This window comes from Pinus tabuliformis, chromosome 3_1, assembly GCF_031772625.1.
Source record: "Pinus tabuliformis cultivar Carrire ecotype Pingquan chromosome 3_1, CPIR1, whole genome shotgun sequence".
Taxonomy (NCBI): domain Eukaryota; kingdom Viridiplantae; phylum Streptophyta; class Pinopsida; order Pinales; family Pinaceae; genus Pinus; species Pinus tabuliformis.
Genome location: NC_142301.1, coordinates 775,352,029 through 775,424,117, shown reverse-complemented (window position 1 = coordinate 775,424,117; position 72,089 = coordinate 775,352,029). Strand labels below are relative to the sequence as shown.

The window sequence follows — 72,089 nt, the reverse complement described above, 5'->3', positions numbered from 1 at the left end:
TACACCTTGGTCTTCTTAATCTTGGAAGCTCTTCTAAGAAAGCCTTCGCCACCCAGCAACAACCAAATTCAAGGAATCCTAAGAAGCCGTATCCTAAAAAGAATGGTCCTAAACCAAACAAGGGTCCTAAGCAATTTAAGCCTCAAAATGAAAAATCATTTCAACAAAATGATAAGGCAAATAAAAACAAAAGGAAGAAGACTGATAGACATTGCAACTTTTGTAATCGAGATGGCCACTTAGAATCCAAATTCTTTAAGAAGATGGAAGCCTTGGAAGCAGCAATGAAGAGGCATAATATCCATTTGGAGCACTCTTCAACTTCAACTTCATCTTCAGGAATAACAATTTCTGCATGTGGTTGTCAAACATCTCGGTCTGGATATGCACTAAATGTATATTCTTCTTCTAATTCTCATGAGTGGCGCATTGATTTTGGAGCTTCTTATCACATGGCCAAAAACAAAGGCATGTTTTCTTCTTTAAATGATTGTAACACCAAAAATATATATGTTGGTGATGATAGATCTCTTAGTGTTGTAGGGACTGGGACTATTCATATAGACAATGGTCAATTTAATGATGTATTATGTGTTCCAACCTTATCTTGCAACCTTCTATATGTATATCAAATAACTCGTTTAGGGGAAGGTAAAATTGTTGAATTTTTACCTCACGGTGTTGTAATTAAGGACCTAAGAGATCCTAGACAGATTTTAGCTACTGGCATTACTGATGATTCTACAAGGTTGTATAAGTTTAACAACTTTGGGTCATCAAATCTTCCCTCGGTATTTGTTGCTCATAATGATGACGTGAGCAAACTTTGGCATGAGCGATTTGGTCACTTAAACTATCGCTCCCTTCTGAATCTATGTAAAGAAAATATGGTGACAGGTCTTCCAATGGTATCTTGCAAACATGGTGTTTGTTCTAGATGTGTACTCAGAAAATATCATCGGGATAGCTTTGAAAAACGTGCCTCATGGCATGCCTCAGCCCCTTTACAGCTTGTGCATAGTGATTTATGTGGTCCACTTCTAGTTGTTTCATTATCTGGCTACAAGCATTTCTTAACTTTCATTGATGATTTCTCTAGACGAACTTGGGTATACTTCTTAAAACTCAAGAGTGAAGTATTTAACATGTTCTTGTCCTTTAAGGCCTTTGTTGAAAAACAATCTGGACATCAAATTCTTAAGCTAAGGTCTGATAATGGCTGAGAATATGTTAACAACAAATTCATCAACTTTTGCATTGAGAATGGAATTCAAATGCAACATACTATTCCATATACTCCACAACAAAATGGTGTAGCTGAAAGGAAGAATCACACCTTAAAGGAAATGGCTAATTGTATGCTTCAATCTAAAGGACTTAGTCTTAATTTTTGGGCAGAAGCAGTTAAATGTGAAAATTACATAATAAATCTCACTCCTACTAAGGTTTTAAAGAATATCACTCCAGAAGAAGCATGGAGCTCAATTAAACCAGATGTAAGTCACTTTTGTGATTTTGGAAGTGAAGCATGGGCCCATATTCTAGATGAGAAACATAAAGCTTTAGAACCTAAGAGTGAAAAATGTATTTTTGTTGGATATTCTTAAGATGTCAAAGGATATAGACTTATTCCACTTAAGTCCAAAAATGTTATCATTAGAAGAGATGTAAAGTTTGCTGAAAATATATCAGCCTACGAGCCTAGTTCGGTAGATGTGCCACCTCTCTCTATCTCTTCTACTTTTGAAAATATTTCTTCTTCAAATGATGAGAACAAGGATGACAATCCTCCCCCATCTTCTGAGGATCCTCCTTCAGATCCTCATCTTCCAAAATGGTTTTTTTCTACTCGAGATGCAGCAGGTGCTCTTGCCGATGATCCTACATATCAACAATGTACACGTTCTCAATTCGATAGAGCCTCTTCTTTACTGGCTCAAGTTTCAGCTAATTATGATCCTGACACCTTTGCAGAAGCTTCAGGCCATCTAGATTGGGAAGCAGCTATGAATGAAGAATATCATTCATTATTGGCAAATGATACATGGGATCTTGTTCCTCTTCCACAGGTACGAAAACTTGTTAGATGCAAATGGGTTTACAGAACCAAGTATGGCCCAAATGGAAAAATTGATAAACATAAAGCTCGTCTTGTTGCTAAGGGTTTTTCACAAGTTGAAGACATTGACTATACTGAAACCTTCTCCCCTATTGCCACAATGAACTCTATCCGCCTTGTTCCTTCCCTTGATGCCTCTTTCAAATGGGAAGTCCATCAGATGGATGTTAAATCTCCCTTCTTGCATGGAGACTTGCATGAAGAAATCTATATGGAACAACCTACTGGCTTTATACAAACAGACACCAGCCTTGTATGTTAGCTTAAGAAATCCCTTTATGGTCTCAAGCAAGCCCCTCGAGCTTGGTATGCCAAAATGGATAGCTTTCTTTTAGAAATTGGCTTTTCTAGGTGTCATTCTGACAATAATTTCTACACCAAGAAAGTGGGCAAGTCACTTATCATTGTTTTTCTTTATGTTGATGATCGTATCCTTATTGGTAGTGATCCAAACCTTATAAACCATGTGAAGTCCAGCCTTAAAAAGAAGTTTGAAATGATAGACTTAGGACACTTGCATTATTTTCTTAGTCTTCAAATCTTGCAATCCAAGGAAGGTATTTCCATTTCCCAGTCTAAGTATGCCTGTGATCTTCTATGCCATTTTCACATGGAAGACTGTAAGCCAGCCCCTTCTCCCTTTTAGTTTGGAGCCAAACTTTTAGTCACTTGTACTTCCATTGAAGTTGATGCTACCTTATACTGTCAACTTGTAGGAAAACTTTTGTTTCTGACCCATACTCGTCCTGACCTTTCCTTTTCTGTTGGCCTTATTGCTCGGTTTACGAAAAACCCACATGAAAGTCATTGGAAAGTAGCTAAAAGAATACTTCATTATGTTCGAGGTATAATTCAGTTTTGGATTCATTATAGTGTAGAAGCATCGCCTCTATTGATTGGTTTCACTGATTCCGATTGGGCTGGTGACCCTGATGATCGGAAGTCTACTGCAGGTTATGTGTTCACTCTTGGTTCAGGACCTATTACATGGGCTTGCAAGAAACAAAGTGCCATTTCTCTTTCTTCAGTAGAAGCAGAATATCGTGGTGTCATAAAAGCTAGTAAGAAAGCCCTGTGGCTTCGCTAGATCCTGTCAGAGTTTGTCTTTTAGCAGCAGCATCCGACTACACTTTGGTGTGATAATCAAAGTGCTATTCAACTATGAAAAGATCCAGTCCAACATCAGCGCAACAAACACATTGAACTACACATGCACTTCATCAGAAAGCTCATTCATGACCATGTTCTTGAAGTGAAATATTGTTCAATAGATGATCAAGTTGCAAACATCTTTACAAAGGCTCTCACAGAAGCGAAGTTTACTAATCTTTGATTTATGGTTGGAGTTCAGGAAGTTGTCACTAAGGGGGGATAGGATCTAGTGCTACCTTCCTTCTCCTATTGTGTCATATTTGTACATCCTTCAATCCTATCCCGAGTTGTTCTTAAGGGGGAATGTTAGGATATTTCGACACATAGGAAATAGTTAAGTATAACTTGGTCTAGTGTAGAGTTAGGTAAAGTGTGTTTCTTTACTATGTACTTTTGTAACTTACAATCCGATAGTCATGATATGTAGTGATCCGACGGTTCATTCTCTCCTCGGTATTACTGACACTTGATCCGTGGCTTAACACCCGATTGGTCCATGATCTCTAATTAAAGAGCATGGAGGGTCATTTGTAGTGTAACCATTAATGAGAGAAGCTTATGTAAATTTTCATTCTTTTATTAATAAATTGCCTGAAGTGGCCGCGTTGGCTCAGGCCATGGACTGCTTCCCTCTTTGAGGGTTTTAACCACGTCAACAATACTGGTGTATTGATATGTGATCTGTTTGTGAGTGGTGTCATTTGGTTTTATGTCTGAGGAACTTACCCTGTAAATTCCTGCATGAAATGATTTACATGTCAACGCAAGGACCCGGAGAAGCACCGTGAGGAGACATACAAATCAAGCATGATACAATATAGATAAGTGACATATCTAATGTAAATATGCCTAAAAATACATCTCTGAATAGGAATCTAACAATACATGAATCCACAACATGGATGCAACCATCTGAATAGAAGAGATCATGTGTAAGGATCCACATCATGGATGCAGCCATCTGAATAGAAAATATCATATATATGGAACCACGGTATGGTTGTAACGATTTGTATAGACAGAATCATGTGTACAATTATGCATAGCTCATAACTCCACGCAACTTGGATTTATTAGAGGAAACCCTGGGTCTTCATCTCCATCTCGATCTAATCAGTGTACGAATTCTACCATGTGAATAAATATATTTGGATCGACCATAATAGAAAAAAAAATTATTACCAGTTAGTGATGTAAATCGTTAACAACCACGAGAGAAACCACCAATAATGACAATGGCTCTCAATGTACAACAACATAATCCACAAGTGTGAGCAATGAAGCTAAAGTCAAACACTTTCATAATCATTCAATCGAAGGCCAATGATATGAACCTATTTTTGAATACGAAGAACATGCCATTGAGGCATGCAAGCTCCAAGGTACTAAAAGGGAGCTTTAGATCATTTTCTTGGATAAATAGTTGAAGTCGACAGGAAATGGTTTGTCGAAGGAGGGTCATAATGTATCCCACATTATCGAAATGAAACAAAAGATATATCAGAGTAGGTAAGATTGATTCAATATTTTTGCAGAAAGTTCATACAAGGTATAGGTGGTAAAAATTGCAGATGGGACTTCTCTTATACATATCAGCGACACGACTTCAAAGTTTGGCAATATTTGACTCAAAATAGGATGAGAGGTCATGATGAAAAGATGGTATAATTAGATGAAAGGAAAATGGACTCCTAAAACTCAGGAAGGAAAGTGATGAAGTGAGGATAACCCAAACCTAACACAAGCGGTAGATAAGTGTCATGTTCAAGAGAGACATGTTGCCTTTACATAAAATACAAGACGTGTTCACTTTTATTTTCCCCACTATCTCTAGCGAGTACCTCATTAATTTTTATTGCAAGCTTGAAGAGGATAGCATATGCTTGTCATATAAGTTCACCCTTTGAATGAATCCATCCTAGTAAGTTTAACGAGTCCTAGGAAGGAGAAAATCAGTCTCGTCATGGTGACAAGTCTTACGCCATTTAAGTTTTATGTCTTCGAAGGAGGGATAAATCAACATATTTTTCATGTTTAAAGAGTTTCAAAAATAGGGAAAAAGGAAACTCTAAACATTCCTTTTCGTAAATAGTCTCTTGAATCCGAAAAGGTATAAAACAATATCCAAGAGAACCTCTTAGCCATGTGTGACTAAGGTATTCCCTTTTCGTAAAATAGTCTATCTCGATCCGGAAAAGGGTTAAACTTATACTGAGTAGACGTCATTTCATCTACTTTAATGATTTTGAAATGACAAGTACTCAGAAACCTTTTCATATTTCAAGAGTCAGACAAGAGCTAAAAGATGACTCCAGGGGGTTTCTTTTTCATTTATTTTTTACGAGTCTGAAAAGTGATAAAATAAAACTCATTGATTTAGTCAAAATTAATCACTGTCACCATTTATCCATGACCTGTTGGTGCAGGGCTACCACCCGCACATATACCCATAGTATGCATTTTACACAATAATGCATCTACACTGTCCCAGGTCATTTAACTCAACGAAGGAGTCAAATCTTCCGACCATACATGGTCAAGGCCCATTTATCAGTTCCTGTACATAGGAACTCAATCAACCCACCAATAATTCCTCTCGGGACTATATATGAAATCCCATATATCGTCGCTTTTATTCCATTCGTAATCCTTATACAAAGGATTAATGCACAATCCACATACTTTCTGCTTTATTACAGCTTTAGCACATATTTCGAGGTTGAAACCTCTATCGCAATTGCTAATCAGCCCGTGGGTCATACACATATATTCCATCACCCTTTTTCGACTCCGACCTCCTTCTATTGGAGCGATAACAAATGCTTTTGTGTTAAAAGGCCCACACCATATAACTATCGGAATATTAATCAATTGGGAATACAAAGGAATTCCTGCTCCAACTGCATACATCGGATTCAAATTCATTACAACCATGACTATAATATCGTCGGGTCCATTCACCACTATTTCCACACTATTTCTCTAATGTTCACCAGCTCTAATGCCCGATTGCTGACAATCCGAACGCCGATCGTCGATATATCATTATCGGCGATATCGCAACAGTCATACGCTGCTTACCCTTGGTACCTCTGATCGCTGATATGTGATTAAATTGTGACCGTTGATCTGGCCATGATCCAATGGTCCACGATTAATCGCTACTCGCTCTTATTCTAATAACTTTAAAGGGACTCCCGCCGATGTGATTGATTCTCAGCCGTTGATATAACTGATCCAACGGTTGCTGAGTGTCGAACTTCACTTCTCCGCTCTTCCTCTTTTACTTGGGTTTTCTGCATTTTCTTTAGTTTCTCTATGTGTTCTGAGTTTCTTTAAGGTTCTGCCTTACGCCCTTTCACCGCTTACTCTTCCTTCTGGGCTTAACTCCTTTAGCGAATTCTTGCTTCACAATTTCACCCCAAATCTCTACTCTGGTCTTCAATTGGATTCAATGATCCTTTGTGGTTCCTCTGTCAGTATTACACCCCATCGTACTTTACAACTCTGCCTGCACTCTGTCATAGAACCTACGAGTTCAACACAGTAATTCAAACATTCATGAAATACTTATCAATACTCTAACACAGTCAGGAACCAACATCTGCATATATTAATATAAAATCAAAGATTACATCCGAGTTACTTCAGTCTCATGCACACACAGAGGCCTGATCCTCTTATTAGTGGCCTCCTCCTATTGAACGCGCAGGTTCACTTATTTATAAGAATGCATTGGATTGGATCATTGGAGGATCCGATCACCTCTCTAACAAAAGCCCTAAAACTCTCTACATGCATACATATGTGGCAGATAAGTCTCCTTGAGACTTTGTCCATTCCATATTTTTCTCTATTTTAAAAGAGAAAAGTCTTCTTATCAGCTTCCCATTTAATGCCTAAAAGCTCTCTCTTGTTCCTAGAATCATGGAACTGTTTAAGAGTTGGATTTGACTTCTACCACTCATGTTCTCATTTATTTATTTTTTAGAGCATTTACATATTCTCCTATTATTTAATTAAATCACACTTAAAGGCCTAAATATTGCCTTAACTTGATACTTAGGAAAACTATTTCCTAAAATGCATGACCCCCTATGTCTACTATTTACAATGATTTTCCTTGGGCTAAATGCTCCTGCATCACCTATCACTGCACAAGTGAATGCACATTACCTATTTTCGAGAAAAATATTAAAATATAAGCAAAATGTGCCCTAAATGGTAAAAATATCTCAAAAAACTTATAAAAAGTCAAAAAGTAAAAACATTTTTACCATTTGACATTTGGTAATTTGGAGAGCACTTTTTACCTCAATTTTTCCTTATCTTGATGTGAGGAGTGCGAACAATCTAAGACATCGTTCGTCAATCTATTTGCTAAAGGTAAGAGATATGTCCTTCCTCTTCATTTTGGTTGTAATTTTAGGTGTTTTCATCCATATCATAGATGGTAAGGAGGACTGGTAAAAAAAATATGTCAAGGGTGATCAACGCGGGTTTTACCCATTGGACCCGCGCTGCTCACCCTAAGCTCAACTGTGCCATCGCATTGGAAGCATGAAAAAATAGGGAAACAAACGTGCTAGTGCAGAGACATTTTTTTTTTTAAAAACCCTCCATGTTTAATGATTGTTTCCCAAAATTATTTCCATAGAATCTCATAAAATCTTGGTTTATGGATGTTCCATAGGTTAATCAGTGAAAAATGGTGATCGAATGGAAGGAGAGAGTGCATGAAACAGAAGATCATCAGGTAGCCCAAGGCTCAAATTGCATAGCGACCCTTCAGGCATGTGGGTTACTAAAATTGTTTCGTACTCATGGGATTAGGACCCAGATTGAATTACTGCAACATTTGGTTAGTTGGTGAGATGTAGACCGCCAATTGATTATGATCTGGGACCAAGAACTTGAGATAAATATCTTAGAAATCTATTTCATTATGGGTTTGTCGAGAAGGGGACAACAGATTCAGTTGTCCAGTTCTCGTACTAGAGGGGAGAGTACAGATATGTTGCTTGAGAGACATTACCCAGGCTCTTGAAAAATTAAGAGTGGGAAGATAGACTTAAAAAATATCACCAATCTCATGCTAAGAACAATTCTCCATACCATGGCTCATGTTATCACTCTGATAATTCCTTTGAAGTAATAAGAAGGAAAAACCAAGGGTAACCACTATCCGCTTTTGGAGATCAGGACTTAGCCTTCATGATGCTGAGAGAGGGCTCTCTCTTTAAATTTAACTTTGTTTTAGTTAAAATGTTTTTAAGCTAGCTATGATTGTTAAAAAGGTGCTTGATTTGTGTTTGAGATTTAGTGGTGGGATCTGCTTAAACAGATGGATAAATTGATGTATTTTAGACCATTGGGCTATGGAGTCAACTAATAAGGAAGCAAAACTGGATTAACTCACTAAAGGGGATGTTCCAAGGGCAAGATAGCAGAGTGTATTTCAGATGTTTGAGACAAAGGGGTGAAAGGGTTTCACTCGGGGTGAGAGAGCAGTTAAGGGTTCTCAGACCCAGATAATGAATGAGGAAGGAAGGGGTAATCGAAATCAAAGGGCAGTTAAGAATCCTTTAACCTAGATTATTTCATGAAATCAATCTAAACCAAAGAGAAATTAAGAATTATTTAATTTAAATATCAGAAGAAAACATTCAAATGCTTGACTGTTAAGATAGAGTATGATTTAAACAAGTTCTGAACTATTATTCCAGTTATAGCATTTATATTGAAACACATATAAGATTATGATTAACTTTGAGAAAAATGACGGTAAAACATGAAAATACTTGTCTGAAATTCGCTCAACACATGAATTCTTGGAACAATCTGATCTTTATTAATCAATCTAGCTTGCTGCCTCATCAACTGATACAATAACCTATTGGGTCTTCTTGATGAAAAAGTCTATAGAAATGTCTAATAGAATCCACCCTACATACTTTGAATTGTGAAGTATTTATACAAAATTTTCTTACAAAATATCTCAAACTAATTTGAGATTTAATCTAGGAAATAAAAATATATTCTTGCAAGAAGATAGAGACAACTATTGAACTGTTTCATGTTGTCCCTTTTATTTTGGTACTGTTGGTTGTTATACTTTGATTTTTAGCCCTTTATGTTGCTTTGCTGTTTGATCTTTCACATTGGAAGCTTCATTTACTTTAGGCTTTCATTTCATACACTTTGACACTGATACACTTTGACTTTGCTGATCTGTATTCATCTTTTTACCATGTTGTTTTACTTTTACTGTACACTAACCTTTTTACTGCATATTTCTATAGTAAATCAGTCAATTTCTCCCATGTTTCAGCATCAGGTAATTGGATTTTTAGCATCCTCCTATATATTTCATCTGCCTCAGTGTATTTGGCAAAAGTAGGCTTATTGATAAACAAGTGTTTTACCTCATGTTGGAGGTAAAACAAGTTTTCAAATGTCTAGTATAGTACTTTTCCTGTTGGCAATGCCTTCATTGATGATGTATTCACCTAATCCTTGGCTACCTCTCTAATTTTCTTCTTTTAATCCTACTGAGTCATGAGCTTGTCATTTATTACTAACGGATTGGGTAATCCCTTCTCTCTCAAAATTTGGAACTTAGTCATAAATCTGTCAATTGCTACCTACATATTCTGAGACTTTTCCTCCAAGTTTTGCATTAAGTTTCTGTTGGAGAGGGCCTTTCTGACCTCCAAAATTGTCTCTGTTCTATCCTCTATTTCCAATTCTTGAAGCTCATACTTATTCTTGCTGTTAAGGAACCGGATAATTCTGGTAGCCTCTTCTGACATTTCTCCCAATTCTTCTTTTACTCTTTGGATGGCATCTGTAGCCATCTTTATTAAATCTATCTGCTCAAAAATCACCTGAATAGATGGCTAAATATCATTGACAGAGTCAATGATATTGGCCCATAGTAGTTCCTTAGCCTGCCTAAGGGATTCTTTTAGTGTAAAGTCCTTTTCCATGGCTTTCAATCTCTCACTCATCCTAACAGCTTTTTGCACTTCTTTTTTGTGCATGATTTTGGCAAGCTTGTAATCAGTTTCGGAGCTTGTCACTTTCTCTTTGAGCTTATTCATCTCTGTTATCTGTATGAACATTTCTTCCATAGCTTTAACCAACTTTGTTGCTTCTTCCCTTGATGTACCTGCTGCCGATGTAGATTCTGTAGACATTGGTTGTGCTGTGGCCATTGGAGTTGTGGGAGCCAATGAGGCTGCCAATGTGGAAGGAATAGTTGTGGTAATTGCTGGGATGACATTCACCGAGCTAGTGCCAATATCAGTTTTCTTTAATTGGATTAGGCTATCCAATTCCTTTTCTGTCTCCCTCAACTGATCATTTAGTTTAAGGACTAAGTCCATCAACTCTTCATGTCTTGTTTGGATTTCCAATACTTCCTGTGTCTAGGGATGTTACAGTTGAGGTATCTTCAATTGCTTCTTGAGTGCTGCAATGTCATCATTCTTTTTCTTGATCAGTTGTTTAGTCGCTTTGATGTCTTTGGGATCATGTCCCAATTCAGTCACTAAGTCTTCCAAAGACTTGATTGTGGTATCTTTGGCCTGTGAGGAGGCCTTTTCCAACTGATACTGGGCTGAAATGTTGTTCAATAAATTTTGCAACTGATGGGAAGCTATGGATTTTCCTGTAAGGGCAAAGTAAATCATTTCTCCAGCCTGTTTGTGAAATTCAATTTGGTCAATGGGATGAATATCCCTTGCCAATACCTCAAAATCGATCTTCTTGAAGTCTGCTGATGTTCTTGGTTGTTGCACAGTTGGCTTTATGAAGGACATTTGCATCTTTCCTTCCTTGATGTCAAAAGCTGACATCAACCTAGTTTGATTGGTGGGTGTAATTTTGAGATACTGTGCATAAGACTATGCCTTTAGTTTCTCATTTCTCATTTTGATTTGTTTGAACCTGTCCTTAATGTCATTATCTTTATCAACGGGCCTACTAAATGAGGAGACTTCTACACTGAGCTGCCTTTTCAACATTTGAGTTTGTGAAGTAGATGGCTCCTGTGTTTCCCCAGATGGAGTTGTGCCCTTGCTCATGTTTAACTCAGTATTAGTTATTTTTATTGAGCCTTCTGTGTCTTCCTGTTATGAAACAGGATTGAGCCTTAGCTTTTTACTCTGGCTGGCTTCATACTGTACATTGGATGTGTCCATGCCTGAACTGGAGGCTCCCTCTCTGTTCCTTTTGGGATTCGTTTCCTCATTCTGAGAAGTCTGCAAAATAGTAGGGGTACTCATGGTTCCTTCGTGCTCTGGTACCTACATGAATGAGCTTTCATCAATCTGTCTCTCTAGATCAAACAAGGTATTTTCAACATCTGTCTATGAGAGTGTTTTCCAACCATTCAGATTGATTGGCATATATCTGTATCTCTGGTATAGGGTGATGAATGTAAGGTCCCAATTTGACCTTTTGTCTTATCTTGGTAATAAACCCTAGGGGGTCATACCTCCACATGAAACTATTTAGGAACTTCATTTGTTGCAGAATTTGATCTGCTTCCTGCCCTACTTCTCTAGAATTGCAAATGAAAGGGCCTAATTGATTTCTTACCTTCAATTGAGTTCCTTTCTTGGCTGAGACAAAGTTGACTTCATCAAAGTTCATTATCTGCCTATAATACTCTAAAGCAAATAACCTCATGGGGAGGTATTTGGGTAGTTTGTATGGTGCAAGCTAGCAACCATAGATTTGTTGGGTTGTGTTATATTCTTTCCACGACTAGCCTATGTAGTTAATCGGGGGTTAGAGGGGGGGAGGTCACAGGGGGTTTGAGGGGCACTCGTAACGCCACTTTATGGGGTCCGGGGTAGCGCCCCAAATTTTTTTGTTTTTGGACCCTATGTTAGGTTGGGCGGACCCACCTATGGTTTTGTGCATGATTTTCGCACATGTCTTTGGACGCGATGGTTTTCGGTCCATGGTTTTGGACGTGATGGTTTTGCAGTCCATGGTATTGGATGCTTCGGCATGTATAAATACGTATTGTAACATTGAAAGGAACATAATGAAAAATCAAGCTGGTAGTCTCGGTTTTGGGATCCATGGGAAAATCTCTGTGTATATGTGTTTTATGCGTTATGCTCTCGCGTTGTTTATTTTCTGTGTTTTAGAATTCGCATGCAAGTAATTTCTGTATGGGGTTAAAACATACATCTGGTATCAGAGCTATTTTGGCTTCAAGGGGATGCCTTTGTTGCTGAGGGGTTTCGCTCAGGCCTATGGTAGACCCTGTTCAATGGGAGATCTGCGAGATCGATTCTGGTGGTGAAAGAAGATGGTGAGCAGTGGAAAGATATAGATCGAGAAATTTAATGGTCAGAGTTTTGAGGTGTGGAAACTCAAGATGGAGGATCTGTTGGTGGATAAAGATCATTGGATCGCGATAGATCTGGGTACTAAACCAACGGAAGTGTCCGATGAAGAATGGAAGAAGTTGGATCAGAAGGCAAAAAGCACAATACGATTGTGTGTCTCAGATTTAGTATTGTTGAATGTATCAGGGGAAGCTACGACGAAGGCTTTGTGGGAAAATTTAGGGACTTTGTACCAATTTAAGTCTCTAGTGAATAAACTGTTCTTGCAGAAAAAGCTGTATAACCTGAGGATGAAAGATGGAGACTCAGTGACAGAGCATCTGAACGCATTTAATACTGTGGTAAGTCAATTAGCATCTGTTGATATTAAAATTTCAGATGAAGATAAGTGCATCAGTTTGTTGTGTTCTCTACCAAATTCGTGGGATAGTCTGGTTATTGCAATAGGTAGCAATGCAACTGCCTTGCAGTTTGATGAAATAGTCTTAACCTTGCTGACGAAGGAGATGAGATAGAAAAATATGGAGAGCCAGAATGGTGATGCCTTGTTTGTACGAGGACGGTCCCAAAATAGAAACAAAAATAAGTCATTGAATGGGAGATCTAAATCTAGAGGGAGATCTAAATCTCCAGGAAAACCTATAAAGGTGGTGTGCTGGAAATGCAGAAAGGAAGGGCACTACAAAAGGGACTGTAAATCTAAATCTCTTGATAAAGGAAAGGGATTTGATGATGCTCCTTCTGTAGAGGCGAAAACCACCTCAGATGAAGGTGGGGATGTGTACTTGGCTTCTTCAATTACACATGTATATCATGATGCATGGTTGATTGACTCAGGTGCATCCTTTCACTTCACTCCCAATAGAGAGTGGTTTTGTGAGTATGAGAAATATGATGGTGGTGATGTCTTCCTGGGGGGTGATAGGAAGGCTAGAATCATTGGTCATGGAAAAGTAAAGTTGAAATTGCAAGGTGGAAGGGTTAGAACACGTTCGAGTGTTCTGCATATTCCTGCATTAGCCAGAAATATGATTTCTGTAGGCAAGCTGGATGATGCAAGTGTAAAAACAGTGTTCAAGAAGGAAACTTGCAAAATGGTTTGGGGAGCACTGGTATTGACGCGGGGAGTTCGTATGGGAACTCTGAACAAGCTGCAAGGTAGCACTGTTGTTGATGGGTGCAACAGTTCCATGGTTCCTTAAAGTGGAGCAGAAAATCTAGTGGTCTCTGGAGAGAAGACCATGTTGTGGCATCAAAGGATTGGACATATTAGAGAGAAGGGCTTTCGAATACTTCATGGTAAAGGTATGGTAGAAGGTATGAGTAATAACTCTTTGTATTTTGCTTTCTGTGAAAATTGTTTATATGGGAAGCAGAATCGGGTGAGTTTCCCCTCTGCTAGTAAGTGGGCAAAACAGATATTAGAGCTTGTGCATAGTGATGTGTTTGGACCTGTGAAGGTTACATCACTGGGTAAGTCTATGTACTATATATCATTTATAGATGACTTCTCAAGGAATACATGGATATATTTCCTTAAGAAGAAATTTGAAGTCTTTGACAGGTTTAAAGAATTTAAGGCTCTGGTGGAAAACCAGACAGAGAAGAAGATAAAGATGCCGAGGACAGATAATGGTGGAGAATTTTGCAGTAAGGAATTTAAAGAATTATGCAAGAAGTGTGGTATAACACGGCAGAAGACTACTCCATATACACCTCAGCAAAATGGAGTTGGAGAAAGAATGAACAAGACGTTGATGGAAAGGGCAAGAAGGATGCTTAGTGGTGCTCGGTTATGACAGGAATTCTAGGCAGAGGCAGTGGATACTGCATGTTACCTGGTCAACAGGTTACCTTCATCAGCGTTGGAGGATAAGACTCCACAAGAGGTATGGACTTGTAAGAAACCCTCTCTTTCACATCTAAAGGTATTTGGATGTGATGCATATGTACATGTTCCAAAGGAGAAACAAACCAAGTTGGATAGTAAATATGAAAAGTGCATCTTTATTGGGTATAAGGATGGTTTAAAGGGTTATAAGCTTTGAGACCCAGTAACAAGGAAGGTTGTGTACAACCGAGATGTGGTGTTCAGAGAGGTGAAAGATGTTATTAAACATGAAGTCCAACCAAAGGAACCTGAGAAGATAGAGTTTGAGCTAAAGGAGGAAGAATCAGACTCTACAACAGAGGAGGAATCGGAAGATGAAGAGCCACAAACTCCAGCTGTGAGAAGATCAGTTCGAGAAAGAAGGCAGCCAGAAAGGTATATTCCATTTGCTTTCTATTCAAATTTTTCTTTGTCTGTTACTGATGATGATCCCAGAACTGTGAAGGAAGCAATGGATTCAAAGGATGGAAAACTCTGGAAAGAGGCCATGGTTGATGAAATGGCATATTTGCACAAAAGAGGATTGGGATCTGGTGGAGTTGCCAGCTGGAAGGAAATCCATTGGCAGCAAATGAGTGTTCAAAAAGAAGACAAATGCAGAAGGAAAAGTGGAGAAATACAAAGCTCGATTGGTAGCAAAAGGTTATTCCTAGGTGTCGGGAATTGATTTTTGTGATATTTTTTCTCCTGTTGCCAAGGTAACTTCTATTAGATTACTTTTATCTGTTGCTGTTGCATTTTGATTTTGAGGTAGAACAGATGGATGTAAAGATAACATTTCTTCACGGGGATCTGGAAGAGGAGATCTACATGAAGCAACCTGAAGGCTTTGCGGTGAAGGGTAAGAAAGAACTAGTATGCAAGTTAAAGAAGTCTCTGTATGGATTAAAACAGTCACCAAGGATGTGGTATCAGAAATTTGATACATTTATAAGGGGACATGGCTTCACCAGAAGCAAAGCAGATCACTGTGTGTATTTTAAATTAATTGGTGACCATGTTATTTATTTGGTCTTGTATGTGGATGATATGTTGCTGGTTGGAAATGAGAAAGAAATTATCTAGGATTTGAAGACCCAATTGTCCTCCAAATTCGACATGAAAAATCTTGGTGCTGCAAACTATATTTTGGGCATGGAAATTAAAAGAGATCGGGCAAAGAGGAAGCTCTGGTTAAACCATAGGAAGTATGTCGAGACAATATTGTAGAGGTTTAATATGCAGGATAGTAAACCGGTGAAGGTTCCTATTCCTGTAGGTGTGAGGTTATTTGCTGAACAGTGTCCCAAGACACAAGAAGAGGAAGAGGACATGTCCCGTGTTCCATATGCAAGTGCAGTCGGTAGCCTGATGTATGCAATGGTCTGTACTAGACCAGACATTGCACATGCAGTGGAAGTATTGAGCAGGTTTATGTCAAAACTAGGGAAGGAGCATTGGACAATAGTGAAGTGGGTTTTCAGGTATTTGCGTGGCACTTGTGATTATGGTTTGTGCTACCAAGGAAGATTAGGATTCGACAGAATGTTGGATATTCGTGGCTTTGTTGATGCATAATGGGCTGGAGATCTGGATCAGAGAAGATCTACAAGTGGGTATGTGTTTAAAATATTTGGAGGTGCAGTCAGTTGGATGAGTAAGAAATAATCTGTAGTGGCACTATCAACTACAGAGGCAGAATACACGACAGCCACTCATGCAAGCAAGGAAGCACTTTGGTTGCAGAGATTGTGTTCAAGTATGGGGTTAGTACAGGGAGCTATAAGGATATACTATGACAGCTAAAGTGCAATTTTCTTGGCAAAGAACCCCGCATATCATTCAAAGACAAAGCACATTGATGTTTAGTATCACTTTGTGAGGGATATGATAGAAGACAAAAAGGTGTTGCTAGTAAAGGTGGACATTTTGAAGAATACTGAAGATGCATTAACAAAATCTGTGAGCTCTGAGAATTTCTCTTGGTGTAGAAAAACAATTGGTGTTTCAGGGCTGGAAAAATGGCTAAGCTCTCTTGTGGCCCCCTGTGGAAAGAAAACAACAAGTGGGAGAATGTTGGGTTGTGTTATATTCTTTCCACGACTAGCCCACGTAGTTAATTGGGGGTAGAGGGGGGCAGGTCACAGGGGGTTTGAGGGGCACTCGTAACCCCACTTTATGGGGTTTGGGGCAGCGCCCGGAAAATTTTGGTTTCAGACCCTATGTTAGGTTGGGCGGACCCACCTATGGTTTTGTGCATGATTTTTGCACATGTTTTTGGATGTGATGGTTTTCGGTCCATGGTTTTGGATGTGATGATTTTTCGGTCCATGGTATTGGATGTTTTGACATGTATAAATATGTATTGTAACATTGAAAGGAACATAATGAAAAATCAAGCTGGTAGTCCCGGTTTTGGGATCCAGGGGAAAATCTCTGTGTATATGTGTTTAAAGTGTTATGATCTCGCATTGTTTATTTTTTGTGTTTTAGAATTCGTATGCAGGCAATTTCTGTACGGGGTTAAAACCTACAATATTCTTATTTCAGTGTGATTTTGGTAAAGGTACCAATCTCCCACCTTACTTTGCTTGGACAATTGGAGAACTCTTTTGATTTCTTGACTTATTCTAGGTGGAGGGCTTCCTGTCAACATGGTCATGACTGGATGGACAAAAGAGTCAATGAAGTCTGTATAGGTGTATGGTGATGAATACCTATGGAAAAGTGGTGTCCAAAATATAACAGACCTGGGCTGGCCTTTGGTATCCAGCTTCTGGAGGGTGAAGGGAAATTTGTCTGACTGATAATACAAAAACATATGGTAAAGTACAAATGAGTATTTGAATACTCTCTCATTGTGCATTCTGGTAAACTATTCATGCATCCTTTCAGCTATGAATTGGGAATAATTGTACAAAGTAGCAGGAGGCTTTCTTGGGGTGAAAATTGACATGAAGGCTAGGATGAGCTCATCAACAAATTCATCACTGGTACAACCTAGAATACATGATATCATGGTTATAATTTGCTTGCCCCTTTCAGAGAAAATGGCAGAAACATATGGAGGGGCATCTTTAGGAATGTGCTACTCTTCTACAATTAATGTTTGGAATATTTGGGCCAGTTTTGATGGACTCAATTTGGTTTACAGGTCTAACAAATCCCTAGTGGAAAGTGGAGTGAGGTTTGAACCTAGTTGGACTTGCAACATCTCATTGATTGACTCAGCTGTAATGGTAAACAAGACTTTTTGGTCAGGGGACATTATATCTCTTTGGCTAGGAATGTAACGGGCATGACACATATGGACAATCTTAGGAAAAATATGTACTTGTGGAAACTAGTATTTGGGCAAATTGGAGTCCCAAAGGCCAATGTCATCAGAATGGTTAAGATATTTGTCCTTACTCAAACAATGAATTTTGAGCAGGAGTTTATAGGCACTTGTGTCTCTAATTTGAAAATCCTTGTCCACCAGGGGGAGGTGGTCAAGGTCCAAATGGGGATTTGTAATGGGTCTGCCATCCATGGTGATGGGGCCGGCCATCATTCAGTTCTTGTGGATTTGAATTTGGTAATACTGGTTTATTCAGAGGTTTTGAAGGAAACAGGAAGCTTTCAGAAGGGTTTGTGTATGCACTTTAGATTTAAAGTAATTTCAATTAATTTTACTTAATTAAAACACTTTAAAGACTGAATGTTTTCAAATTTGAAAGGGTGTCTGGTTATTTGTTTTCAAATACCTAGAATTTGGGTGAATTGACTTCAAATTCAGTGTTCTCAGCAACTGCAGAAATTTGAATGTACAGACTGAGAGGTTGATTGGGGTCTCTGGAACTTCTTCAGGAGTGAAATTTGAGGTCAATTGGTGATTACAGCGTTTGTAGGTGTCGCAATGGTTTGCAGAGGTTCACAAAGAAAATGAGTGAATAAGGCGAAATAGGGCTTCTCGGCCTTTTTATTGAGCAACGATCACTTTTTGGTGGGAAAATTACAAATGAACAGTGTGCAGTTTTTTGGGTTGAGCGGGGAGGCAGTTTCCCAAGCCATCGCACCGCTTTCATGGAGGAGGTGGTATTTTGGAGGGGTCACCTGATCTATGTTAGCGCTTGACACGTAGCAGATAGGGGGCTGGGAAAAACCACTTTATCGAGCTGGTAGAGGTCGGTCATCAGGTGAACCCGATATGGCTATGGATCGTTGGATGTGGGCACTGATGATTGGACAACAGTTGGGTGGCATATGTGCGTGGATGAAATGAACATAGGTTTCAGGGGGCCTAGGGCTTTAATCCTTGGCGGTTTGGGATTAATTACGAGTTAATCCTGGGATTAATTGATCGGGCAGGGCTTAATGATGGGATTACTTTTACCTTTACCTAGAAGTGGTGAATTAAGTGGGTTTTGTTGGGAATATGGGGTAAAGGTATAGTTTATAGCTAAACTAAGGGTTGGGGTATTATATAGGGGATTTAATTATATACGAGAAAAGGTATATTGGGAACTATAGTATTATGTTAAGAATTAATATGAAATGAAATGAGGGGAGTGAACATACCCCTAAGCATAAATGTAATATTTGTGCATTTTATTCACATACACTTCATACTTAGGATAAAATCTTTTTGTGGGTATTTTGAATGAAATGGAATTTAACATGGGGTTGTTTACTTTTCATAGGAAAATGGAGTTTAACTTTAGGAAAAGGGGTTTTATTAGGGTAATGAAGGGAAATGAATTTTATGATGGAAATTCTAACACTTGATGTCCATAAGTCATTAAGCCGAGGGTCCGGTCCCACCAAAAGTCAGAGAAATGCTCTAAGCCTTTATGACTTGAAGGATTTTTAGTACTAGAACTTACTTGTGGATGGGGAAATTAGTAAGTAAAGGGATGAAATGAATGAGGGGAGTTAATTAAATGAATTTGCAAACCATTGTTTTTGCTTTCTTAAATGCTCATGCACATTGAAACATGTAACTAAGCATGATAAATGTGCTTTTATCCAATCAACTTTATACTTCAGAAACCTTTCTTCTACTTACCCATTACTTATCCTAACATTTTTTATTCATTTATTTGGGTGCATTTAGGCTAGAAGACCCTTATCATTCATTTTTATTTTGAAAAGTAAACTATCTACTTCTAACCTTATATCATCTGAGGGTTCAGATTAAATTGATGAGCTCCTTTTCTTTTCTCTACCTATCTAATGATTTGCCAAGATTAAACTGTTTGGTCAGATTTTATTCTCTAACTATAGACATAAAATTCAAAGCATGAAATAGTCAAGATTAAGCAGTTTGACTACCATGGGTTGTGGCATGTATGACAAGCTACACACAACGATTATTTAAGACATTAAAGTAGTAAAATAGTAGTGGCATTTAGAATTGCACACTTTCATGATCTATTTTTATTTTTGGGGTTCATATATTTTCATTTTTTGATATTTTCTTATTCTTTTTGTACTTTGATATTTCTTTTAGGACATACCCTCTTTACATTTTTTAATTTTTAGTATTGAAAACATTTGCAGAAAGCAAAGGTATGTACAATATTACAAGGCTTAACCTTAGCCAATTCAAAATTATGAATCCTATCACTATAGGACTCTAACAGCTCGAATAGCTGGAGCTCAAGCCTTGCATGAAGCAACTAAATCTCATTTCTAGTATGCCATAGATTGTTTAAGTCCCACAATTTTTAATTGGTGTAAAGGATTGTTGGTCATCATGAAGGACCAACTCACGGAATGCAAGACAAAGAAGTTGAAACAATTCAGCTATGTATCTATCTTGGTGAGGTTCTTCTTAGAATGTGTACCATTGTTCAGATATCAATGGATAGAGGTAGAGAGTTGATTGAGTTGTAACTGTCATGATAAACAATACAATCTTCTGAATCAAAACTCTAAAAAGGAGCTCTGAAGCAAGATGGCTAGGGTTACCATGAGGGCCGCCGTCACAGTGCGCTGCGAGGAGACTGAGACACAACCAGATCCCACGAGACTGAACGCCGGACTGCTGGATCTGTACGCGCCACTCTCGATAGGGCATTGCAGTGGACTAGCTCACAAACCCCCGGCAACAAATCGTGCATTGTTTGAAGAAATCTCGGCTCACAGGTCTTTTTTGTTTTCCTTTTTACTGAATAAGGTATTTTTTCACGGTAAAACCCTTGCCCATGCAGTAATAGAGCACGGCCAGGATGAAATAGAATGCCTATGTTCAGATCCGCTTTTGAAAGCGCAACCGCGCCTTGATCTGCACCCCTTGACTGCGAATAAGGGCAAATATGATGCGTTAAGGCCGGAGCTCCGTCAATACGCAGATCCGCGTCTGATACTGCAACTCCTTTCGCACCCTCTGACCACGGCAAAGGGTAAGTATGGATCAGAGTGGCCGGAGTGGGCCGCGCAAGAAGAGGCCATCGTCCCCCCATCTCCAGCCGGAAGAAGAAGGAGCGGCTCGGTCCCGAGATCAGAGAGCCCTGACGCCATATATCAGACAGATCCAGTTTATAAACCTGTGAATCAGGGACTATCCCTCACCAACACAGATCTGATCCAGATCTTTATAAGATCTATTGAAGGCAAGCATTATTGCATGAGACTCAGTAAGGAGACGCGCGTACACGAATTAAAGCAGAGGATCCAGGGGCAACTTGGAACCCCATCTCAACATCAAAACCTTATCTATTCTGGATACAGTTTACAGGACAGCCAAGCACTCCAACACTACGGTATTGCCAACGAATCAACCATCATTCTTAACCTGCGATTGTGTGGTGGTAGCAGCGGATCCAGCTCAAAAAACACCAGCTCTTTTCGGGATGCAGTGAAAGGCAAAAAAATGGAACACAAAACAGCACCACCATCAGAGCTGCCAGGTCCATACATCGTTGAACAAAAGCCAGAAACACCAACCCTGCAAATTACTGAGCCAGAGGTAAATAATTTATATGCTGATCTATCCAATACTGCAGTTATTTGTAGATTCAATGGCTTCTGGCCTAAATCAGATGCCCTCCATCAATGGATCTACTCAACATGGTCACCTAACTGTGAAATTTATCTCTGCCCTAAGGGGTTTTTCATAGTTAAATTTAACACAGAACAGGAAAGGGACAGCATTATCAATCAGGGCCCTTGGTTCTGGGGCAGTGCCGGCCTCTTCACCACCCCCTGGTTCTCAGACTTTGATGCGACAACAATGAAAGTCACAAAAATGCCTGTATGGGTGAGGCTACATGGACTACCACTACACTTCTGGCACCACAAAGTGTTAATCGCCATTGGGAATTCTCTAGGGAAATTCCTAAAAATGGATGAAGAAAGAGCTATCAGGGGAATCTTCACATTTGCCAGAATATGCGTAGAAGTGGACTTGAGCGAGGGGCTACCTGACCACATCACGCTGAACTTTAATAATACTCAATGGATACAACAGTTTGACTATGAAAACACAGCATTCCGATGCAGGACCTGTTTGCAGACAGGGCACCTTCATAATAACTGCCCATTAGCCCGAAAGGACCCCAGGAAAACCAAGAAGCAACCAAAAAAGCCCAAAGGCTGGCAGAACACAGACCTACTAGAAGAAGAGGACATAAATGAGGAGCCCACAGAGAACCTGACGGAACCAGCCTCTCAAATGGGACAGAAACAAACACATGCAGCGAATCCACCATCCACTCATGCGGGGCCGATCATCACAGATCTGCATCAGGAGTTACAATTGGAAGTAAGTGGCATAAAGAGAACCCACAGCTCAGAGGGCTCAGAATCAGACAAAGAACCACAAGTAACCACAATGGAAAACCAGCTAGCTATCATTACACCCACCGCTGATTCGGGAGGATGGCGCCGGGTGGAGAAGAAAAAGGGAAGAAAAGAATAGGCTGGCTGGATTTTATTTTATTTTTCTGTTACTCTGTTTTTGTTAGGATGAACAGCTCAATACAATGAATGCTAACATACCCTGCGTGGTATTGCAGCAAACTGCAAATGAAGATACTCTGTAAAAAACTGCTTTTTAATGAAATACATACTGATTTTTCCAGTGGAAAAGAAAAAGGAAAAAATCAATGGATAGAGGTAGAGGCTCCAGGGCCCAGGGATCCATGGTTGCTGAGGTGGGGCGATCTAATTCCTTGACATGGAGGTGGTTAGCAAATGTATTTTCCTCTAATATTCTTTGGATGGTTGCGTCAATAGCTATTCATGGTAGATAATTGGGCGTATGAAGATACATATTTTTGGGGAGATCAAGACTTTCCACTTCCACTTGGTACACAGTGGGCTGATGCAGGTAAAAAAATATTTTTTAAGTTTTTCGAGTTTTTGATGTTTTTGTTTTATGTGAACTCAGATTTGAAACTTATGATTTTTTGCATATGTTAGACTAGAGAGACCTCCAGGGGTTTCTTTTATATCTAGGAGGGTGGCATGACAGATCGAGGATGCATCCTATGAGAAGGGATCTCACCTGATAGTAGAGGTGGAATGCAACGTGGAAGCCTTGACAAGAGGAATTCCAGAGTATGCGTCTATTGACGAGATTCCATATCGATACGGTAGGAGTGCCAACCAAAATACGTTGGTTGTTGAAGTGAGTCTTCAGAGCTATTTCGTGCTATCATGAGCACCATGTTGGCAGATAACCATCTCTAGTTTTTATTTTTCTACACTTATGTAGGCTCGAGAAGCCAATTGTCTCATAACACATATTTTGATATTTTGATGTAACAGACATTTTGCAAAATCTATATATATAAATATAGACATGTTTTACCTATTATATTTATTGTTCCTACTATGTGATGGTTTTTTTTTACGTATGTCATAGATGTCTATCTAATACATGATTTTCCAATGTATCTGGTAATGCATTTATATGTCTTGGAATATGTTGATAAGTAATGTAATCAAAATTTATTTCCAAGAGACGAACACGTAAATACATCTTTAAAATATTAGGGTTTTTGATGGAATAATGCTCGTTCAACTGTAATACAATGAGTTGTGCGTAATTTTAACAACTAATGCCCTGGTACCAAGGGAAATAGCTTTCGGCAATAGTTCGATAACCATAATATATTCGTCAATATTGTTAGTTGTATGACCTAGACATATGCCCTGTAAACTCACTAACTCATCATTGGGAGCATAGAGTTCCCACGTAGAGGAAGAGAGATTCTGTGTACTACGACAAGCACCATTAGTGAAACCAATATGAGGAAGAAGGTTCGTCAAAATATGCAAACCAAGTGGAACACACGATAAGCAGGAAAAACATGTTTGCAAAAATGCAAACATTCACACCAAAAGAAAACACACTAATGAAACACACACTAATGTACAAGGTTTCTATGCAAAATCTAGGCATAATTGTTTTTAGATGGAGCCCATTTCGGAACTTGGTTAATTGATCAAAAGAGAACAAAAATGTAATTTTATCGTTGGCATGATATGTAAGAATCGACTCAACCAACTAGTGGAATGATACACAACAATGACAATGCCCACATGCCCCCTTAGCGAGTGAGGGTTACGAGTCAGAAAATAAATGCCCCATTTTTAAAATGGTCGAATGGTAAGAACTCGGTGAAAAAGTCTCATGAAGAAGGATGGGAAAAACTTAATGTCATCATGAGAAAAATATGCTCCCAAGTGAAATTTTTTGACAATCCCAGGTTGGACTGAGATGTCGCTGGACATGGTTGTCAAAATACTCCCCAAATAGCCATTAGACAACACTATAATAGGTGTCTGAAACAAAGTAGTTATTTCAGGAGAAAGAAAAGTGCCTAGACAAGTAGGAATCGACCCAAGGCTAGAAAGAAAAGAGGAACGATGATGAATATCATTCCACGACAATTCTTTTAGAGAAATGACTTCAAAAATGCTTTTTCCAGTCAGGAATGTCTCATTCAAAGGATCTTCGGGATCAGAAGAACAAAGCCAAGGAGTTTGTAGATACAAGTCTAGGGAAAATCTCAATTGATCATGAGTTGTGGAAGCTGATGCAGAAGCCAAAAGGATGGTTTGATAAGCTTGCTCAGCTAGGCTAAGTTGCATGGCATCACCAAAATCATAGATCTAGTGAGGACAAGGAATAATCCACGGGTCATAAGTAGAAGAGATCATGTTAATTAAGGCAACATTAGAGGGAGGAGGAAGGGGAAAAGTTCCCATTAAGACATGATCCTTGAAAAGGCCTCCTCGAACACTTTTGTAAGGAATATTGGTTTACCCAAGATAAGGCACATTACATGTTGAAGAATCAGAGGAAAAGAAATCCTACTGATCAATACTGATAGTTTTACCTTGGTGAGGAAAAAAAAGTACACATAAAAGATATGATACCACACAAAGCATTGCATGAGTCCATCTATAACCAAGTAAAAGGTTGTAATTGAGATTGGCATCAACAACCTTGACTTCTAAGTTGACTGTCTTTCCATCCAACTGAATGGGTAAGTAGTTGAGAATACCATATGGATGGAAATCTTGACTATCGAAAGCTTAAAGTGTTCAAATATTGGTTGAGAGGAGTGGAACCCATGGCTTTAAAACACGATATGGACATCATGCATGTGGATGCTCCTTCATCAATGTCAGCATGGTGAATAGTATTTCCCATAACAGGAACTTTTATAAGGAAAGAAAGTTGAGGTGGAAAGCGAGGAACATGGTATTCGAGATCAAAAGTAATCAGGCTGGAATCTGTGGGATCAATCCCTCTGATAACGTATAGTAGAGCCTTCCAAAGCCGACATCGCCAAAGGTGCTTCAACCAAGTCTTTTACAATGTTGTAGTGTTGGGCAGCTCACGCATTCAGATTATAGGACGATTCTAAAGAACACCTTTTGGGGGTGGTTGGATGATGGAATCCGTGCTAGGTGTCTCAATGTGGAGAGGACCGAAATTGGATGGAGTGGAGGAAGAGGTCACATCAGTGGTATCTTTCTCCACCACATGTTTCTTGGGAGGCGAATAATCTTTTGACCTCGTGGCTACAAAACTCTGCTCTGAGCCACTCATAAACACTTGAGAGATTCTAGAGGCTTGGGTGGAGTCACCATTTTGTTATGAAGGAAATCCCTTCTGCAGACAGAAGCGATCTGTCTAGTCCTATGAGAGGATCTAGCAACAAACTGGACAAACAAGTGTAGGTTTTCCTAGTTTATGTCGGAAAATGAAAATTAAGGCATATAACCTACCTCACTATGATGCTAAGCACTCGTTCATGTCATTCTCGGCCTTAGCCTTATTGCTTCTAGGTTCAATCCTCTTTATGCCATCATAGATGAGTGTCTACAAGGAAGATGAAACAAGAGGGACAAAAGCACACATAGGATAGTTCACTCTAACATAAACTACATGACAGATCAAGGAGCATCATGTTAAATGAATAATGATTTATACACTTATGGAAAGTAAACACTAGATGTATTTATTAGTAGACATTAGGGAAGCATACAACCATAGGTGCCTTGATGTTGGAAGCCTCCTTTCTGGTGGATTTCAATGTCTAAGACAAGACCATTCAATCACTCCTTCTCCTTAGCTATATGGGCAACATTTAGGCATAGTTTCAACATAGGAATGCAACCAAGCAATGAACAACCATTTGGGGATAGAAGGGACTTGATTTATAGGAAAGGAGAGGGAGTTAGGGATTCATAAAAGAGGGAGGAAGGTCCACATATCACGGGGAAGATCCATAAAGCTAAAATCAAAGACTCAAAATGGGAGAACTCGATCATATCTTCATTCAAAAACATCTAGCTCGTCGTTCTCGAGGCTTTTAGTAAGAGAAGCTTCTCCTCCACTTTAGGAAAAACTAACAAAAGAGGTTGAGCGCGGGTTTTCCTATCCAAATCTGTGCTAACAACGCTAGGTCAACATGCTGCAACAAGCCATCAGCATGGGCTAGTAATAGTCCAAAGTGTGTGATCTGAAAACTAGGCTTTGAGGAAAATTTCAGCAAAATTCTCTCAGGGAAACCTTTCTTCTCTTCTTCATGGATGTTTCTATATGTGTTTCATGGTGAGTACATTGACGGCTCTCATAATTTTGACACTTTAGGATACGGGATGGGAAGTGTGACAAAATACTGTGTAACAATGAGGGTAATAGTCAATTCCTATAATAATTATCATTAATGAGAATGAATATTACAAGACATCCATCTCACCTATGACCTACATCACCACTTCTCTAGAGATGGGTATGTTTCTTCTTCTTTTTTTGTTTTTCCCTTAAATTATTCTAACTATAAAACAACCAATTACTATTTTATTGATTGTGACATGTCTATTGTTATTAAATGCTTCACAAGATAGCATGTTTCATCTTTTACTAAGTATTATTAATGGGATGATTGTAATTTAAATTAAGATAAAAAGTATTAAAATCTTAAATATTTTTTTTTTTTTTAATTTATTAGTGTAATAAAAATGGCTTCTAAAAAATAATACTCTTTTAAAATAATTAAATAATTTTTTACATGTAACAATTTTCTATATTAATTATTAAAACAACAATATTTTTTAAAATTATAATAAGCCAATCATTAAAACTAATTAATTTTATTAAAAAACGATCCATTACATGAAACGAGGGGCCTGAGGGGCATTATGTACCTTTTATAACACTGAAAATGTGGTCCCTTTAATTCTAAAAACCTTTTTCACATGGTTTTTTAACGGTAACACTCCTTTGTCATGGGTTAAGTTTGGAATACATTTTTCATTAAACTCATCTAACTTATTCTCGAAATCCACTCACATCTACGGAGTTAACCTTCAATTACCAATATATGTATTAAAAGTTATAGACACTAAAGAGTGCTTTGGAAACTTTGACAACAATTTCTTTCTTTTGAGATCCTTCCAAGTTGTCTACCCTAGAGCTCTGTAGAATACTGAAATTTTTCCACAACAGACAAGAAACGCCCTTCTCAACTTCATTATATCTGAGAGAAGTATAAGCAGCCAAAAGAACTTTCAATAGGCCTTCATCAACTGGAACATGATCTTCCACACCTAGACTTGTTGCCACTAAGCCCAACATTAGCTTGACATCTCTTATACACACATCTAAAACATTATGGATAGTACCTTGTAAGGGTTCTCCCAATAAGAAGCACTTCCATGGACCAATCCAAGAATCTTCAATTCCCCTTAGAAGTTCGGAAAGCATTTTATCAAGTTCAATTCTTCACTGCCACCATCTACCTTTATCCACATTGCTTGGAACAGGAAAAGAATCATAGGTTAATGAATTTCCTCAAGTACCATCCCAAACTCTTCAACAACTATATCCACAACTATTTTGGATGATCCATGAATCAAGTTTTTTACCTTCAAGACACTATTAATGTCATTTCCTTCTGAATCTTCATAATCCAGATCAATATTGTATGGAAAAGATACTATACTCCCTCGCCTAATTACCAGAAATGGGACGGTAGACACCATTCCCTTGAAAAACGCAAAAGAAAGGCACATAAAACACCATTCTTAATGGTTGTTGTGGTTTTTATGGGTGATAAATTCGTTTTTTAAGAAACTATTGTAGCGGCTACAACGACCCTCCAAAATTTTGCCTTAGCTTAATTTTGGAGCCTCTCTACTGACCATCCTCAGCAGCATGTCTTGCACTGTCAAGCACATCAGCTTCAACTATTTCATAGAGTCTTGTCAGCCTATGCCTGCAATTTTGTTCCACCCCCTTCACAGGCTGCTTTCCGGACTTAATGTCAGTTTTTGGTTGAGCAACTGCCTCTAGAAATCATGAAATTCTGGAGGGGAACTAGCCTTCCCTCCAGAAATTGAGAAAACCTAGCTAGACACCAAGCTAGGCTCTAGAATTGTGCAATTCTTCCTAATAGTATTCCTCTAAAAAATTGCGCAATTCATCCCAGGACAGTTGCTCAGCCCATAAATTGTGCAATTCACGGCAGAAGTCACATGTTACTCCCAGAAATTACGTAGTCGCTTTGGTACAACCATCCTAACAACTAGCAAGAATTGCACAAATCAACAAGGCAACCTGCTTGACTCAGAAATTGGGCAATGCAGTGAGACACACTTGAGAAAATTGCGCACTTTGACCCAGGACAGTTGCTTAGCCCAGAAATTGCGCGATCTTGAGAGACAGTCACCTGTTCTTCCCAGAAATTGCAAAATCGGTCTAGGACAACCATCTCTACTCAGCCCATAAATTACGCAAATCCCTTTCCCAGGCTCGCAAACTGATGCATGTGCCTTCAGGTTGACCAGTTCCCTTCGGGACCGAGAAAAACTGATTTGCATGCATGTACTGATTTTGCCAAGGCAACATGCAAAGGCATCCCTAGATTTAGGGATCTATTTTTAGCATCTGGAGGTTACATGCAAGGATCATTTCAGAAACCTCCTTCCAAGTGTCACTTTTCCTAGATTTGTGGCATGCATGTCATAACCTTGATTTTATCAAAACTTATGAACCAGATGCTGTAGGTATCATTCATCACATCGATCTTGCAACTTTGACATCCCACATCACATTTAGGAGTCGTCGGCACATTTAGCTCAGTTGTTGTGGGGTCAGCTCGCTTCACATGTCTTTCACTGTGTTTCTGTCACTTTTTGTGTTATGGCTTATGTGAATGTTGTCTGCTTGATTTTTGTGAATGCTTGTTGTTGTTTGCATGCATGTTAGCTTGTACAAATGTTGTTTCAGTTTTTGTTTTCATCTCACTGCTATCGCATGCATGACATTGTTTTTTCACCAACGGTCACTATCATGGCAACCCACTTCACTCGCATGCATGCTGTCCCGTTTTTTGAATACTGCACTTATTGTTTGCATGCATAATCATTCACTCTTTTTTGCACTCACCTCCTCATGCATTCATACTCCTCATGTTTTCAGTCACCCGTCAACCGGTTTGGGCTGACTTGGCCCATATCGTGCCTTGCCCGGCTAGCACTGCGCATTTATGGAAGTGAAGGCTCTGCCTTCACTCCAGAAATTATGCAAGTTTGGCCCAACACTAACCTCTAGGCCTACATTGTGCAATTATTAGAGGCAGTGTCCTGCTGGCCCTAGAAACTATGCAGTGCAGTTTGTTGGGTGCATGTCACTATTGATTGAAATTGTGCATTGTGTAGTTTCATTCCTCAACAGACCAAGCTAGATTTTTCATTGCATAGTTCGAGCAGCCAGTTAGCCTTCTGGCATCCCGAATTGTGTCGTCCGTAGTCTTGGTAGTCAGTCTCTCAGCCTCCCAGTGAAAATTGCGCAATCTTCAAGGATAGTCACACATGTATGTTGCATGTCAGTCCTCCAGTTTGTTTTGGTTTTCAACTGAAAGATTGATTTCCATGAGTGTTTTTATGTATCCAGTTATTATAGGTGTCGGTTGCCTCCCAGTAGCACAAGTACAATGGATTCCAGGAGAGCAGAGTCAAAGACACCATTAAGAGCGCAACTAGGGACGCAGTTGATCAAGCGTCTATGAACTTGCCTATCGATGAAGACATCAAGTTGTTCATGGACAAGGATATCAAGATGAATGATAACGACATCACATCAAGTAGCACCATCAATAACAGTAGAAGGCAACACACATACACACAATGAATGCAAGAGGAAGGTTGTTGACAAAATAGAGGCAGAGTAAAGCTGCAAGTTCGAAGCATATCCACTCATAATGAAAATAGCTTTGGAGATTGAGGCTATGATGTGATGGTGCGACACGTATATTGCACAAAGTCAGAGAGAGAAACAGAGAAGGAGTTGCATGTGCTGAAGCAGTAACTCAAGGAAGAACAGGAGCTACATAGACGGGAGAATGAGTTACAACAGGAACAGGTACAACAGGGGGCACAACATGCACAGGCAGATAAAAATGTGTCTGTATAAGTTATAGATCCATCCGAGCAGCATGCATGTCATTGTGCACATGAATGCGATCCCAAACTTTTGGCACACTCACTAAGGTGAAGACAAGAAGCAAGTTCGACTGGAGCTGAACATATATTATGACAAGTTGATGTGCATGACCACCAACACATGCTTGGAGATCAGCACAGACACTATGCATTAGTATGTTGCCGATTTGACTGCAACCAGGATGACCATGCACATGTTATCAGACGAGTTGGACAGAGGAGCCATATCAGTGTACCTAGATGCAACAAAGGTAAGAGTTCGCTTTCAGCAGGATGTCACCATCGAGCAATCGGACACCACCACAGACCACCAAGCCTGGCATCAATTTGCCACAGCTGACCACCATGAGGATGTCGAAGAGTTGGTCATCCCACATATGTCCGAGTCTTAGTGATGTCTTGCATGGCTTGCTCAAGCCTATTTTGTTTCACATGAGTACATGTGCAGATTGTATGTAATGTATTTTCAAGTGGAAGTTCAAGGGTCGATAGTTGAATGTAACAGTCATAGAGTAGTTGAAGAGTCATGAGGGTAGATGAATAGTCACAAAGGAGAATGTCAAGGGTCACCCCACCCTTTTCTATTTATAGTACCTCATAAGTCATTGTAGAGGCTTTTGGTCAGCCAAGCTTCCAATAGGAGTATCTTAGAGAAATCTTGGACAGTATTGACACAAGCCTTGGCTTCTCCACTATGCAGAGCTTGTATATCTCTTTGGAGGAGCAGGCGACAGTGATTGTAATGTTCTGCTGTCAGAACTAGTGGTTGTTCATGGTTGTATTGTATGACAAAAACTTTCACTTCTTAATATAACATAGCCAACACGTTTCATGCATATGTCGTATTATATTTCAACTATCTTGTTTACTCTAAATGATATATCTATCTATTTTCTTACGCATGCATGTGTAGCTATTTTCTGTATATGTATGTATGAATCTTACTAAAATTTGTTTTTGGTTTAACCATCACTTTTGATTGCTAGCTTACTTGCCTTCCATGTTGTGATGCATCTTAGCTCGTGTGTTCCCTTCTTAACTCTGTGCTTTCATAGGTTTCCAAGGGGCGTACTCACCTCACCCTCCGTGTGTTAGAACCACTCATGCACCTTCCTTGACGTACTGCATATGTCACACCCTTGCTACCAACAGGGACATCTTACTTTCATCTGCGCACAATCGCGGTCAAGGTGATACTGTATGACCCACTGCTGGGACTCCTACACCAAACAGTCTTAGGTCTAATTTGGACTTCTTACTGAGGAGATCCCTTGACATGTTGGCAAGTCCAAAACCGTCAACATTTTGGTGCTAGAAGGAGGGCCAGATGACAAGATGAGTCCTCATATATGTTTTAAATGTCTGCATATCCATCATGACTAGCTACAGAGTTTCTCTTCCAGAGTGTATGTCTTATGGAAACGATTTCAAAATCTCGGAAGAACTCTCAGATAACTTGTCACATAAAACATATGATGGTGGAGGCCATGTAGCCATGGTTAGGCACATGGTCGGTGTTGTAGCCTCATGTGAAAGACATGGAATCTTTGAAGAATACATGAGCTGCATGTTGTTTTCCTACACACTTCGAGGGCACCCATTGCACTGGTGTACAACGCTACCTGAAAAACCTATTCATTCTCTTGCTCATCTGGTCGCAGAGATAGACCGTGCTTTTAATCACTTTAACCATAAAGCACTTGATAACGAAATTCTGAAATTATGAAAAGCAACCGATGAATCTGTTGAATTTCTCGATGGAATATTTGAGTATCTTCTTTACATATCCGAAAATATGAAATTCTTGAAATCATTCAGATCCTGCTCAACATACCTCGGTGAGGGAACTCCACAATCACAGGCAGGCACAGTTCCTGTCACAAGTGATTGTCCGCGTTCACCTCATCAAACAGCTCCACTACCACAGCATGATGTGGGATGACATGCACACACATTTGTTGAACTATCACATCCTCCCACCCCACCTGCACTTGATATCTGCACATTTTCGACTTGCAAGACTATTAATTGCGACGTGGATTCATTCCCTCAACCTCCATCCACACGTTCTATTGATCCTCCAGAGTGTACTATCTTGCGCTCTTCCATTCCGAACTCCTCACGTGTTGTGAACGAGGATCAAGCCATTGACGAAGTTGGTTTTGTGCAGCCAAACTGTGCCATCATTCAAGATGAGTATGTGTAGGAATCTAAAGAAGAACTTGCGATGAAGGATGACTCCCTTCCAGTCGTGCCTCATTTGCTTTATCCTGACATCCCTTTTGATTCTTATAGTGCTAATTTCTCACATGAAAACTCATTTTCCGCTGTTTCTACTTCCGATCGTTCACAGACCGCGTCAGATGTCCGTCTGTCATTACATTGCGGAGAGGACACATATTCCTTCGAAAATCCATCCAATCTGTCATCTGCTGTTTCTCAAAGCAAAGAGGATGAACAACCTTGCTTCTCATCTACCCCTCTGCACGATTCATGAAATCATGAGGATGTCGATAAACATCCAGAATTTTCTGTTCTTGGTTTTCATGATCTCTCTACTTCTTCATCTGATCATGATGTTGATTCAATCATTGTTAACTTGTCTAAGACATTGGTATACGATGATCTATCTGTGGACGAAGTCAAAACCCCATAGATTGTTGAGGCACTTTAGCCCGAGCTGATGGTTATGTTAGGCCCTTGCTGTCCTGAGGTTGGTTTCACTTCTGATCAAGAAATTGTTGAAACATGCAAGACTCCTCATCACTCTTTGCTTTGCATTCAAGATCAATCTAACACTCAGATTTAACTTCCTCCACTCGAACTGCACAATCCCATCACTCATGCATTGGAGGAATCTTACACAACAAGCACACTTTCACATCGTAAGTGGTCTACCTTTCTCACATTTTCTTGCATGTCACAGTGAAGAGAATGCATACACTCAACATCTACACGCTGTGTAGTACAACACCATGGCAAGACCACAGAGTGCATTTCATGCGCTTTCACTCATTTTTGTTATGTGGAAGCTTGTAAGCTCTAAGTGTGTCCGTCTTCATTGTTATTTCTTTCATGCTTGTTTGTTTGTGCAATTGCGATGTTTGCAAACCATGCCTTCACCAACATGGATCGACCAATGCATCAGTGGCTGCATTGGAAGTATCACTTCACATGAGACGATCCATGCACTGTTAGTTTAGGAGTAGGAGTAGTGTTTTCTTTTGAGTTGTTTTCTTGCATGGATGTTTGCTTCTTTCTTTGTGTGTTTTCTTGCATGCTTGTTTGTTTTCTTGCTCGCTTTGCATACTCATTTTCTTCTAATTCTTGCTTTGCATTATGTTTTTTTTGCTTGTTATCGTTCTTAGGTTAGTTTCGCATGGACCATGTGTGACTCTTGAAAAAAGCTTAGGTAAAGTACAAGAGGACTTGTACAACTATTAACATTTGGTTATCTATTGTCCACTCTCTCATGAAGAACTTGTTGTCTTTAGTCCATGATACTTCAATGGAAAATACGTATTGTTCAAAGTGAACCTTGGTGAAAGCACAACGCTTGTGCACTAACTAGTGTCACCTACTCTAGTCGGTTACTTTGGGTTAATCCTTGTCAGCTCAGTCAAGTAGAGTAAGGTGAGGGGGAAAACCTTAAGAAGCACGTCAGAGGTATATATAAACTACTTCTCTAAAGGAAAAACCTTTTCTACTCTCAATAAGTGGGGATCCCTCTTTCGCCTCTAAAATGAATAAGTACTATGCACGATTACAAAAAAATGAAAAAATGAAAATGCGAAAAAATTTCGAAAAAATGAATAAGGAGAAAGAAGAGAAAGGCTTCCTGTGCAGGAAGGTGATGTAAGTAACTCCATCAGGGTACTGACCAGGCTTGCTGGCAGTGGAGCGATGCTTGTGTTCCTTCGTGACTCCGCCAGGGTAGTGTCCAGGCATGGTGGCAGCGAAGCAACACCAGAGATGAAACTAAAACTCTGACGATCATATGACTTGTGCACCAATATACCCCTCATCCCCAATCGAAACAACTATGTTGGCTTGGCTTGGAATGTGTGTCAACCAACCAAGGGCTTGGTAGATGCTACATATTATAATCAAGCAAGTGTGGAAGCCAAGACAATCAGAGAAATGAACAATACTTCCGAAGGTGTTAGACTTGCTTTTCATGAACAAGGTCCATTCAGAGAGCTGGAGTTCTACTAGTGTGTTGCCAAGTGTTGTAGCAGCTATAACCACCTTCCAAAATATTTCCTTAGCTTCGTTTTGGAGCCTCCCTATCGACCATCCTTAACAACATGTCTTGCACTATCAAGCACATCAGCTTCAGCTGATTTATAGAGTCCTATTAGCCTGTGCATGCAAGTTTGTTCCACCCCCTTCATAGGCCACTTTCTGGACTTAATGTCAGTTGTTGGTTGAGCAGCTCCCTCTGGGAATTGTGCAATTCTGGAGGGGAACCAGCCTTCCCTCTAGAAATTGCGCAAACCCAGCTGGACACCCAACTGGGCTCCAAAATTGCGCAATTCTTCCTGACAATCTTCCTTTAAAAAATTGCATAATTCTGGGCAGCAGTCACCTGCTACTCCCAGAAATTGTGTAATCCCTTTAGGAAAACCAACCCAACAACTAACAAAAATTGTGCAAATCAGCCAGGCAAGCTACTAAGCTCAGAAATTGGGCAATGTAGTTAGACAAGATTCCTTAAGAAAATTGCGCAGTTTGACCCATGACAATTTCTCATTCGAGAAACTGCGCAATCCTGGGAGACAATCACCTGTTCCTCCTAGAAATTGCATAATCACTCTAGGACAACCATCTCTGCTCAGCCCAGAAACTGTGCAAATCCCTCTCCCAAGCTCGCAGACTGATGCATGTGCCTTCAAGTTGATCAGTTCCCTCAGGGACCGAGAAAAACTGATTTGCATGCATGGACTACTTTTCTGAAGGCAACATGCAAAGGCATCCCTAGATTTAGGGATCGATATTTAGCATTTGGAGGTTACATGCAAGGATCATTTCAGAAACCTCCCTCCAAGTGTCGCTTTTCCTAGATTTATCGCATGCACATCATAACCTTGATTTTATAAAAAAATTATGAACTGGATGTTGTAGAGCTCATTCCTCACATCGATCTTGCATCTTTAGCATCTTGCATCACATCTAGGAGTCGTCGGCACATTTAGCTCAACTATTTTGGGGTAAGCCCGCTTCGCATGACTTGCACTGCGTTTCTGTTGCTTTTTGTGTTTCAGCTTGTGTGAATGATGTCTTCTTGACTTCTGTGAACGCTTGCTATCGTTTGCATGAATGTTAGCTTGTACGAATGTCATTTCATTTTTCATTTGCATCTCACTGTTGTCGCATGCATGACACTGTTTTTGCATCGACAATGGTCGTTGCGGTGACCCGCTTCAATCGTATGCACGCTGTCCCATTTTTTGAATCCTATACTTACTGTTTGCATGCATAATCATTTACTCTTTTTTGTACTCATCACATCATGCATTCAGAATTCTCATGTTTTCAATCAATCGTCGGCCAGTCTAAGCTACCTTGGCCCGGACCGTGTCTTGCCCGGCGTAGCACTGACCTTCAGGCTTGCATTGCCCAACTCTTGGAGGTTGTGTCTTGCTGGCCCCCGAAATTGTGCAATGCAGTTCGCTGGTTGCATGTCATTGTTGACTGAAATTGCGAATTCGTAGTTTCAATCCTCAGCAGGCCAAGCTGGACTGTTCATTGCACAGTTCCAGCATTCGGTCATCCTCTCGACAACCTGAACTATGTCGTCCATAGTCTTGGCAGTCAGTCTCGAAACCTCCCAGTGAAAATTGTGCAATCTTCACAGATAGTCACACAGGTATGTTGCGTGTCAGTCCTACAGTTTGTTTTGGTTTTTTTCAACTGACAGATTGCTTTCCATGAGTTTTGCTATGTATCAAGGTATCACAGGTGTCAGTCACCTCCTAGTAGCACAGGTACAATGGCTTCCAGGAGAGCAGAGTCAAAGACATCGTTAAGAGTGTAACTAGGAATGCAGTTGATCAAGCGTCTATGAACCTGCCTATCTATGAAGACATCAAGTTGTTCATGGAAAATGATATCAAGATGAATGGAAACGACATCATAGCGAGTAGCACCATCAGCAGCAGCAGAAGGAAGCACACCTGCATGTGACGAATGCAAGAGGAAGGTTGTTGACAACATAGAGGTGGAGCAAAGCTGCAAGTTCAAAGCAGATCCACTCATGAGAAAAATAGCTTTGGAGATTGAGGCTATGAGGTGATGGCACGACATGTAGATTGTGTGAAGGCAGAGAGAGAAACAGAGAAGGAGTTCCATGTGTTGAAGTAAAAACTCAAGGAAGAACAAGATCTGCATAGATGAGAGAATGAGTTACAAAGGAACATGTACAACAAGGGGCACAACATGCACAAATGGATGAAACTACGCCCGTACAAGTTATAGATCCATCCCAACAGCTGAGACGAAGCATAAAAGGTGAGCAGTGTTGTTGAATGCATGCAAGGGAATTTAACAACATGCATGTCATTGTGTGCACGCATGCGATCCCACCCTTTTGGCGCACTCATCGAGGAGAAGACAAGCAAGTACGACTGGAGTTGAACATGTATTTTGACAATTTGATGTGCATGATCACCAACACATGCTTGGAGATTAGCGTAGAGAATATGCATTAGTATGTTGCGAGTCCATCTACACCCAAGATGACCATGCGCATGCTATCAGACGATTTGGACAGAGGAGCAAGATTAGTGTACTCGTATGCAACAGCGGTAAGAGTTCGCTTTCATTAGGATGTCACCATTGAGTACTCGGACACCAGCACGGACCACCAAGCTTGGCATCAGTCTGCCATGATTGACCACCATGAGAATGGCGAAGAATTGGTCATCCCACATATGTCTGAGTCCTAGTGATATCTTGAATGGCTTGCTCAAGCCTATGTCATATCACATGGGCACATGTGTAGATTGTATGTAATGTCTTCTCAAGTGGAAGTTTAAGTGTTGATATTTGAATGTAATAGTCATAGAGTAGTTGAAGAGTCATGAGGGTAGATGAACAGTCAGGAAGGGGAATGTCAAGGGTCACCCCACCCTTTGTTATTTATTGTACCTCATAACTCATTATAGAGGATTTTGGTCAACCAAGCTTCCGATAGGAGTATCTTAGAGAAAGCTTCGACAATATTGTAACTACCCTTGGCTTCTCCACTGTGTAGAGCTAGTATATCTCTTTGGGGGAGCATGTGAGAGTGACTGTAACGTTTCACTGTCGGAACTAGTGGATGGTCATGGTTGTATTGTATGACTAGAACTTTCACTTCTTAATATAACAGAGCCAACACGTTTCATGCATATGTCGTATTGTATTTCAGCTATCTTTTTTACTCTAAATGATATATGTATCTGTTTTCTTACACATGCATGTGTAGTTATTTTCAATATATGTATATATGAATCTTACTGAAACGTGTTGTTGGTTTAACCATCACTTTGGATTGCTAGCTTACTTGCCTTTCATGTTGTGATCCATCTTAGCTCGTTTGTTCCCTTCTTAACTCCGTGCTTTCATAGGTTTCCAAGGGGCGCACTCACCTCACCCTCCATGTGTTAGAACTGCTCATGAACCTTCCTTGACTTACTGCATATGTCACACCCTTGCTACCAACAAGGACATCTTACTTGCCTCCGCGCGCAATCACAGTCAAGGCGATACCGTATGACCCACTGCCATGACTCCTACACCAAATGGTCTGAGGTCTAATTGGGACTTCTTTCTAGGGAGATCCCTTGACATGTTGGTGGGTCCAGCACCGTCAACAAAAACATATAGTTTTCTCCTCGACTTTTCCTCCATTTCATGGCTCTGTTCATGGAGCATGTGTGCAAAATTAGCACGTTTTGCAATTTTGATTACCAGGAGTGTAGGGATGCATATCCCTGAAGTTTGAAAACTAGAATTTTCATTTTCTTATGGAGATGGAAACATTGTTGTAAGAAACCTAAGAGTAAAACCTGTGTAACTTGAGATTGGACAGAACACCAATCTTCATTATTGGGGAACTGATTTTTTGGAGTGCCTCTTCTAATGTTATTTTTTATATATCACAATATATAAACTTGAAACTACCGTCTTTTATGATCTAATGATATAACTATGGAGCTTAAAATAAGATATAAAATCTTGATCAGAACTGAGCATAAGATTTCTCACAATACATATGTCTTAGGTTATTTATTTATCAAGAGACTGAAATATCTTCATCAAGGGGTTGTTTGACTTCATCTAAAAAACGAATGTCAATCTAAAGATTTAGACATATCAGTAGTTTTCTGTAAAATAAAAGCATTCATGATAAAGAGCTTGGAAGCAGTGGCCAAGAGATTTATTTGAAAATGTAAGGGCTTGAATTGCATGGACCCTCTTTTCATGTTCTTTTGCAAGTCAATCCAATGATGTAAATTCTAAATTGAAAAATATGCAAAAAAAATTGTGAGTGCTCTTATTTTTTAAAGTTTCTACTATATGAATAGTGGATTGGGAATTTGTCACAAATGTAGTGTTGTAGTACTGTAGTATGGTAAATTTGTTTGCAGAACTTTCTTTCCATGACCTTGTGAAAGAGTTCAGTGTGCATCAAATTTTGATTTTGAGCTGGTGAAACTCATGGTGTCATGGCTTAAGTGTAACTCATGGATGATGTTGAAGACTTTTTTTTTTATGTTTTTTCATATTTTACTTGTTTTTCTCTCTCCTCGTTTCGTGAATGCGAAACCTCCCAACTCCATTTCTCATCCCATTGTCGTTTCTCATTTTGTTTCTCGTTTCTTGTTTTTGGTAACATAGCTCCTTTGACCATCATCTTTTGACAACAATTCAAAATAAGAAAGAATAGGCAACAAAAGAACAAAAGGTTTCCCCTTAGATCCAAATCGTGTGAGAAACATCCATGTTGGAGAAGAATTATTGAGTGGAAGATCCCCTAGAAGAGACACATATTTAGAATCCAGTAAACTGACACAGATAACTCTAGAAAGTGGCATGTTTTTGAAAAAGTCTTTGACAAAGTGTTCAAAATTGTCCACAGTCTCTAGCATAAGTGTGAGGGCTTGTTGCACTCTTGTTGTAAAGTCCTTCCAATTGTGATGATGGTCCTCACTATCAACAGCTAAGGTTTCAAGCTTTGAGTCCAAAATAATAAGATGTTGCTAACACAAATTTGTTCCAAGAGAAGCTTGATGAAAATAGGCAGCCCAGTGACTTCTAGAAGAGTTATTACCATGCCTCACAAGTAAGGAAAATAACCCACCCGATTCTAGGGGTAGATGCAGAATAGCTAGTAACATGGATACCTTTTGACAAAATGTAGTAATTTGGCTACAAATAAAGAAATCATGATGCAACCATCCTAACACCACTAACATTTGGTTTTCACCAAATTTTCCACACTCTATCCATGATAAACTACATAAAATTTTACTTAGAGAAAACCAACTGACATGGTACAACAATGATGCCCTTTCAATCAGGAATATATCCATAGGCTTTCTCTTGGTAGAGAATTCAAATTGGAAACAATGTGCAGTACCAAATGAACAAAGGCATAGAGATCTGTCATTATGAAAAAAGAGCAGAGAGATATTCTGCAAAAATATCTCATGCACCTTGTCCAACTCCTCGGAGGCCTCATAACATTTTCTTATTTGAAGAAGAAATATAGAAAATAAACTTCTTGTATGGCATTCCCAACATAATGCAATAAGATCCTGCATAGAATGTACTTGATCTGTTTCGATTTCACAATGACCATTGCAATCTCTCTCATGTGATAGTTCTTCAAAGTTATTTCTAGATCCAATGTGGGAAACACTTTGTGACTTTTTCTGTTCTGGAGTGAATAGAAATATTTATCTATGTCATTCCTTGCTATCAAGAATCCACTTGATTTCCATGGAGTTTTTGATAATGATAGATGCTTTGTACCTTCACTAGCTAAACAACAATTATTTTTGGCCTTTCTTCATGTACCCTTAGACTCCTTTAGGTAATCCCTTACTCCAATGCTAGAGTCATCTAAGTCCACTATTCTAGAAGACATTTTCCCCCCTTTGACTAGTTCCTCTTTTCTTCTTTATGTTATTGGTTGTGCAAGCAAGAGATTCTGCTAGTTGTGCTTTGCTCATTTCTTTACATAAATTTTCCCATGCCAATGTGTAAATATCAACAGCAGAAGTCAAGTTCTTAGGAAAACGTACATTTTTTTCTCCTTTGGACACCTACGTACTAAATGTACAATCCGCATGTCAAGCATGGCTTCTACTATTACTTGGCAAAGCTTACACACAAGCTTCAAGTCCGGACGATGAAAAATCTGCTTTGCATTTTCCAATACCTTTTCAACTTTTTCCCATTAATGATGTTTTTATAAATTTCACCTAAGTAGGATCCATATGTAGCTTGACCAAGTGGTAGATCTTGTGCATTTGAAATCTTCATACCTTCCTGAAATTTGTTTTCAGATTCATCTCCATCTCCCACCATTTCATAGAGAACACCCACCTGCATAATATTTTCCAAATAATTTCCAAGAACAACCCATTAACTAGGCCAATACTCCCCATTCTTCTCTGTATCTGAAAAGGTTCGCCACACATTTGTTGTAATTGATCCTAGGGCCTCCAGATAAATCACCTCCCACTTCAGTGTCATTTTTTAACTCAGTATTATTATCTCTTGCAACTTGAATTGACTTCTTATCCAAAAACCTGAATTTTCAATGCAGAACTTTTGTTCTTATAAGTAGTGCTTCTTTGGGGTACTTGAGAGTCGTTAAAAGTTGTCCCTTTCTACGGTAATTTTCAGAAAACATTTAAAACATACTAGATACGAGAAATTTAGACTCCCTTGTTTTTCAGTCCATTTGAAACAAGAGTTAAGCCCCTCTCCTTCAAATCTTCAATAGTGGAGCCAAAACTCGAGGAAGTTCTTGTTGCCAAAACCCTGTTAGTTTGAGCTTTGATAAATTCATCATACATGAGCTTTTGTTGAAGCTCTAAGAGATATTTTGGGTTATCTTTCACACAACTTTCCCCAACTTTTATAGAGTTGACGAAAGTTCCAAATTATTCCACTAAAATATAAAGACTTTTTTCATTAAATAATACACAACAAAGAGCATGGCTAAGGATGTTCTCTCTCCAAAGAAGAGAAAAAAATTCTTCAGAGACCATCTTCTTCCAAGGGTTAAAAATGTTGAGAACCAATTCCTGAAGCTTTGATTGCAGACGTGCAAATCCCTCTGAATTTGCATTTTCTTCCTGGGTACATATTTCATGGACGCAATATGTAACAACAAATTGGCGATGCACACAATACAAGAAAAAAATATTCTCATTAGGATTATAATCTTCATCTAGCACATCTCTCGAAAGTAAGATGGAATCTGATAAACAATCCATGCGTCTGCCTAAGGCTACAACACCACTCAGTCTAACTATCTTTGTTTTCTCCGAGAGAACTCTTGATCTCTCTAATCAAAATTCCTTGGTAACATACACGTCATCCAATAGAAATTCCACAATTCCTTTATGCATAAACCTTGAAAGTTCACTTTCTATTTTAGAATAAACCAGGAGGTCCTCTTCTAGGAGCCTGCTTGATTTCCCCATTGGCAAAGAACAACCAGTGCTAGCCAAAACCTTGTAGAGAGTGAGACTTTGCACTAATTCCTCATCTATATCAATCTCCTTGTAATCTACAAAAACAATCTTAAATGAAACCTTCACAAGGGAACAAAGATTATTCAGAATCGACAACTGTGTGTCGAAATTGGTCCAATGTAAGAGACAATCTATGACATTTTCTCTTGCTTCTTTTCTCCCACTTATTCGTAGTGTATCAACTAGAACGAAACTTTTTCCACAAGCATCGGAAATTGATTCAGACATGTTGTCTCTCATGATACAACCAAACCCAGATGCCATACTTTCATCTCACAGGAGATTTTTTAGTAAAGACACCCGTGTCCATGCAACTTTGTAAGCTAACTTTAGAGGACCACAAGCCCAATCATATTGCCTCATATTGAACATTGCCACCCCAATATTATACATATAAGATATTAACCATTTTAATTCTTTAACTTCAATCCAACTTCCTGAAATAAGTGTATCTACAACTTCCAAACATTCCTGAACAACTTCTTGATGCATGAGCGACAATTTGAGTGTTTCACTTGCAGCAAGGAGTAGTGTCTGGCAAACCTTACGAAGATCTTTTATTTTTTTCATAAAGAGATGAAAATCTTGTTCCAAGGAAGGATGCCAAACCGAAGTCTTAGTAGTTATACTACTAGCTATGAAAATGGAAATACTAATAAATGATCCGCCTATCCACCTGTGATTATTTTTACTCACTGCATAAGTATTAGATTTACCATCACATAATGCCCCATTATTTCCATGCCTCAGAATAACCAATTCTCCAAACGTCCACTTAAACTTCTCAACAGTACCTTGAATTACTCTAACTGATATTGAGAGAAGTAATGAATCTTGATTTTAAACATGTATGTGAATATTCAGATCTTTGGATACATCATCCTCAATATAAATATCATCATCATTACATACAAATGAAATCTCCATTTCCTCAAAACTCAAGCTAACTGCATAGATATGTAAAACCGCAACAAGAGGAAATGTGGATCCTTGCCCAAGATTATATGCAATTCCGTTCAAAAATTGCTTAGCATTTTTTCTCAGCTTTGGATTAGCTTCACAGTAACGACAATAATATTCAACAACCTTCAGAATTTCATGTTTGCAAAAAATTTTCTCATCCTTGAAAGAATGTTCAGAGCAACTTTATATATGTGATCAACTGTAGAAGAGAGTTGGCACCCTCCAGAGGCAAGCTGGTGACAAATTCGACAAGTTGCATTTATAAATTGATCCTTTACTGAAGAATAGGCACAATTTTTTAGTGCTAGAATGCTTATATTCCTTATCAATTTCGGGTTAAAGTTATTGGGCTCTTTTGCCATGAACTCTATGCATTTTTGCAATCCTTTAAACAACATGCTACCGTGTCTTTCGGCGCTATTGTTGTCTAGAACACTTCTCCATGGCGTGAGATGATCAACAAGCAAAGGGACCTTCTCCAAGGTCTCTGCATCATTTGGTCTTCTTTCGCCAATACAAATAATCAGATCCATCACGAATCCCAAAATTAAACTTGTGGCAGAGGGCAGATTTTATGCATGCGGGAATTAGGAGGGAATTGGGAGGCTGAGGGTAGCAGCGGGGGGTGGAGGTTGGATTAAACCTATGGAAGAGGGAGGATTTTATGCAGGCGGGATTTGGGAGGGAATTCAGAGGCTGAGGGCAACAATGGGGCTCGAGGTGGTTCCAAGTATGAAAGAATAGAGAATGTAAGACTTGAAGGAGAGTTCGCCACAGAAATCACCCAAATATTAAAGCTTTCACATCGAAAATAATTTCTCTGCAAGGTAGGAAGACGACGATCAACCGGGACCTCCTCTCGTGTTATTGCTTCGACTCTGTTGAACATCGCTGGGTTGAGGGCTTCCAAGGGCAGAGGGCGGATTTTATGTAGGCACGAGTTGGGAGGCTGGGGCCTGAGAGAAGTCAGGAAAGGTAGCGGCGGGCATGTACGTAGTCATGTATGTAAAGAAGCCTCCCTAACCTTGCGCCACCTGTCATATTTTTATTTGCCTAAACGCCGAAGATGAAAGGTTTGGATTGGCTGGGTGAACAATGTTTTCCCACCCCAAGCCGGTAAAGAAAATGCATACCGACATAATTATAATAATTATTATAATCGATAGTTAACTATGCAGTAGTCTTTAACGCGACTTTTTGAAAGCCTTTCCGGCGATTTTTTCCGGTGAAAATCCGGCAGTAATTTATTGGAATCCAAGTTTGATAGCTAATTTCTGCACAATGAAAGCGTCCCAGGGGTTTTTCAGGGTGCTGAATCCGAATATGCAGTTAAAAAACCATTTTAACTGCAACAAATCATGATTTCATCTCAATTTATTCCGCCGGATTCCGTCACCGGAATCTCAAAAAGTCGCATTATAGACAACTCCGTTAACTATATTTATTAATAATAAAATTTAAAAGCTAGCTATAATAATAAATTTTATTTAAAATATTTAAAATCAATTATAATAATAATTATTAATTTATTATGATATATCAAATTATTTTTTTTTATATTTATATTTATCTCTTATGATTAAGAGAAATGATTGAAACTCTTTCCACCTAAGTTTAATTTCTAAAAATGACATGATGAGCCTTGATGTAATGGTTTTGAGTCTATGATGTAATGGACCAAAACATGTATATTCAACATATGGAATATTGCCAACCAATATGGTGGCTCTTCTCAATCTTGCATCAAACGATGTTTTCCATCCAGTATGGGGGGATATGAAGGTGTTTTCCAACCAATGTGGGGGGAATATGGTGGCCTTGTCCAATCCTACATCTAGAAGATGTTTGCCAACCAATATAAGGACCCCATCCAAGTTCAAAACTCGACTCCTCATTAAAAAAACTACAATATTATTGTTAATCAATATAATGATGAGTGAATATTTTTTCAGTAAACATGGTAGGTCTGGAGTTTTTCCCATTGAATTAATATTTGTCTTGTTTTTCAACCCGCTCGATTTGGTATCAACAAGGATGTTCTTTTCTTGTTCCATGCATTCACAACTCATTTGCGTTTTTCATGATGCTAGACTATGATTTGGTGGTGTTTTTGTAGTTCTTGAGTGGTTGAGATCATTGCTTGTTCAATGGGTCTCCAAGTAGAGTTGTTAAAATGTAGAGTCAATTCCTTCTCTTGATTTGGGGTTTTCCTCCTTTCTGAAGAAGAATGTCACTACATTGAAGGAAAGTGGGTTGATTGGTAAGTTCACTAGCCTTTGGCCTAGCTATAATTCGATTTTAGAATGGAACTATGCTAATAGGTAAATCATAAGCTTATTGGTATTTTTTATTGTAGAAATAATTATTATGATTTTCTTTTTTAAAAGAAGGAGGATAGGAATAAGAAATATGGACCCCACCCAAGTTCGAAACTCAACTCCTGATTAAAAAAAAACATTATTAATTGTTAGTTAGTATAATGTTGAGTGCATATCTTTTCAATATAAACGGTACATCTTCTTTTTTTCCATTGAATTAGGACTTGTCTTGTTCTAAATCCCAAGATTTGGTACTCACTTGGATGTTCTTTTCCTATTCCATGCATCCACAACTCATTGGGGGTTTTCCTACTATTGGACTATGATTTGGTGGTGTTTTTGTAGTGCTTGGGTGGTTGAGATCATTGTCTATTCAATCGGTCTCCAGGTAGATTTGTTAAAAAGGAAAAGTTAGTACCCTCTCTTTATTTGGGGTTTTCCTCCTTTGCAAAAAAGAGTGTCACCACTTTGAAGTAAAGAAGGTTGATTGGTAAGCTCACACGCCTTTGGCCTAGATATACTTCAATTTAAGACTAGAACAATGCTAGTTGGATAAGTCATAAACTTATTGGTATTTTTTTATTGTGGAAATGATTATTATGTTTTTTTTAAACAATGAGAATAAGGATAAGATCTACAGTTTCGACCTTATTCACAAGCACTAGAGGAATGTTTCTCAGCCATTAGTATTTAAATTTAATTTACATGATGTAAATTTCTTTTGCACTAGTGTGGATCACATTGTCATATATTCTCTTTCTTTTTTGTGGTGAGCATATTTTCAAGGCTATAGGACATAAACTTTATTGATTTATTTATAGTTCCATGGCTAAGGAGAATAAGTTCTCTTGTACGGTAATTTATGTTTAAATGGACTTTTCAAAAGGCCTACCCGAGGTGATTCAAATTAACTTGCACGTTAGTCCTATTTTCAAGCCGAGGATTATGAAAAGTTTCCCTTTAAATGTATCTTTTGTCATGAGTATGGAAATTTTGCAAAACTAGTCCTAAGACTGCATCTTCTTTGCTTTCTTCTAATCTCCCCCAATTTTCTCATAGTAATGATGACAAAAGAGCATTCAAACTAGTTTCAAGGAAACACAATAACGATTTGACTGAGAGGTTGCATGCTAGCAAGCCTAAATCTCATCAACATCCTCCCTCAAGTAATATATATGAAGTTTTGAAGTCCCCAGAGGTATAATTTATGGGTGATGAGGCCCAATTTAATTAGTGAGATCCATATCAAGTGTATACAAAGAATATTAATTCATCAATTGAGGAAAATTCTTCATCTAAGGATACTAGCAAAATCCCTCTTATAGAAAAGAAAGAAGAAGAAGTAGGAAGAGAGGATGAGGAGGGGATGAAAAAACCCTCTTATTCTCATTCCTATTTAGACATGTAAAAAATTAATCAGCAACCTTCCCCTCCTTTAACAAGAAGTAGGAAAGACCGAAGCAAGAAAAACCTAATATCTGGTGTCGAGAATTCTCCTTCGTCTCCTAGGTCTAGTAGTGGGTTGCTTTCTCTCAAATCTTATCAATGTTTTTTTTGCATAATCTTGTGCAACAATTTGTAAGTATCTACCCACTCTGTCAAGAAGAAGCAAGTGCAAGCTTTTGAAAGTCAAGTATTGGATCTCTGCCCCCTTCTTCTTTTGGACGAAGAATGGTTTTTAACTCCTTTCTTTTTAGATTTATGAAAGTAATTTTCTATATAATAATCACTTTGATGTACTTGATATGTGAGTAAAGATTTTTATTAATACAAATTCTCATATTATATTATATTATCTATAATATATCAGCTTTGCTGGGCCTAGTGGTTAAGAGCATGTGTCTCCTTCTAAGAGGTTACAGGTTCAAAACCAAAGGGGGTAGAGTATGTATGCCTTCATAGAATTAGAAGCTAAATTGTTGCGCGGAGGTGGGTACCTTGTTCCACAAACAAGGGGGTCTCATATACCAATTTGGTGTCTAGCTTGTTCATGAGCTTAAAATTGGATTATATATATAAATAAACTAAAACTAAAATATGGTATAAATTATTAATACATTTGTTTGAATTTTTTTAATTTAATATTGTTTATTTACTTTTAATTTTTAATTTTAATAAGACATTATTACTTACCTTTATATTTTTTATTAGTTAAAAAATATTAATAAATATTATAAACCTCTATAAAGTTGTTTTTGCATGGTTAAAAGCTTGTTTTCCTCTAATATAAGGATATAGGTTAAGGACACAAAATTAAGAGTGAAAGCCTCCCTATTATGAACCACTAAGGATAATTCTAAGTGTCAATTTGCATTTGTGAATAGTTGTCAATAATGATCGTCCAACTATTAGTTTTACAACTAAATTATTATAAAAAAAATTATTGCAAAAAATATATATATTTAATAAAACAACTGAAAAATATTAATAAATATACCATTTTAAAGAAATGTTAATAAGAAATATTGTTAATGATTATAATCATTAATTTAAATTAAAGTAACAAATAATAAAGTTAAGTTGAAAAAGAGTTGAAGCATCGAAGTTGTCATAAAAGCCTCGGAAGTTCTTTCCAATTTGCACTTAATATACTTTTTCGAAACAATGAGTAAACCAAATTTTGGACTTTAATACTTAAAGCTGAACTAAAGAAATTGTTTAAGTTTACTAATCAATAGATATTTAAAGGTAACTGTTTTAACTATTTTTTAATGATAAATAAAATTAATAATTTTTATTTGTTTTTTATAAATAAATGAAACGTTTTATTTGATAAACAATAAATCTTGCGTTAAATTAATTTTATCAACATGGACAACATCTCTTCATTCATAAGACAACATCTATTCATTCATAAATTAAATTATACAACATCTATTGATTCATAAAATTTAATACAATTGAATTATATATATATCCCAAATAAAACATCTTGGCACATCGGAGGTAATCACGCGGGGGCGTCTTCGTCACCATATATTTTTGTGTAATTTAATACGAACCTAAAACCTGACTGTCTTTTTGGCCGTCCACAATAATGATACCTTTGGTAACATGTTGACTCATAAGGAGGGTGGTGCCTAGCATATATTGATGTTGATGATACGAACCTAAAACCCGACTGTCCTTTTGGCCGTCCACAATAATGATACCTTTGGTAACATGTTGACTCATAAGGAGAGTGGTGCCTAGCATATGTTGATGATGATGATACGAACCTAAAACTTGACTGTCTTTTTGGCCGTCCACATTAATGATACGGTGGTGGTGGTGGTGACTGTCTTTTTGGCCGTGCATAATAATGACACGGTGGTGGTGGTGACTGTCTTTTTGGCCGTGCATAATAATGACACGGTGGTGGTGGTGGTACCTAGCATATATTGATGATGATGATACGAACCTAAAAGAAGGTGGTGGTGGTGGTGGTGCTTAGCATATATTGATGATGATGATACGAACCTAAAAGAAGGTGGTGGTGGTGGTGGTGGTGGTGGAACCTAAAACGTGGTGGTGGTGGTGGTGGTGGTGCCTAAAACCTGATTGTTTTCTGGCCGTCCACAATAATGATACCTTTGGTAACATGGGTGGTGGTGGTGGTCGTGATGATGATGATGATGATGACGACGACGACGACTACTACTACTTATAAGTCAAAGTAGATGATGATAATGACGCTGGTGGTGGTGGTGGTCAATTGAGTTTGACAAATAATGATAGTTAACGTCCCCTGAAATATTGTAGACCTGGTATATATTCAATTGGGTTTGACAAATTATGATGCGTATATAAATGAGTGGATAAAATTGGATTTCAATGAAATATTCAGTAAATTGATAATATGAAAAATAGTTAAAAAATTTTAAATCAAAAAATAACATATTTAATTTAAGAAACGTTCATTTTACAACATTTTAACTATATATTTATCACATTATTTTTGTAACATTTTTTTGTTCGTTCTTTACATTTTCTTGCTGGAGAGTACAGAATGTGGTCTAAGAATTCCTTGAGAGTACAGAATGTGGTCTAATAATGGGGTGAAAGATTTGTTCTCACAAATTAATTTCTTAGATAGGGAAAAAAACATATTCCTATTTATGTAATTTCACAGAGACATCCACAACACAGCTGTGCATGGTCGGCCAAATGTTCTGGAGATGACAGCAGTGTGAAGGTGGGGAACTGAAGTGGTAATTGTGACAAGTAATCCGAGCGGAAGCACTACACACGGGGCAACAAAGGATTTCCCGTTCCTTTCCCCACAATCGGCCACGGCTGAGGGCGACTGGTCATGCCGGTAGACACCAATGGTGGGTAGTCGACAAGTACAGGAATTAGTGGAAAAGGATCCGAAACTCATCGGGTATATTTTTCCACTGTGATTTATGCCGCTGAATGCGCAAATAGCAATGGGTTGTTCTTAAAATTCGACATCTGCTATGCGGAATTTAAATGACAGGGGTTTTCATTTTCTGTTTGTGGATCATGCCGTGGAATTTCGATGCATCTCGCTGGACTTTCGGTGCGGCATCCACAGATTATACGGTTCTATTGATTTCTTTTTCGAGAATTTTGCATGGTAGAGGCTGGAGTGATTTTCTCTGGTTTCATTTGAGGCTCAATGCGGTTGGAATGACCACTTCAAATGAAAATGGGGTAAGAGTTGGCACGTCTTACCGATTTCTGGTTTTGAATGTGAGATTTTCATGGAAATCAATGCGCGATCGGAAGCTTAAAAGTTTGTCGCACGTTTCAGCTCTTTAAATTAATTTGTGTATGTGTTTTTAAATAATTTTAAATTTCTAAATTTTTTCTTGACCGACATTGTCTTGACCAGGGTTAGCGTGTCCCTCAAGCAAATCACCCTGTTGAATGTGAAAAGGAAACATATCTTATCTTATCTATATATTTTATACGTTAAATAGCTATGGTTTATTTGGAAAATTTTGATAAATGCACTAATTGAAAATCAGAGAGCATGTATTGAAACACAGAACTCAGAAACTTGCCTTCATTCGATGATTGAACAGGTATTTATACATGACAGAGAAATTTCTGGAGTTTGATGGGGCGGTGGCTTCTTCAGGAAGCTTGCCTATTTGTCAATGAATTCTAGAAACTACCTGCTGAATTCTCTAGAACAGTCTAGCAACTACATTAATGCGGGTGGTTGGAATTAATGTCTTCCAACACTCCCCCTTAATTCCAACCATATGACAAATATACTATAGCACAATATACAAGACACTATATTCTTAATTGTCATGCCTGCTGGTCTAAGTCTCAGCTAGGCTTACAACAAAACATTTCATTTTTGACTTCTTGCTAGAGGGTCCATGCTTGTTCATTTGATGGTGTTGTTTCATCTTCACCTTTCTGGCTTTCCTAAAATAATTCCTCTGCTCCTTGCTTATGTACTTAACATCAGCAACCTTTTCTGGATTGGGATGCAATGCAAGACCCTGAACAAGGTAATCTAATTCAAGTTCTCCCCACTTTCCATGAGGAGCTACCAAAATGCACTCATCTTTGAACATGAGCGGCCTCCGAACAACATCCATGGTAGTATCCTCTACTATTGCAGAAATCTTAGAAACAGAGCCAATCACATTACTAGCAATTGGGTTCAAGGACAAACAAGTTTTGCTCTCCTGTGGAATGGACTCCACCTCTGAATATTTATGGTCATCAATAAAATCATTGTGTTGATCTAATAGTTCTTGTGACTCAAAAATACTACCGGAATAAAATATATTATCAACAATACTTCCAAATAGGCTTTCCAAAACATCATCAAAAAGATCAGCATCCAATATTATCCCACTCATTGTACTCCCTCCAATCAGACCAGTGACCTTCTAAAAGGGCTCTCCACACATAGTGCTCACTAACAACACTCTCTGTGGATTGAATAGTGCATTAAATTTGCCTTCCACACTCAGTGACACTTCACAAACTAAGCATACATAAATATTGACATGAACCAAGCAAAGATTCACCTTGAACAAGACCCACTTGCACCATTCAACTTGGCAAATCGGCCCTACCTGCAGCGCTCTATTGCACAGCAAGCTCTCCAAATACACAACAAACTCAAAAATAGAGGACTAACTTTTCAAAGGCTTTTCACACCACTTGGCATAAATAACAAAATCTCCAGGATTAACCGCACTTCACAATCCAATGCCCCTGGCTGGCCCTTTCGACTGACAGCATAACATCGCCTACTTAGCACTCAATCACACCAACTTTGGCAAGCAACAATATTACTCGCAGCTCAGGTCACTATCTCCTCCGACCAAGATCTCTTGTGAACAGACCGCACCACTTACATAGGAACCAAACCAGAACTAGAGGCAAACAGATTCGTAACCCACAACTTTGGATTTCACACATTCAACACACACTCACATAGAGAAAATATGTTTTTAAATATATTCCAGCTAAACTTAACCAGACAGTTACTACCATGAGTTTAGCATTCCATTCAATTTCAGGAACTTCCATTAAAGATAATTACCAGCCTCCACTCTAAATGCGTTCTGCAGAAATTCAATTAAAAGAAAACTCTTGTGACTAACAACCTAAACAACATACTTTGCTGCGTAATCTGCAGACAGTTTGCTTTCCCCACCGTCATGTGCAAGATAAATACGTTGCTATTATAACAAAACATAAAGATCCACACCGCATTTTAAAATGTACACTTAACAAAACATCAGGAGCTTGATATGAAAACAGTTTTTCCGTACAACTTTGGATTTGAATTGAGCGGCAACAACAATTCCAATGTCTTAGGCAGCGCTCACACTCTTCAGCGTCCACTTCAGACCTCGGCTACCTGCAGTCACACCAAAGTAGTTCCCTACAATAGGGAAACAAAAAAACAAACAGCGCTTGAACGCTTTTACCTTCACAATCGTCTCGACCTCCTCAAAGTGGCTCGAACACCATCAGTCCTTCTCCGAAGCACACACCTCTTCTCCTGGTGCACAACGCCTATCTGGTCATTGCTCTACTCTTACCGCACCATATATTTCCCAACAGTGAGCAAACAAAACACTCCGCTGCAAGCACAAAACAGAACGGATTTCCCAACAACCAGCAAACAAAACGCACAAAACAACCTTACCAATATACCAGACACTTCAGGAAGTCTGACTATACTTCCATAGGGGATGCAACATATCAGTGCCTTCATCCACAAGCTTCAGCTCAGTGGGCACTCAGTCGAACGCGACCCAACACAAGGCTCACTACGCCTCTAATAAACCATAAACCAGACCTCAGTCAGTTGTAGAATGCACCCACAGCTTCACGTTCCAACAACACTGCGCCTCCTCCACATGTGTGGCTCAAAAGGGTTGGCAGCACGTTTCCACAACTAGACGAAAGGATATCAACGCTCCTCACAAGTCTCGTAAATGCTCTTCGCTCTATCACTCTTCCACGCAGACTCCGACTCTTGACACCACTGAGCCCGCACAACCCAGGCTTATACAAATTGCTCGGCTTCACACGATTTGCACAAGCACGGGACCTCGCCACTGCCACTCACGTCTTCGGCTTCCTGGAGAACTAACCGCTGACTCCAATAGCGTTCACACTCTCTTCACAACAAGCTCTCCACACAACTCAGCCTCAAACTTCACAGTGTCTCTGCAACTACGGTCTCCAGGACTACACTTAAACACAAGACTCTTCAACATCAGCTACTCATCTAGATACACAACACTCCTCTAACTTAGATCCGGTCTCATGCAGACACTACTGGGCCTTCCTCATAGCTCACCTTAGCTCTGATACCAAATCAGAGAACATGTATTGAAACACAGAACTCAGAAACTTGCTTTCATTCGATGATTGAACAGGTATTTATACATGACAGAGAAATTTCTGGAGTTTGATGGGGCGGTGGCTTCTTCAGGAAGCTTGCCTATTTGTCAATGAATTCTAGAAACTACCTGCTGAATTCTCTAGAACAGTCTAGCAACTACATTAATGCGGGTGGTTGGAATTAATGTCTTCCAACATCGAATAATTTAGTTTTTTTCTACTACGTCAGCGTTTATTATTCTTATTTTATTTCTTAACTTTAATGGACTGGCATTGTTTGAATAAACTGGGATTGATACTGGGTCTAGAACCCACTGTAGTCCTTTGATTTTCTTTCTGCTACTTCGAAAGTAGTCGGTTTTGCTTTAGTTGGTCGGAATTTGGTCTTATCCCCGAAATAACAACATAATATAATATGAGCATATCGATATTATATCCAAAACCGTATTGCGGTACCCATATACAAAAGTTCCCCACTGTGAAAGATTCAAAAGGTATATCACTGTGAAAGATTCAAAAGTGTATCAACGAGGATTAAAATATGCTGATGTTTAAGGTATATATCAATTATATTTATTAATTTGGTTGTGTTAGTAATGAATTTTGAGAGGTGAGTAGTGATGAGGATTTATATGTAGGGTGAAATTTAACTATTTTATATCAACTATATTTATTTATATGGTTGTGTTAGTAATAGATTTCGAGGGTGAATGGTGATGAGGGTTTGTGTGAAGGACGAAGTCTAACTATTTTATTTATAGAGTAGTTTAAATAGCAATAGTCTTAACTATTTTATTTATTACGTATATTAAATAGCTTACAAATTAGCTCGAAAAATAATGAAATTTCGGTAAGATTATGACAAAATATCGCAGAAATTTTTGAAAATCTCATCAAACTTCAAGATTTTTGTTGCCCCAATGATTCTTGATGGGGCTGAATCCATTTCCACCATCAAAAAAAGATTCAAACATTCAAGTATTCTGATTTTTTTAATTCTTTTTTGGTTTAAATTGAATCATACATCCTTATTCTTTATTACTTGAAAAATTTGTTTTAAAGTTTTGAAAAACCCTTACACCATCTTATGTGTGTAAATATAAATCCCTAGTTTCAAGATTGTTGATAGATTTTAAGAAAAACTCATCGGAAAATAGATGCGTGAAAAAGGAAAACCTTAGAAGGTTTAAACCAATGCACATAAGATGGTGAATCTTAACTATTCTAAGCTTTTGCCTCTTTTGTTATAATACAGTGATATAATTATTAGTAAGATCTCTATTTTTTAGTCTATGAAATGCATTTTTGAATTTCTAAATAAATTTAGAGTTTTAAAGAACTTTTAAACCTATCGATTTAACGACTCAAATCCTCCATCTCAGAAAATTTTTAAGAAACACATCAAAATATATATCCATAAAAAAACATAAAACTTTTAAAGTACACATAAAATAGTTAACTTTTAAAGTACACTTAAAATAGTGAAGCTAAATTATTCTACACTTTTACCTCATCTTTTAAAATGAAACAATACATTTATGAGTAAAGTGCTACTTTTAGTGGTTTGAAATTCATTTTTCAATGTATTAATAAATTCAAAACCCCAAAATAACCCTCGACCAACTTTGTTTATAGAAAGAACTCAAACCTTCCATTCCAAGAGTTTTTGGTTAGATTTTGGAAAATATATTTAGGAAAGGGAAAAAATATAATGTTTAGACTATGCTTAAAATGACAATGTCTAATTATTTTACTATTTTGTTTTTTTTTTTAATTTCTTGCTAAAATTTTAGGTGAGATCTTTATTTTTTATTGTTTGAAATAATTTTTGAATGCATAAAAGATTTAAAATCATGAAAAACCTCAGTTCACTTAGTTTATATAGGTAAACAACTCAAATTTTCCATTCAAATATTTTTTTAATGGATTTTGAACAAAATTGATTGGAAAATATCCAAGAAAAAATAAAAATGCATAATGCTCCGAGTGTGTTTGAAATGGTGAATTTTAACTATTTCACATTTTTTCCTTCTTTGCAAAAATTTAGAGATATAGTTTTTGGGGAAATCCTTATCTTACATTGTTTGAAATGCATTTTTGAATGCATAAATATACTAAAATCCATTAAATAGCTTTAAAAAAACACGTGGGCCACTTAATATGTATAGCTTTAACAACTCAAATCTTCCATTCCAAGAATTTTTGTGGTATTTTGAGCAAAAGCTATAAAAAAATATATCTTATGGAAAATATTAACAAAACAAATACTTAAATAATTAAATAGTGAATTATAATATTCAGTATAAATTGAGTGGCTTGGAGGTTTTCCAGGGTTCTAAATTTATTTATGCATTTAAAAATGCATTTTAAATAATGGACAATAGGGATCTCACCAAGAATTGTATAACTAAATTTTGACAAAAAGAAATAAAAACAGAGAATAACTAGACTTCTCCATTTTAAGTATAGTCTAAATATTTTATGTTTTTCCCTATTCTTAGATATATTTTTAGATGAGTTTTGATCATAATATCACCAGTAAATCTTGGAATAGAATATTAAAGTTGTTAAATTTGTATAGACTCAATGGTCTGTGGGTTTTCTAGGGCTCTCACTCTATTTATGTATTCAAGATGCATTTCAAGCAATGTATAATTGGGATCTCACCAAAAATTGTATCACTATACTCTAACAAAAAAAGGGGAAAATGTTGAATAACTAGATTTCGTCGTTTTAAACACAGGCCAAATGTCCCACATTTTTTTATTTTTCTTGGTTATATTGTCTGATGAGTTTTGGTTGAAATATAGCTAAACAATGTTGGAATGCAATATTTGAGTTCTTAGATCTATTCAAACCCAGTGGCAATTTTTAATGCTCTAAATCTATTTATGCATTGATTCATTCCAAACAATGCGAAAATGGATTGTATCTTTGTATTTTGACCCAAAAAAATGATAAAAATGTAGAATAGCTAGACATCCTCCCATTTTAGTGATTGTTTCCATTTTTCTAATCCATAGATTACTGCTTATTGTAAATTATTATTTTTACAATGTTTTATTAAAGAATATAATATTTACTAATTTTATTGGGAATAATAATTGGATATTTTCATCCATGAGGGTTAGCTAAAATGATCGAGGTCCCATCGCTAAAAGCATTGCCCTATTGGTAGGTCACATGGTCAATTTTCCTTGAAACTCGCTAGCTTAGATTATGCTAATAAAACAATGAGAAGTCATTCCTTTGGGTGGATATGCCAAAGTATTTCCTTAGGAAAAAATCATATTTTTTATTAATATTATTGAAAAAAAACTTTGCTAAATTAAAGTTATTGATTATTATCCTTGGATAGGGTGATAGGCATGTTTTAGGTAAGGGGGTTTGTGGTTTCCGCCCACCAAGGTTCCATTATGGTAAGAGTCAACAGACACCCCTATGGCCTTAACAACTATCTGGCCCTCACCTACATTTACAATGGAAGTAAGCGTTAATGAACTGGTGATGGTGTATAATGTCAATTGTGATTATGAGACAGAAATATATGCAGTGGAGCGAGATTGAGTTAATGTAAAGGTTCTATTTTATGCTAAAAGTGCATGTCAAGAATCGACAACTAGAGCGAAGCATGCGTACCAAAGCAATCATGATTAATACAAAGGTATGCAAAGAGTACAGGGATAAACAACATGGGTAGTTATGGTATCTTAAGGTGGTGGGCTCCATCTTTCATAGGGATAGGGGTATTACTAGTAAGCCTTGGCATTTAGTTTTTTGTCTCATAAACATGGAAGGGCTCGAGTTGTTTCCTTATAAATGAGACTATTCTTTAGATTTTTTTGTTGTTTTACTTAGCTTCGTGTTGCCCCTCCCCATGACTTGACTCTCATCATATGTGGTGATTTCCATCCTCTTTGTTGCTACTCCCTTTTCTATACATCTCCCGAACAATTTCTTAAGCCCTAATCTTCTCAATGAAGAGGAAAACACCCTTAGAATCTTCTCCCTACAACTTGGAATTCATCCCCTCCTCTAACATCCTCACTGTAGCCCAAGCACCTGGTTTGAGCTCAAGACAAGAATAAACTTTGTGGTCCATGCAACACTATGCCAAAGAAGATAGCCAATATTGTTGAGGTAGAACATATTATAGGTAGATGGAAAGCTCACACAACAAGCATAAGGTTGAAAGCTTGGCCAACCAATACTGAGACAAAATTTTTTTTATAGTGCAGGAGGAGATAGAACCAGTGGAATGGGAGATTACAGGAGAAAGGGGATGTTTCTCAAATATTGAAACAAATAATGACACTACTAAATGGGTTCCAAACATATTTCATACTGAAGGGAGGATCAACCAATATATGTACACCATTCACATATACACTAGTAGAAAATAGCTAATTAGTTACTAAAAAAAGACTAAAATTTGCATATAAACGACTATTTTTCGGTCAGTGACCAATAGTAGCTAATTTACAGTATCTTATAACGCGACCAACTTTTAGTCATTTTTAGCTTAGTCATTAATTGGTTGTCAATTTTATTATCTAGTAGTATATTTAGTCATAAATTTGGTCATTAATTTAGTCATTAATTGTCACAATTAATGACCAAAATATACAACATACTATATTTCTAAATGATCACCCGAGAAAACCAATTAATGACTAAAGAAATATGACCAAAATATTGGTTGTGTTATAAGATACTGTAAATTAGCTACTAATAGTCATATATATGCAAATTTTAGTCATCGTTTGAACAAATTAATTCCCAAAGAAATATAACTAAATTTTGGTCGTGCTATAAAATACTGTAAATTAGCTACTAATAGTCATATATATGCAAAATTTAGTCATCATTTGAAATCACAAATTTGTCATTTGCAATAGTAATTTATCTTTTTTTGGTAGTTTCATATTCATTATATAAATGACTACTTTAGTAGTTTATAGTCGTTTCATTTACTTTCATTAACAACCATTACAAGCAAATAATTTAGTTGCATATTCATTTTATTTGTAATCATCATTAATCAACATAAACTATTATTTTAGTAGTTTTAGATTGATTTTATGCGTTCATTATTAATCAACATAAATTAATTAGTATGATTTTGCAACTAAATAAAAAAATGTCATATAATGTACATGCCCATCTAATATGAAAAAAAAAGTTACAAATGTTAATTATAATACTAAATAATATCAAGTGCAACTATAAATAATTTCAACCACAAAAATTATATTATATAAAATGTCAAACTTATTACAATATAAGCTTTCAACTTAATACTCGTTGGAGTAAAATTTACACATGAAATATTGTTTCATCACTTCAAAAATTATCATTGCGTTATCAAGGAATTGTAGGTGAATTCACCAACTATGAGGACTTGACCATCCGTCTCTATGTGTGTCTTATGTGGGATATTGGCTCTACAAGTACCACTAGACCAATTCTATTTTCTCTCTCTTTAATTTTCATTTTGTCGCTCCATGCTATTGTTCTTTTCTTTCTTCAATTCCTGCTTCTTACCATCAATACCCGGTTCCTTTTCTAAAAAATAAAGAAGATACAATGCAGAGTATAAGACATGAAATACGATGAACACTGGAACATAAAATAAAGCAGACTATAAAGGATTTATATGATATATACCTTAACATCAATAGTATTCACTAGTAGAAAATGGTGAAATTAGTGACTAGGTGACTAAAAACGTTAGTCACCACAACTTTTCCAAGTGAAATATTACCAAAAACTAGCAATATTAAGAGACCCAACTAAAAACAACTAACATAAATGACTATTTTAGTCACCAGTTAAAATATACGACTAGCTAATAAGTAATAATACTAAAAATGACTAACATAAATGACTAATTTAGTCTAGGAAAAAAAATATGACTACCTAACAAAAACTACAATAATATGAATTAGTCGTTTATGTTAGTCATTTTAATTGCATCACTTCAACAATCTAAACTTGCAAGTCATAGGGGATTCAAAGGTTGTTTTATATGGGTTAAAGGTTATACTTCCTTGTAGAATTAGATCAAAGGATGATTAAAATTATGGAGCTTATTAGAATCCTTAGTGTCATATCATTTGATCACATTCACAGGAAATTGAATTCAAAGGTTGACAAATTATCGAAAAGGGGAGTGGGCCAACACCTCCTCTTGCAACATGACATGACCACCTATATTGTTGCAACAACCTTTCCAACTTATTTAGACGTTGGTTGCACATATATTTCACATTTCTTTTTCATCTTGCAAAGTGGTAGTGCTAAGGAGAGGGTATGAACTTTAATAAAAGAATGTTCACTTAGTACCACTACCAAATTTCCTTCATGCAACTTGCATGATGATAAATGGATGACATTTGAATGTTAAAAATGTGTAAGTAGTCCACATTAAACTTTTTTGTCTTCATTGCCCTTAGTAACAACGAAAATTTTGAATATTTCCTTTATTTATCATTGCAAACACATAACTCTTTGTTGTCCCAAATATAGTTAATATTGCTGGTGTATAATCTATTAATTGTGGAATGGTCTCTTGATGATGATAACAAACTCTCAATCTCCAATGCTCATGAATATGATGAATGAATGATCTAATGCCTTACTTGTATAGAAAATTTATGATTCATTTTCTATTTGTATTGTGTCATTGTATATATGCTTCACTAGCATCTCATGATATATGGTTAATTGAGCAAGATTTATCTTTCATTTTTCAAGTATAATTTGGTTGCATGAATAAGAATAGTTGTGTAATTAAAATCATTCAAAATTTGTTGGTAATTCATGGTTTGTTTAACTATTCCCACACTTATCCCTAACCTTTTACTTTGAGAATGAGTAGTGTCAAATCACTAGTCTTCGTTAAGGAACTTCCTTTCATTACTCAATAACCTAGCTTATCTCGATATTTAAGGATTCCCCCCAGATAAGGATATCCTTCTTATACTATAAAGAGTGAGAGAAGGCCACCAAGGTGACATTGGGTGGCTTGCTTGATGGGTAGGGTTAAGATTTTTTTTTTCTTTTCTTCTATGAGAGTGTTTGAGTGGAGATGCAATTTAGAAAATGCTTACAAGAAAATTAGTTTCCTTTATTTCCATCATCTAAACTACTTCCAATAAAATCATGTGATTTTAATTAAATCTAATTTTGATAAATAATTATTTCAATAAAATAAAAAAATAAGATTATTATTATTTTTATTTTGAATATGAGAGAATAAACATCTATAGCATGTTTGTACTTAAGGATTGATTCTATCCACTAGCACAATCACCTCCAAGTGTACCCACATTACCTCACACATGGCACATTGAGCTAATCTAAGTTTAAACTGGTAACATCATAAGAAATGCCTTAACAACCCATTCTATCATCAACTAATCTACACCATGGGGAAAATTAAAAATAACTTTTAGTATTAAAAAATATAGCCATTTTATTTTATTTGAAAATAAATTTTAACATCTAATTTGAGGAAACTTGGTAAAATAAAATTTAATGTGAAAAATGTCAAGCAAAATAAAGTTGGGGTAAATTATAAAAATAAAACTAAGTAAAGTGAAATATAAAATTAATAATTATAATTAAAATTAATAATTCAATCATATTACTCCTAATTTACCAAGTGTTAAGAGGCATAAAATCTCTTCATATACAAACCTTTTTTAAAGTGAAAAGAGATTTGATCCCCTCTGCCCTTGGTAAATCCAAAATTAAGATAGATCCAAGCTAGTTTTATATCAATTTATGTAATTGAAAGTAAAGAATTATTATTTTAATGAAAAGTTACTTTCAAAAATATTTGTAATTTCCTCAATTTTAAAATAAAGCCAGCCTAGTTCCATCTTAACTCCAGATCTATCAAGTGACGAGAGGGATCACATCTCTTGAGGTGCAAACCTCTTTTTTGAGTGAAAAACTTGAGGAAAGGTTTGTACCTCGAGAAATTTGATCCCTCTCGGTGCTTGATAGATCCAAAGTTAAGATGGATGTAGGTTGGTTTCAGTCATGTGCGGCCAAAGAAAATGTAACAAACATATGATTAATTTAATCAATAATACGTAAATTCATCTAATATTAATATAATCATTTTAAATATGATAATATGTCTCAGATTAATCTGTATATTCTAATTTTAAATTTGCTTTGTTTCCTCAGTTTGTTGTGATGATAATAACCTTAATGATGAAAAATGATGAAACATAAATTTTGAATGTAAAGGGACAATGTAATAGTGTTGAATGATAGAAAATGTGAATAATAAGAATATAGTCAATTACAAATAGTCTTCATTGTGGTTAATCTAAAACTATTTTCTTCTATTATTCTTATTGTCAACCTTTTTACTTTTGTCATCTTTTCATCTTCATTGTCATATCTTCATATCGATTATATGAAAAGGACAGGTTAAATCATAAACCATTTAAATCTTTAGCTCAATCTATTGTAGTAAACATCAATCCTTGTCTCTCCTTCTCTCCAATATTAATGGGTTGAATTAGTATAACACAAAAATCAATGTACATTGTCAATAATTTTTTGTGCTTACACTGAAATCAATGCACAATGTTAATCCAATCACTTTAAAATTAATGTACCATCATACATCCAATTACATCAAAACATAAATCAACATTTACACTGAAATGAATGAATCTAATGCAAGCAATTAAATAAGATTAAAAACAACATTTACAGTAAAATCACTGCATCTAATGAAAATAATCAAATAAAATTAGAAATCAACATTTACACTCAAATAAATTCATCTAGTGCACGTAAGAAAATTGGATTATAAACCAACATCTACACTGAAATTAATGCACCTAGTGCAAGTAAGCAAATATGATTATAAAGCAACATCTACTGAAATCAATGCATCTAGTGCAAGAAATCGAATAGGATTAGAAATCATCATCTACATTGAAATCAATGCATTTAGTGCAAGCAATCAAATAAGATTAGAAATCACCATCTACACTGAAATCAATGCATTTAGTGCAATCAATCAAACATGATTAGAAATCAACATCTACATTGAAATCAATGCATCTAGTGTAAGCAATCAAACAGGAATGGAAATCACCATCTACATTGAAATCAATGCATTTAGTGCAAGTAATCAAATAGGATTAGAAATCATCTACATTGAAATTAATGCATCTAGTGAAAGCAATCAAATATCATTAGAAATCAAAATCTACTCTAAAATCAATGCATCTAGTGCAAGAAATAAAATTGGACTAGAAATCACTGTCTACATAGAAATAAATGTATCTAGTGCAAGAAATATTCTTCCCTCTCCCACCATATATATCTATATCTCCCTCCATCTCTCCTTATTCTCCACTCTATCTCAACCTCCCAAACACACATGCTATTTCACTTCATATCTATCAATCTCTTTGTCCCTCTCCCCCTCTCTCCATCTCTCTCTTCTTTCCTCTCTTCACTTTCCATCTATAACCTTATCTCCATTTGCCTCTCTATATCACCGCCAAAACATACACTTTATTTCTTCAATCTATGTACCTATCCCTCCCTCCTCCTCTCCATCTCCCTCTCTCTCTTTGTCTTCCCCTTCTCTCCCTCTTCCCCGCTTCTATCTCTCTTCTCTACTTCTTTCCTCTCTCCCTCTCTCTCCATCCTCTTTATCACTCCCTCTCTCTCTCTCTCTCCACCTTTCTCTCTGTATTTCTTTCTTCTTACCTCTGTCTTTCTCCTCCTCCAACTCCATCTCTCTTTCCCTCCCTCACTCCACTCTCTCACATCCTCTCTCCCTTTCTTCCTCTCTTTCTCTTCCTCTCTCTTACTCTTCAGCCTCTAACTCTGTTACTAGATCCCTCCCTCTCTCCTTCTCTCCCCCATTCTCTCCGTCTCTCCATTGTTACTCACTCTCTCTCCACTTCTCACTCTTTATGTATTTCTTATTCCCTCCCTCTCTCCGCCTCCAACTCCATCTCCCTATCCATCCCTCTCTCCTCCTCTCTCTCGTACTTCCTCTTTCTCCCTTTCTCTCCTACCTCCCTCTCTCTTCTCACATCACTCTCTCTCTCTCTCTCTCTTTTCCATCTAATCCTATCTCTTACCCCATCACTCTCCTTCTCTCTCTCTCTCTCCAATCCTATCTCTTCCCCCATATCGCTCTCTCTATCTCTCTACCTACCTATTTTACTATATCCCTCCCTCTCTCCTTATGTCTCCTTCCCCCCCCTCTCTATCTCTCCTTATTTATCTCTTTGTCTCACCCCTAAACATACACTCTTTATCTCCATCTCTCCCTTGTCAGTCCCTCTCTCTCCACTTCCCACTCTCTATGTCTTTCTTCTTCCCTCCCTCTCTCCCCCTCCAACTCCATATCTCTATCCCTCCCTCTCTCCTCCTCTCTCTCATCCTTCTTCTCTCGCCCTTTCTCTCCCACATTTATCTCTCCTCTCTCTCTCTCTCTATACCCTCCAATCCTCTCACTATCTCCCTCCTACTCTCCTCTCTCTTCCCCCTCCATCTTTGTGTCTCACTCTCCCTCTCACCCTTCTCTACCTCTCTCTCTTCTTATTCCTCCTCTCCCCTCTCCTTTAGTTTATCTCCATCTCTCCCTTGTCACTCTCCCTATCTCTCCACCTCTATAACTTTATGTCTTTATTCTTACCTCTCATATATACAGAGTTAATATATATTATAATATAACAAATTTAATATTGGATTAAAACAAAGTTATTATATTTAATGATATCAATATTATGATATGTTAATATGAATATTAGATTTAATAATAATAATAATAGTCTTTTAATATTAATATTATGGTTAATTTTATTTTTTGCATGGTATTAATAATAATTTGGCCCATGGTATTTTTCCCATAGGCTTCACCTAAATAAAACCTATTTTTTGAGTGTTAGTAAGTGTAAAGAGGTTTATGGAGCAAATATAAAAAGAGGTTTTATTTATTTACCATACCTCTTGTTTATTTATATTTTTATTTATTTATCATATTTATTTGATTTACAATGGTATTTGGCCTATAGGCTTGGTATATAATTAGATGTTGATTTTTAATCTTATTTGATATGTTTTTATTTATTTACCATACATATTTATACCTCTTTTATATTTATTTATTTATCATACCTATTTTATAAATATGGTAATTGGCCCATGATATTAATAGTTATGTGTCCGGTAGGATCCACCTAAATAAAACCTATTTTTTGAATTTTCATAGATATAAAGAGTTTAATGTAGTAAGATAAAAAGAGGTTTTATTTATTTACCATACCTCTAGTTTTTTTAACTATACTTTTGGAGTAAATATAAAAAAAAGTCTTATTTATTTACCATACTTCTGGTTTATTTATATTTTTATTTATTTACCATAGCTCTTCTTTTTTACTATTCGTAAACCTCTTTATATTTTAAATTTATGTTGTGTTTATACATAATAATAATTAGATTGATTTTTAAATAGGGCAAACATTAGATTAACAATGCTAAATGTTAAATTATGTTTACATTTACATTTAAGTTTACATTTTATGATTTTTACGTGAGATCTACCCCATGGGCGCAATAATTCGTTAATTTTAATATCAAATTACCAATAACTTTGAAAAATACATATAAATAACCAAAAGCAATTTTAGATTAATTAAAATAAAATAATTTCAATTAATTGAAAGTTAAAATAATATTATTTGAATGAAAAGTTGTTTTCTATTTTCAAAGAGAGTAGATATATTTGTAATTATTTTATTTAAACTTTGAATTACAAAAAACGTAATAATTTAATAATTTAAGCCACTGTAAATTTGGGGTTTTGGGTAATTTTTCCCTCAACCGTAGGGGTTATAGATCATCTTGCCTTGATAAATGGCAATGTAAAGGCATTTTTTTACATTTGGCACTTTTTCTACCTGGGTAACACCTATCCAAATCTCTGGGAGAATAAAACTGATTCAGATCATGCGGCTGGATTTTCAGTGGATCCATGTGTTTGGTGCCCGTGAAAAACGTCATCTCAACTGTCAAAGTGATTTCAGATTTTATTGGCATTGAACTAGATACAACTAGAGAAAGAGAGATGCAGTGAGCTGCTGAAACTTGGAAAAAAGATAGTAGGTTTTTAGATTCGAAGTTCCTTGCAATGGAGACATGGTGGGTGCTTTAGATGTTGGTTAGATGTTTGGCAGTTTGAATAGCTGCCCACGGATCAATGGATGCTGAGTTTTCATCGAAAGTAGGTCTTTGACAAAGTTGAGGAAACCTTCATATCCGATGGTGGATTACTCTCACATAGTTGTTGAGCTAAATCAAATATTCATCTTGCAGAATGATTGATCCAATCATTAAGAACTATGGCAAAGATCAACTATCTTTCTTCTGGGCTGATCCAGATAGTGTACTAGATCTAGTGAGTAACTCTTAACAAAGTGCGAAAAAGCTTTTAGTAATTAATTTTAGAATTTCTAGAGTATTTCCATATTAATTGTTTTATTAGATATTGTTTTCATCTATATTTGGTGAGTAACTCTTAAAAAAGTGTGAAAAAGCATTTCGTAATTAATTTTAGATTTCTGAAGTATTTACATATTAGACTACATTTTGCATCTATATCTGGAAGATGATAGTGGATGGTTCCAAACTTAGATTTGACATTTTTTAATTATTTAAATCATATTTATTTGATTTTCTGGAGTTTCTCTACATTATTTATTTCTCTAGGGAGATCAGATCTTCCATATATGTCTTCAAAACTTCGACCCAAAAAACCATTATCCTTTTTCTCTTAAATGTGTTATTTTTTTTTGGTTGAATTCAAATTGCAGATATCGACAGACATGGTTGCAAATGCAACTTTAGTAGCCATGGCCAAACATGCAGGAAAGCATGGAGTAAAGGTTTATCATGTTGCTTCTTCGGTGGTAAATCCCATAAAAATTCAAGAATTTTTAAAAATAATATTTGAAAATATTAAATGTAATCCCTACATTGATCTCAAAGGAAACCGAGTAAAATTGTTGAAGCAATTGACCTATGTTAATGCTATGGAGAATTATGGGGAGGCTCTGGACACAATGGTTAGTTCACCAAACAACGTAAGTTGTAGTGATACTCTATGTTTCTTACTTGAAATTTTGATGAATATAAGTGGAATTTGAAAAGTTAAAAATCCACTCATGTAAATTTTATTTTGCATATAATTTTTTCATATAATCTTTGTTCAAGGAGTAGATTTGTTATTTAATCTAAAGAATTATTGATTCACCATAATTATAAAAAAGTACATAAAATAATCATTGCAAACTGATAGTCATATTGCAGATAGATCAAGATGATCTATCAATATCATCTACAAAATATATGTTACAACAATTGAAGCACCTTGAAAAGATCTACAACCATATGCATTCTATGAAGGAAGGTGAATTATGTGCAATGGAGATGAAATACAAATTTATTGGTGTTGTATTGTTTTAAACATTTTGATTGGTAATCAAGCAGCATACATTAATAATTTTTTTAATATATTTGTGCAGATTTGATACAATTCTAAAAAATTGTTTCAAGAGCTCTCTAAAGATGAACGAGGCAATTTCAGATTTGATGTTAAGATTATCGAGTGGAAAAATTATATTAGAAAAATTCATATTTCCTGACTTGGTGAAGATATCTTAAATGGGTGAATATGTATCAGTGGATCACAATGGTTGTAATGGCCATGAAGACATCAATTTTCACTTCACTGGGTTCAGTATTTCTGAGAGAGTGATGGGGGTTGTTGGAGCAAAAAATTGTCCAAATATAAATGGAGGTCGTGCCAATGTGAACGTTGAACTCATTTCCGCCAGAAATGATATCATTAATGACATGTTTACATCCCAGGGAGGCAGTTACACATTTAAAAATATTACTCCAAGGAAATATAGGTTGGTTGCTTCCCATCATGAATACATAAACTTCATTAATCCTCGTGCAGTATAAAAATATCAGGTCATATCAAATCCCACTACATTTTTTTTCAAAATGGAAATGCCATGATATTTTTCTCTCTTTGCCTTCGTTTGATACACATAATAAGTTTGGATATTCCTTAAGGATTAGTGTCTAGAGGACACAATAGCCCTCCATGAAATCAAACGTGAAGAAGTGTGAAGAGCAGGCTTTGTGAGCCAATTGTTAAATAGAGGAAGAAGATACAGGGTCATAGCTAATGTCGATCCTAGCTAGGATGACACTACGCATGAGGTACAATGATTGAGGTTTATAGAGTATACTTTCTATAATATTCTCTTTCAAATACATGATTCTCATGTTCTCTTAACAATTGTCCAAAGAGGCTCTCCAGAGATGGAGTTGGGCTTTGGAAATTTGGTAGTAGATGACATCTTTTATGTCCCAAGTTATGATATGGATGGCTTAGTTATTTCTCAGGGAAACCCTATTTTAGGTGTTCATGTATACCTTTATTCAGATGATGTCCATGAGGTGAAGTGCCCTCAAAGAAGCTCCTTGGTGAAATCAAGTGCTTTGTCATGCAATGTCTGATGCATATGGGAAATTTTATTTTAATTTTATTCCATGTGGGAAATAAAGGTTGTTTCCTTTCTACAAAGGTGAGAATACAATATTTTATGTTTCACTTCCATCTATAGAGGTTCTTGTTGAGCACAGTCATGTTAATATATCTCAGCCATTTAAAGTCACAGGTTTCTCAGTTGGAGGACTTGTGGTGACTTCTGAAGGAGTCCGTTTTGGAGGTGTTAAGATATTAGTTGATGAACGAGAAAGAGCTACAATAGATGTCCAAGGATATTACAAACTTGATCATGCAACATCAACACGCTACAAAATCAAGGCTGAGAAGGATCACTTCAAGTTTAGTAGTTTTTAGAATTTCATGGTTGTGCCAAACATGGCTTCAATCCCAAAGATAGAAGCAACACATTATAATATTTGTGGTTCCCTAAAATTAGTGACAAATGGCTATTATGGCAAGCGTCAAGTTGGCTTGACACATGGGCCAAAAAATGTTAAGCCTCAACTAAAGAGGATTGATGATATGGGAAACTTCTGCTTCTAGGTTCAACCATGTTGATATCGAATATCCCCACTGACCACAACAATAGAACGTGATTCTGGTCTTCAATTTTCACCATCACATATTGATGTGATAGTAACTAGACAAATGTTTGGCATTCAATTTATAAAGGCCCTTACTGATATCCATGGATCGATGATATGCAAGGAAGGATGTGACTCCTCGATTTCTATATCATTTACTTCTATCGTTGTTGAACTCTAGGTTCAAAGAAGATTAACTCTTTAAGTTTAACAAATGAGAGCAGTGACTTCATATTTGAGAAAGTCCTACCTGGTGCATTACGTCTTGAGGTAAAACATGGAACTTCATCTGATTTGTTAGATTAGGATGATAATTGGTGTTGGGAGAGAAAGGTTATTGATGTCAATTTTGGTGTTTCTGATCATTCATTGATAGTCTTTATTCAAAAAGGTTATTGGTTGCGTATTATGTCTACTCATCCTGTTGTTGAGGTATAAAAGGTGTCTTTTTAACTCCTATTTATCCTACATTAATTATCAATCCAGGTAAGATTTTTTATTTCAAGAGTGTACACAGTATGTGGTGGAAATTTAATCCAAGAGTAATGTTTCCAATTTGTAGTACAGTGCTTCCAAATATAAGAGTAAACAGATGCTTGAAATAAAACCTACTTGCAATTAAAATAAACTCAATGCTCTGAAACTAAATCATTCACTCAAGAAATTAACAACAATTATCAGTCAAGGATGCAGTAGCAATAACTCTTTCCTTTATCAACTGATGTAAATAAAATCAAACATAAACAAGATCCTCAATCTGAGAACTCTGACAGTAATAGCCAATGTCCTTTACAGTTGTTGATCTCACACTCCACACTAAAATGACTGATTGGAAATAACAAGAAATTAAATCAACAATGCTGCTAATAGAAATGGAATAAATATGCTAACTGTAACAACGCTAAAAGCCAAAACCAAATACTTGCAGAAAGGAAATGAACAACAATGCTATTTAGTAGAAATGAACAACAATCTATAATGAACAACAAATTCAGTTTACTAGAATGAACAACATAACAATATAGTTTGCAGAGAGTAATAATCTTATTATGATGAAATGGAATGGCAACGTGATTCAGTTACAACATATACAATAAAACAATTCATAAATTCTTGAAACAAGGAACAGTAAAGTAATGTGATTCAAATAAACGAAAATCAAACCAAACCATCACATGACTATGATTGTAAAGTAATGGTATAGAATAGCAAGTGGATCCACCAGGGCTGGGCCCTTAGCCTCTAGTGAAGCACCGCCGGACTACTTCAGTATAAAAGAATGGAACAACAACCGACTTATGTATTAATCATATGCGAAAATGTTATAGGCAATCGTACTCTATTTTAATCAACGAGAGTCGATGATCAAAGAGAAAATACAACAGTAAGTTCTGAATAATGATAATGCATGATCCCCCCCCCCCCCCCCAATATTTACAAGCGCTATCCCTTTTATAATGGCCAGGTGGATAAAACAAGAAATAACAGATAGATTTTGAAACAACGATCCCTTAGGATCAAGAGATCCTGAGGGATTTGCTCAATCTCCTAACTCCAGTCAACTCGTTGTCTTTTTGCGTTGATGTTGTGGTATTTTCCGTTCTTATCCTTAATTGCGTGCTCCATCTTGATCTGCTTGTCTGGATATAGTTTCTTGGTGAAGGAATAACAGTTACTTTGTTTTGTCTTTTCCTCCAGAATGGCAGTTTTACATTTCTTCTATTTCCTGCATGGAAAAAGACAATAATTAACAAATTTGCAATAATCAATAACTTCTTAGTTTTCACTATAATTCTTTTATATATTACCATCTTAGAATATAAAGGAGATATGATTAAGGAAAAAGACAAGGAAATAAATGTCAAATTCATACCTTTTCCATAGCTCAACACACTCCCCTGCTTACCCTTTTTCATGCCCTCATGAAAACCATGTAATTTGCATGCAAAGCAGTCAAAGAATAGGTTGGAGAGGGATTGTCATGAAGTGGTCTAAAACCATGATTTGTAGCTAAAACTTCAAAGATGGGCCCTGTCTGCCCTTCAGGCAATTCATATATGGCCTTATAGCCTTCTGCAGGATACCAGATAATAGGGCTTCGAAACCTACAACCAAGCCAATACGGGCCTTCCCTCAAGATGAGGTTACTATAGGTAACCAGGCGATCTGCAGCTAACTTAAATTTTTTGTAGTTGAATGGCTCTATGTCTTGTATATTCCGATTGTAAGTCTTCCATCTGAATTTAGCTGCTGCCAAGGAATTGTCTTTGATAGAGAGGAAATATTGTACCCCTTGCTGGACAATTTCTTTGTGGATGGGTCCCAAGGTTTGGATCACTCCCTCCTTTTGCATCAGGCTTTTATGTTTAGCCACTAGTTGTAATGGGTTTTTCGGTTCACCCCAGACCCAAAGGTCTAACCCATTTTCTTTTCTCTGAAAAGTGTTATGGGCCTTGAGCCACTTTAACTGATTAACAACAAACGAAATAAATGCTTGAAACTATACATCACCCACAAAAGGACTTGGATTATTCTCCATTTGCTCTTCCAATATAAAACTATGTAAATAAAATTCACAGAGTAATCATTGAACTTTTACTCCATGGTGTTTACAGTAGTTTATAAAATCCTCAACACTTTTTAATTCTATAGGTTTCCCTGCCCTAATAGCCTTAATTTTTAATTGTAAATACCTTTCTAACAAAAATAAAGCATAGTTTTTGGCAAGGGATCTACATGCTAGAACATCTGTATATAAGGAACAAAGTAGCCATTTGACTCATAATTGTTTTCAGTCTGTTCTTTACCTCTTCAACTTTTTCTTCTGCCTCTGATATTTATCAAAGGCTTCGTTCTCTAATGCATTGATGTCCCTTAATTTCTACTGTAATTTTTGGTATTTCTTCTGAGGAACAGTCTCTTCCTCAAGCTTCTCTATAGTTTGCTGAGCCTGTGCCAGATCCTCTTGGAGTTTTGTTATATCAGGGTTGTTGCCTATCGAAACATCTTTAGGTTGAAGATCTATCTGGGTACTCTTATTACAACACTGAGTGCCTATAGTCTATGTCTCTTTATCATGGAATGGAGTGCATGAAGTCTGTGCTACTTGTTGTTCCTTATCGTTTTGAATAAATATGGGCTTGGTTTGAGTCTCTGTGGCCCTTATATCATGGAGTTCAGTTTGGATAGCTGCATCCACTGTTTTCGGGGTTCTTCTTGAGATTTTCCCCCTTTTCAGTGTCCTTATCTTTCATCTGAGTTGTTTTACTAAATTTTGCAACTTTTGTTGTTCCTTTCACAACCTCTTAATTTCTCTTTTCTTCTTCTTGGGAGGAACATCTATTTCTCTAACTGTTTCTATTCTTTTTGGGCTCGGCTGTTCAGTTGGATTTTTCTCTTCAAGGGTTGTGCCTTTGCCCTGGCTAGTTTCCATATCCTCTGTTTGGAGCATCTCTTCAGTGTTCGCATTATCCTAACTAGGTTCCTCTGGAGAGGTAACCCTAGTTTGGTCTGCCACTTCCTGAGTGGCTTCTGATCCTACTTCTTCCCCATCATTTATTTCCTCTGATGTATTCTTGCCATGGGCAGAGTGTT

At 37.1% G+C, this 72,089-nt stretch overlaps 2 pseudogenes; both read right to left on the bottom strand.

Annotated features, from left to right (window-relative positions):
• Positions 1-27,344: 27,344 nt before the first annotated feature.
• On the bottom strand, positions 27,345-28,000 carry LOC149189685 (uncharacterized; annotated as a pseudogene).
• Positions 28,001-39,306: 11,306 nt separating this feature from the next.
• Positions 39,307-51,325, bottom strand: LOC149189684 (separase-like; annotated as a pseudogene).
• Between the last annotated feature and the right edge of the window lie 20,764 nt (positions 51,326-72,089).